Genomic DNA, 72,089 nt, shown 5'->3' on the forward strand with positions numbered 1-72,089 from the left:
GGGAGAGAAAATCAATTAGGGTTTGTGGGAAATTTTTGGGAGGATTCTTTGCAGAGCTTATGTCTGGTTATTATGCTCTATTTTAAGTCTAATATATGAAGAAAATAGGCCCTTAAAAGGCCTCTTTGGACGACCCGAAATGGCCCATTTTTGGGCTTTCATTTAAGCAAGTAGGTGACACACCTACTTGTCACCTAGCAGCTTGTGCAGTATCGCACAAATGCCCATATCTTTCTACTCCGATGTCGTATTGACAAACGGTTTAATGTGTTGGAAAATAGACTCATAGATCTTTAATTTGATGGGTGGAACACCCCATAACTCTAAGTATATGGGAGAAAATCGCAGTTACATTTGACCCAAAATTTCAGTAAAACTTATGAGTGTAACTTGTGATGACTTTCATCGACTTTTGTTCCACAACTCGCTTGACATTAAAACATAACACACGGATGTCATACGACTAATATAAATCATAACATAATCTCCTTATCATGTTAATCACCCTAGTCTCACCCCAAAGGTACATGTTATAACATTCCCAACTTGTCGACTTTCGACGAAACATTGTTTTATTTAATTGCTTTAGCTTCTGAACTGTCCAACCCTCTTTGTACTTGTTGTTCATGATCTTCAATATTTGTAACCTCAGAGGTAACATGATTAACTTACTTTATATACTTTTAAATATTATCTCATTTTTGGTCCTACATTAGTTTGCTTACGACGCATTTTTACGTACGAAAATATAGGGTGTTACAGGTCAACTCTAACAATTTTAAAGTTCAAAAATCAAGTTTTCTTTGAATAATCACATTTAAACTTTTCGGAAATCAAAATTGGTCAGGCGCGCAAGTCACAAATTATCAAATAAAGTTATATAAGGTCTCAAATCATGAAATGGGAAGCTAAAACTCCAAACAAACTATCGGATCGCTACAGAACCACACCAAATACATACTCTTAGAGGGGCAAAGTGCGCAAATAGTCGCTTTTAGGATCTTTATCTAAAAATAAAAATAAAAAGTGATGGACGTGTGTGATTACTAGATATAATGTTGATTTATTATTCGATATTTTAGAAATTTCATTTTGTTCCAAGCATACTTTCTGTAAAACTTCGTCTGGACATCATCCTTTTTTTCCTTTGTAACTGGAAAAGGACAAGTAAATGTTGAAAGTATCTCCATATGGAGGCTTGTCCCATTCATATTACTTTTCTTATTTAGCAGACTTCATAACCTTTGACCAGCTCAATTCTGGACTTTTCCAATTAACTTTAACAACCCAAAACTTAGCTCCCTTAAAAAAAAAGGTAATGATAAATTAAATTCTTTTTAATTCGTTCTTCTTTTACTTAACAAAAACGAATTAAAGATACTTGAATTAAAAATTATAAATACAAACTATTGAATATTGTGATCTAATCGCATACTTAGACAATAAGGTTAGCGTTTTATTTCAAAAACTGAACAACATTTTTTACGTAAACTTTGGAGGGATTTTCGATAATTTATCTCAAGATTTGCCTTTATAAAAAAAGGAAAAGATATGACATTTGTAAACAGTAGGGATCAATCTATTAATTGGTTATAAACATAGTTTATTACATCGTTGTTCACTCTTGTGACACAATGCTTGCCAACTAAAACGCGCCCTTATATTGCAATGTGCACGGATATTGTTTCAACATTATGACATATAATGATAAATAAACGTTTAAAATAAATAATCCGTAAATAACAAGCAATGTATGTGATCAACACGATACAATTCCTATACTATACTCTCAAACAGATTATATAGCATCTGTTTCATGAAGTTGTAAATTGTTTACGTTACGTTACTTTCAACTTTCTCTATAAAATTTACTGAAAAGATAATTTTTTCACTGTCAGGGTTGGGATTGCTGGAAAATTTTATGGAGAATAAAAATTCGTAAAGCTTGGGGCGTGTCAAGAACATTATTTTTAAGGATATTTAGTCCACATAATAATAAATAAAATTAGGCGTATTCCCCAGGATTCAACAAGCTCTTTCAGATATAAATTGGAACAGAATTAGTAAAAAATTTAATAAAGAAACCCAACATAGTAGAAGGAAAAGAAATAGAAAGGAGAGTCGGAAAATCTGTCATTATTCACAAGAATGTCATGTATATGAGGAAGAAGAAGTTTGAGAAATGTGTATCTTTAGCTCTCCAAAAATTACGCTTATATAAATGTTGCTCCCACGATTAATTAACGGCTAGTTTGTAATTGCTAATTTGACTATTTTAAAATGAGATAAAGTAGATAAAAATAAGGGACACTAACATTTTCTTTTGACATACCCACAAGTTCCTCCAGGTGAATACGTAAACTAAATTACAAGTATTGAAATTATCCGTGCGAATCAAATGTAATGAGTAGAGCGGCGTAAAGCGAAAATAACAAGGAGCAATGCGATCATTAAATTGAAATATTGTAGTACTGTAAAAAGAAAGGTCTGCATAAAAATAGTACTAATCTTTTAGTTGACAAACTTACCCTTGACATTATGCGCCGCTTTTGCGGCTAATCCGAGGACAACAGCTATTACAATGATTTGCGATGAACCAAATGTCCATCCTCAATGCGCGCAGAATATGACACTAGCCACTTAAATTCTCACAGTTGTCATAGTTCTACTAATTTATCTTCATCTCGTATGCAAAACAAAATCTGTTTGTTACATAGGAAATAGAGGGAGGGACATAAGTATTATGAAATTTAGAAATTTATCAGTTTATGTGAACATATTTTCTTTTTGATCCGTAAGAATGATTCCTTTTTAAATTTAGAAACAGTTTAGCTTAAACTTATAATTCTATCCTTAATAAAAAAAATTTATAACCTCACAAATACTCTGAACCCCTTTTTGACTTGTTTAGAACCACAAATTCCAAAAGTCTTTATTTTTTTAAACTCCGTACCCAGTCAAACAGGTTCACATAAATTGAAACGGTGGGAGTAATACTAATGGTTAAATATGAATAATATATTGAAAATGGGAAAAATATTTTACATAAAATAGTTAAAATAAAATTATGCAGGTAAAAGAAAGAAGATTTAATGTCTACTCAAAACCTAAAATTATGAGAAAAGGATCTTGTAAAGCGAAATCGTGTTTAGAAATTGATGGTAGGCTAGGAAAATATGTTTTGGCTATATTTTACATTTTAATTGTGTTTAAGCTTAATTACTAGTATTTTACGTATTACAAGTGATGTACTTTAAAAGAAGTAATTTCGAGCTGAGCAGTATTTTTGGAGCTAAAACGGATAAAATGGAGCTTCGAAGTTTGAGTAGAACTCTAAAGAATTGAATCTGATTCGCGTTTGGGGTTTGAGGGGCAAGTCTGGATATGAAAAATTGAAGAAAAATCAGAAGAAAAGAAAATTGCATTACTGCGTCGCGGGGTGAATCGCCCTAGGCGATGCGACAATGGGATTGGGCAGCAGACTGAGAAAAACAAGCTCTCTAAAAATGGCAATTAGCGCGTCGCACAGCTGGCGATGCCGCCTGTGTAATTTTGTGCCTAGTTTTTCCATCCGACTAAAAAAGGGTAATTTTATCCAAGTGTATTTGTATATGATATAAATATTCCTAAAATACAATTTTTGAAGGACTTTTGGCCTATGAAAGAATTTGAGAGCATCGGAGGCTTCAATACATAAGAATTCATCTTCCTTCCACCAATTCAATACGCGAATTAGGATTGTAATATTGGATTAATATTTTCTTATTCTTAAACTTTATCTGTGATGATTTCTCCCAGTGTTATGGAGTAGTTTTCACTTAGGGTTTTAACAAACATAGTGTATTGATTAACTATTTAGGGATTCAATTCTTATTATACTCGAATTAATTGATGGAGTTTTGAATTATTTTGTGAAGTAATTCTTTATTTTGCTTAATCGAAATAGGAGTAGGTAATTGAATATCTTTGCATCGTATACTCTAGTTTTAATTTGTGATTCTTATAAGTAATCACAAGAGCTTTTTGAATTATTAATTGAACTAAAATAAAAAATAAAAAAAAAATATTCATGAGAAGTTAACCTTAAGATTGAACCATCAATATTTCGCAGTAGTTGTTCACAAAACTTTCTATTAGTTTATATCTTGGAATTGAAGTTTATTCAAAGAAAGAACCTTAACTCCGAAAAAATATAATTAGTTGGTGAATTATCAAGAATCAGTAGTACTTTAGAAGTAAATCAAAATAAGAATTGGATCCCGAGTCTTGAACATGTCAAGTCAATTGCCCTTATTTCACCCATTGATAATTACTGTGTTACTCAACTCTTGTCTTTCAGTGATCAACTTCTACGTGATTTTAATTTAATTTGTTAAGTATAGCTATTAATCATCTTAGATCAAAGGCTTATTTATCCTGAATAGTGTCAAGTCAGAAATTACTAGAGCAGTATTTAAATTTAATCATTGTGGATACCATACATGACTATACTCTATTTGGCTAGTGAGCTTTAGTTTTTATACACGGATTTTGCACTCACTAAAAATTAGCGTTATTGCCGGAGATAGTGTTCAAAATAGATTTGGGTGCTATTTTAGAAATTAATTTTCATTTATTTTCTACTCGTGTGTTCTTTTATGTTCGCATGTGACAGGTTTGAATTTTATGGTGTATGACTCGATCACCATCTAGGGAAATGATTCCATATAATCAAGAGTTAGAGAAACACATGGGACAATTGAGAGAAAAGAAGGAAAAAACATAAAATTCTTGGAACAATCTTCAACCCAAGAGAATATGGTAAACCATAGCGAAGACTAAGTGGACTTGGCTGTTGTAACGACCCGGCCGGTCGTTTTGAGAGTTGTAGCCCTATTTCTTCATTTACTGCTCATTTTTATACTATACAGTTGTTATGTGACTTGCCGGGGTAGTTGGTTCGGGACCGGAGAGGTTTCGGAATGAATTGAGACATTTAGTCTCAAGGATGAAAACTTAAGTAGAAAAGGTTGACCGGATGTGGACTTATGCGTAGACGACTCCGGAATAGAGTTTTGATGGTTCCGTTAGCTCCGTTGGGTGATTTTAGAATTAGGAGCGTGTCCGGATTGTGATTTGGAGGTCCGTAGTGGAATTAGGCTTGAAATGGCAAAAGTTAAAAATTTGGAAGTTTAACCGAGAGTGGACTTTATGGATACCGAGCTCGGATTGGGGTTCCGAGAGTTAGAGTAGGCATGTGGTGTCATTTGTGAATTGTGTGCAAAATTTGAGATTAACTGGACGTGATTTGATAGGTTTTGGCATCGTTTGTAGAAGTTGGAATTCCTTACTTTTAATTAGGCTTGAATTGGGGTACGATTCGTGTTTTGATGTTGTTTGATGTGATTTGAGGGCTCGACTAAGTTCGTATCGTATTTTAGGACTTGTTGGTGTGTTTGGTTGAGGTCCTGGGGGCCTCGGGTTGATTTCGGGTGGTTATCAGATTGAAAGTGAGGCGTAGTGCATTGCTGAATTGGGAGCCTTCTGCTGTGATCGCACATGCGAGGGTCTTGGCCGCAGGTGCGATGCTGTAGGTGCGGCTAATGTTGCGCAGGTGCGGAGGTGGGCTGGCCTGGGGTAGGACGCAGGTGCGAGAAGTAATACGCATTTGCGAGCCCGCAGGTGCGAGCAAGGCTCCACAGATGCGGAGAAGAGGGGCGTAGGCTGCCTTTGCAGAAGCGGATCATGGGCCGCAGAAGCGCTTCCGCATGTGCGAAACCTGGAGCACCGGTGCAGACCCCTTGGACTTAAGTGACTTCTGCAGAACCGGAGGATTTCCGCAAAAGCGAATCTGCAGGTGTGGATATTTGGCCGCAGATGCGAAAGCACTGGGCAGTGTTTAAATTCGAGGGTTTCTGAGATTTTCTTCATTTTGGACATTTCAAGCTCGGGCTTACGCAATTTTTGAGAGGGATTTTGAAGGGATTCTTGAGGTAAGTCACTTATGGTTTAATTCATTAAATAATTATATTTCCCCATTGATTTTTCCACCTAGATTGTGTGGTTTAGAGGTGTAATTTGGGAATTTGAGACTAGAGATTTGGAGAGTTTAATTTGGGAATTTGAGTGACGATTTGGTGTCAAATTTTGATAAAATTGGTATGGTTGGACTCGTGGTTGAATGGGCTTTCAGATTTTATGACTTTTATCGGATTTCGAAACATGAGCCCGGGGACCGGCTTTTGAGTCGGCTTTTGACTTTTGATTAATAACATAGTATTTTCTTGTGGAATTGATTCCTTTAGCTTGTGTTGATTGTATCGAACTGTTTGTGGCTAGATTCGGGGCATTTGGAAGCCGATTCGTGAGGCAAGGGTATGTTGGAGTAGGAATTTGCATGGATTGAGGTAAGTATCAGTTCTAAATTTGATTCTGATGGTATAAAACCTCGTATTATGTGTCATGTGATTGGTTTTGAGGTGACAGACATGTGAGCGTGCACCATAGGAATTGTGACTTGGTCAATTCCATGGAACTGTATAGTTTAATAATCTATTGTTCTCCGTATATTCTCCATGTGTTATAAAAATTGAACTGCAAATCATGTTAGAAATCATGTTTAGGCTATGTGTTGGCACTGTAGGGACCCATAGAGGTCATGTTACATGTTGAATTATCTGCTAAATTGTTGCTTTATACTCGGCCACAGTTTTACTGCATATTATATCTCAGCCTCTATTGTTCTTTATTGATACATTATATCATCGTTATTTGGACTGATTATTATGATTATTGAGAGCCCGAAAGACTGGAGAGATTGATGACTGAGTGAGGCCGAGGGCCTGATTGTGAGGATATTTATGAGAGCGGACTGTACGCCGCAGCATGTTTTATTGATTTATGCCATGATTGGCTTGTTATAGCACTTGGGCTGAAGGAGCCCCTCCAGAGTCTGTACATTCCCAGTGAACGCAGGTACCTACTGAGTGCGAGTGTCGAGCACGGGTGCCGAGTGTTTGAGTGAAATGGGAGATTGTGAGGAATGAGTGACTGTGGGGTTGGGGTGAATGGGAGCACTAAGTGACTGTCACTCCGAGAATATGCACTTGATTTCATTACTGTTGTCCTTTAGCTAGCATATATCACTGTCACGAAATTTCTGAGGGATACTATATCATGTTTCAATTAAACTTGGCATGAATTATCTGTTTTAGCTTTAACTGTCGAACTTGAAAGCATGCATATTTTTCTGTATTGTATTTTCTGATATTAAACTATATACGTGAAGCTCGTCACTATTTTCAGTCCAATAGTTAGTCTTGTTACTTATTGAGTTGTTGTACTCACGCTACACCCTACACATCGTGTGCAGATCCAAGTGTTTTCGTACACTGTGGGTTTTGATTATCTGAGCAGCTTGACCATTTTGGAGATTTTAAGGTAGCTGCCCGGCGTTCACAGAACTTGACTCTCCCCCCTATCTTTCAACTTTATGTATTTAGTTTCAGTTTTCATAGACAAAATTTTCAGATTTATGTTGTATAGACGCTCATGTACTCAGTGACACCCTAGTTTGGGAACTTTCGTATTGAGTTTTGACTTCCTATCTAGTTTATGAGAACTTTAATTATTCAAACATGTGTTATTTCATTGTTTACTTAAAGGGGTTGGAAATGTTTTGAGGTATTGGCTTGCCTAGTACCACGTTAGGCGCCATCACGACAGGCTAAGTTTTAGGTCGTGACAGCTGCAAGAGAAATAGCCCAAAGGGAAGCAACAGCACAAGCAGTTGCTGAAAGCAGATCTTAGAGCTGATGAAACCGTTGAGGATGGTGGAGGTCAAAGAATCAATTTGAATTGTCCTTTTCTTGAAGATCAAACTAAAAATACTACACCCGGGCTTAGATAATCATTGGGAGACTATGCCATGCTTGTCTACAACCAAGGACTGTCTAGTGTGAGACCTGCACCAATTAGAGAAAATAACTTTGAAATCAAGCAAGGACAGCTTCAGACCATCTAGAATAATTATGTATTACGAGGAAAACCCAACAAAGACCCAAATATTCACTTGATGAACTTCGAAGATATAATGAATATTTTCCGGTGAACGGGCATTGAATGATTCTATCGATTTAAGGAATTTTTCTTCTTCACTAAAAGATGATGCCATGAACTGGTTGCAGCTGATTAGGTCAAATCGGACATAGAAATATATGTAACGACCCGATCAGTCATTTTATTTATCTGAGCCCCATTTTCTCTTTTGAAACTTCCCCTATGTATATTTATAGTTTTATGACTTGCCGGAATAATTGGTTTCGTTTCAAGAAAGTTTTGAAATGATTTGGATCCATTGTTTCTTAGTTTGGAAGCTTAAGTTGAAAAAGTCAACCGAGGTTTGACTTTTATAAAAACGACCATGGAACAATGTTTTGGTAATTTCAATAGGTTCGTATGGTGATTTATGACTTAGGCATATGCCCTAAATTAGATTCAGAGGTTCCTAGGTTGAATTGGCCCTTTTTACCGAACGTTGGCAATTTGAAGATTTAGAAATTTCCTAAGTTTGACCATAGGTTGACTTTATGGATATTGGGTTCGAATGTTGGTTTCAAGACTTGGAATAGGTATTTTTTGTCATTTGGAACTTGTCTGCAAAGTTTGGCGTCATTCCGAGTTGGTTTGATTGGAATCAGACGCTTGAATATAATTTTTGCGATTCTTGAGTTTCATTGTGAATTCCATGTGTTTTGGTTTTCGCTTCGTGGTTTCAGATGTTATTTTGGTATTTAAAGTTTTGTGAGCAATTCGTATAATATTTTTATAGTTTTGTGAATGTTTGGTGTGGATCCCCGAGGGCTCGGGTGAGTTTCAGACTTGTTTCAGATTTGTTTGTTCATGTTTCATAACTACTAGTGTGATGGTGCTGCGGTTATCGCAATTACGAGTACCAGTTCGCAATTACGAAGGGGGAATGGGGTGTCAGGTGTCACAAGTGCGATGCCTTGGTCTCATTTTCAAAGTTAGCACTGGGCTTGGGCAGGTCTTATTTGCGACCACATGGTCGCTTTTGCGAATAGGCTGCAATCGCAAATGCAAAGCCCGTGTCGCAATTGCGACATCTCTTTGGGCTAACATGATTCACTTTTGCAATCCCTGAGTCGCATTTGCAAAGGCTAGCATTTATGAACCCCGGGTTGTATTTACGACATTCGTAGCTGAACAAAAGGTTGGGATTTCGGGACTTATTCTTATTTTATCATATTTTGGAGCCCTAAACTCTGTGGGAGGCAATTTTAGGAGACGATTTTCATACAAAGTTATTGGGAAAGTAATTGTGATTCAATTTCATTATATAACATGATTATTTATGAGTTTTAACATCTAAATCATGAGACTTGAAGAGAAATTTTGGGGATTTTTTATTATATTTTGAAAATAAAAAATTAAGCTTTGAGAGCCGAATTGAACTCGGATTTGAAAACCAAACATATATATGGACTCGTGGAGTTATGGATAGTAAATATCTATCCTTCGACTCGGGTTTTGACCGGGCAGGCCCGGGGTTGACTTTCTTTGACTTTTGGAGAATTGTGTAAAGATCTTAACTTTATTAATCTGAATTGGTTTCTCTTGCATTGTTTGATATTGTTTAGTCATTTTTTGCTAGATTTGAGCCGAGCGGAGGTAAATTTTAAGGAAAAAGCATTTTTGAGTATTGAATTGGCCTAATTGAGGTAAGTATCTTGTCTAACTTTGTGTAGGGGAATTACCCCTTAGGATTTGGTCTAATTTTATTATTTGTACTATGTGAAATGACATATACATAAGGTGACAAGTGTCTACACGGGAGTATATGTGGTAATTGACCGGATTAGACCTTATGCTATTAATATGCTTTGAATCTGGGGTTGTCTGCTATATGAAGCATGCTTTATCGTTGATTCACTCCCCGTACCCTTGTGTTATTGTTGTGATTCTAGTACATGTTGTTATTAAGTCGTGGGCTATATATTGTTGTGCCATTGGTATTGTTGTTTGGTGATGTATTGGTACATGTGCACGTGTGGTGCGGGTTGATTGTTGTGTTGTGAATGAGATGCGCATGCGGCGGCATAAGGGTGGTGTTATTGATGCGCATACGGCGAGATAAAGGGCTTATGCGCGTAAAGATATATATGGAAAATGTGAAGCTCACGCGGTGTCATAAGGGTGATTTGTAATTATGTTACGTGGTGCTTCAGGGTGATTCTTATTGTTATTCTTATGTTGGAACGAATTAATGATTTGAACATGCTACTATTTTCCTTAAATGATTTCACTTTGTATTTTTACGTGTTATGGTTAATTTGTCATGTTATCACATGCCTATTTTTTATTGCTATTTAATTGGTTATACTTTCCGTTGTTAGTTTTATATTGATATTTGCCATAGGTTATTTATCTAGTAAGTGTCTCGACTTGGATCTCGTCACTACTCCACCGAGGTTAGTCTTGATACTTACTGGGTAGCGATTAGGGTGTGCTCATACTACGATTTTGCACATTTTTGTGCAAATCCAGGTGCCTCTGAGCGTCCTGGTCGTTAGTGAGGTGATTCCGAGTTACTATGGAGACTTCAAGGTATACTTGATGTTCCATTTGCAGGTCTCGGAATCACCTTCTATTGTCTTTCCTTAATACTATTATTTGTATTCCAGACAGTGTTGTATTTCGAGATTCCTAGTATATTCTCAGTAGAGTTTATGACTCCGTACACTACCGATTTTTTGATGTATGACTGTTGATCATTTTTCCACTATGTTATATCATTTATCAATTTTTTTATTTAAAAGCTAAGTTGTTTTATTCTGTTAATCTCATCATGTGTTATGCTTACATAGTCTTAGAGGTTAGGTGATATTACGATACTTAAGGTGGTATTTTGGGTCGTGATAATACAAGACAAGAAAGGTTTTTGACAAATACTTCTCTACTTCATCCAAAAGGAAACATAAATGTTTTCAAGGCATGGAAAAGGTTTAAGGAGATAGTGAGAAAATGGCCGCATAATGGAATGGAACAGTGGATGCAACTTCAAGATTTCTGGGATGGATTGACACCTGGTTCCAGGAGGATTCTAAGAAATGCAGACGGAGGTCCCCTTATGAAGAAAAATCCTAATGAGATTATTTCTGTTTTGGATAAATTATCTGAAGATACAAATCAATGGCCCGCGGAGGAAAACAAGAGAGGAAAAGCAGTTGAGGTACACCTTGTGGATTCCAATACTTCTATGCAAGCTCAAATTGACTCTATAGCAAAAGAGATCAGAAAGTTAACTTTAGCTAAGGTCCAGAGTAGCCACAGAGAGCTTATAATTTTTGTGGAATGGGACACCCAACACATGAGTGTTAGGATTCTGTTGTAGATGAAGAAGTCAATGATATAGGAAATTTCAACAGAGAGAATTATCAAGGAGGCAATAACTTCGACGCTATAGGTCAGAGGGATTCAGATTTTTTATGGAGTTCACCAAATGGTAGTCTAAATTCGTGGAACCAAATTAATACTAGACCCCGGAGACAAGGACCTCCAAGATTTCAAAATTAGTAGAGGCAGCAATACCAACCTCAACAGTCCAATTAGTCAAGTTTAAAGGACTCATGAAGTCTTTCCTCATTAAGTCATGAAAAATTTGAAACTCAAGGTAAAGATCCGAAATTTAGAGAGACAAATGGGACAGATTGTCAACCTGTTGTCTAAGAGGGATCTCGAAACGCTACCTTCTCACACTGAAAAAACATCAAAAGAGACAATCAAAGCAATGTCTTTGATGAGTGGCAAAATATTGACAGACCATGTGATGAAGAAGAAGGCTGAAGTGGTGAACAAGAAGAGTGAGACAACGGAGGAGAAAAATAGTAGTGAACTAAAGGGTGAAAATAATGCTACTAAAAAGGATGAGGGTGAGCAAAAAGAGAGACAAGACGTTGAAGCAAATAAACACATACATGCATTACCTTTTCCTCAAAGGATGGAATGGGAAAAATTAGACAAGTATTTTGGGCCATTCTTGGAGATACTATAGCAGTTGTATGTGAATATCCCGTTCATAGAGATGCATACTCAAATGACAACTTATATAAAACTTTTGAAGGAGATCTTGTCCAGCAAAAGGAAGATGGAAGAGACAATAATAGTCAAATTGAATGCCTATTTTAGTGCATTCTTGCAGAAAAAGATACCTTAAAAATGTGGATATCCAGGGAGTTTCACCATACCTTGCTCTCTTGGGAGTGAGAACTTAGATAAAGAATTATGTGATTCATGAGCTTCAATAAATCTAATGTCTTTACTTGTTTTTAGGAAACTAGAAAGCGTGCTTGGAGCGATCAAGTATATATCAGTGCTCCTGCAACTGGCAGATCAAACCATCATTATACCTGAGGAGATAATTGAGGATATCATTGTGCGTGCAGACAATATTGTTTTCCCCATGGACTTTATTGTGGTAGACATGGAAGTGAATAGGGAGGTCACTCTGATTCTAGGGAGACCATGTTTATGCATGTGCATGGCAATCCTTGATATATATGATGGGCATATTTTGCATAGATTAGGGGAGGAAGAGTGATTTTCCAAAAAAAAAAAAGGATGATAAAATATCCTAGGGATGAGACTACCATATACGTTTATTTTAAGGTAGATGTGGTTGGTGAGTTAACCGAGAAGTATAAGTTTGATTAACTTGTGGATCATTCTTTGAAAAGGTGTATCACTCAATCAAGTATAATAGAGGATGAGGATCCTGAAATCAAGAAAAAGTCTAAAGCTCTTAAGACTGAAAATCAAGTAGTAGACGAAGAGGAAATCAAGAAAGAGGCGGCTAAGCCTAATGTGGAGTTGAAAGTACTCCCGACTAAATTGAAATATGATTTTCTTCAAACTAACAATTTTCTAATAATTATCTCTGCTTACTTGACAGGTAACCAGGAATAGAGGCTAGTCGAGATGCAGAAGAACTACAGAAAGGAAATTAGCTGGACCATAGCTGATATTCAAGAAATTAGCCCAACCATTCGCATGCACAAAGTTTGCTGGAAGATAATAGCGAGCATGTGGCGCAACCACAATGCAAGCTTAATAAAAAACTAGAGAAAGTGGTGCAAAAAAAGATACTCAATATGTTAGATGCAAGAGTGATTTTCCCTCTCTGATAGCCCGTGGATAAGCCATGTTCAAGTTGTGCGTAAGAAAAGAAAGGGGGCATGAGAGTGGTGAAGAACTAGGACAACAAATTGATTCCTACAAGAACAATTACTAGGTGGAGAATATGTATTGACTATAAAAGATCGAATGATACAACAATAAAAGATCACTTTCCACTTTCATTCATTGACCAAATGCTAGAAAAGGTGATGGAGTTTGCTTACAACAACAGATATTAGTCTAGCATTAAAATGGCGTTGTATGACGCTTTATATGGTAGGTAGTGTCGTTCTCCTATTGATTGGTTTGAGCCTGGTGAGGCTAGGATGTTGGGTACGAATTTGGTTTGTGATATCTTAGATAAGGTAAAACTAATTCAGGATTGTCTTCGAACAATAAAGAGTAGGCAGAAGAGTTATGCAAATAAGAAGGTCTGTTATGTGGCTTTTATGGAGGGCGAGAAGATACTTTTGAAAATTTTGCCTATTAAGAGTGTGATGATATTTGGGAAGAAGGTAAAGTTAAGACCGAGATTTATTGGCCCATTTGAGATCTTAAAGAGAGTTGAGGAGGTTGCTTATAGGCTTGCTTTACCTCCTAGTTTTTCGCGAGTTCATATGGTATTTTTGTTTCTGTGCTTCAGAAATATCATAAAGATAAGTCACATGTATTAGACTTCAGAATAGTGAAACTTAATGATAATTTGACTTATGAAGAAGAGTCGGTAGATATTACAGATCGGTATGTTCGAAAGTTAAGATCTAAGTAAATTCCTTCCGTAAAAGTGCTTTGGAAAGGACAGCCGACTGAGGAGACTGAGTCCAAGTCTAATATGAGGAGTAGAGATTCTCATATTTTTGCTAGTTTAGTTACATTTCTATGTACATTCGAGGACGAATATTTATTTTAGAAGGGGAGAATATAACGACTCGATAGATCGTTTTGAGTTCTAGCTTTCTGTTTCATGATTTGAGGTTTTGAATAGCTTCATTTGATGATTTATGACTTTTGTGCATGGTTCGTTTCAATTTCTTGAAAGTTTAGATGTGTTTTGATAAAGAAATCTTGATTCTAGAGCTTTGATATTATTGGAGTTGACCACGGTCAATATTCTTGGTAAGCGATCTCAAATCGGTGTTTTAACGATTTCGATAGTTTTGTATGATAATTTTGGACTTATACGTATGTTTTATTTGGGTCTGGAGTGATCCAAGGCTATTTTGGCACTTATAGTTGAAAGTTAGAAATTTGAGTTAAATATATTTCGAAATCCTTGAGTTTGATGGTTGATTCTTGTTTTTGAAGTTATTTTGATATTTTGATCTTGTGAACGTGTTCGTCTTAGTTTTATATACTTGTTAGGATGATTAGACAAGGTCCCACGGGGCTCGCTTCAGTTTCGGAGTGATTTTCGACCAATTTTGCATAAATTACAGCACCTGATTTGTTGTTGATTTGCTATTCATCGCGAATGTGGAGCTTGTCTTGCATTTGCGTAGGTGATTTGGGGCTGGGGAGATTTTCCTTTCGTGAACACGGAAGGGCGACCGCGAACGCGATGGTCTAGGGGGATCTGACCTTCGTGAATGTGATGGCTCTTTTGTGAACGCGTGGGTTTTCAAGCATTTTGGGGGCCAGTGGTATTTCCCTTCGTGAACACTATCATGATTTAAATTCCACCTAGTCATGATGGCACCTAACTCAACCCGCTAGGTAAGACAAATAAAAGTTGTACAATTCTACTAAAGATCATAAGTAATCAATAAATGAAATAGCTGAGTTTCCATACAATATCCCAAGGATTTGGTAGTACAAGTCATGAGCCACTAAGATTTAAATTTACAAAGCTGGTACGAAAATAAATACAACATCTATTAGAATATACATAAATAGAATACGAATTCAAAACTACCAAGGACAAGTGGTAGCTATATCCGAATAAGCAGGTACATCTTCAATGCCAGCTCCCGTCATCCACAACAACTCAGCTCCAATATTTGCACGCAAGGTACAGAAGTGTAGTATGAATAAAACCGATCTCATGTGCTCAATAAGTAACAAACCTAACCTCAGACTGACAGCAGTGACGAGCTCAGAAGAAGGTCAATGTCCAAAACCAATAATCAATGACAAACATGATATAATGATGACAGCAAAAGAAAACAACTCAAGAGATATCATGTTCAACTCGTTCGCAAATATGGAAATTAGACATGTTTTTCAAGTATAAGAGTCAAAGCCCCAATCTTACCACTGAAATCACTAAAACATGAATTTATCAAGAAAACTGTAATTTCAAAACTTTCAACAACAGATAAGACATTTGATTTACCATCTAACATGAGGAAAAATACATCTCTATGCCTACATGTCAAATATACATGTCAAGTCAATAACATCATAGTGAATCCATCAAGACTCACACTCGGCACACGCACGGTGCCTGGCACAAGTGCCCCTCACCATCACACACACAATTACACTCAGCACTGTATGGGTGCTTGGTGCAAATGCCCTTCACCAAATCACATATATGACCCTGTGCATGCGCTCACTACGAATACCAAACTCCGGAGAAGCGGTTTCTTGCCCAATCACTGATCAGATATAAATCAACGATCAATATAACCGTTGCGGCGTGCAACCCAATCCAAATATCAATCTATTACGGCGTGCACACCGATCCAAATGTCAATCTGTTGTGGTGTGCAACCCGATCAAAATATATATCACATTACTGCTCTATAGCCCACATCAGTCATCAACCGCTCAAGTCACAATATCTCACATCTCATAGAACTCAGCCCAAATAGTATCACAAATAAAAGTCACCACCAATATGTGATATGACATATAAATAATGTACAGAGACTGAGATATAACATGCGGATGAAAAATTATGACTGAGAGTATGACTACAATCAGACAAACAGCTCAAAATAGCAACGATGGCCCTATCATGTCTCAACAGGTAAGCACATAGCCTAGAAATGATCCCTAGCATGATTAACAACTTAAGTTGTCATACAAGTAGAGAAAAACACGTAAATAACGAGGCATGATAGAAAACAAAACTCATAATAGCCTAAAGTCTTCCCGGATCATGAATACCCTGGTGTACGCACACACGCCCATCACCTAGCATGTGCGTCAACCCCAACACATCTCAAGTGACATAGTCCACAGGGATAATTACCCTCAAACCAAGTTTAGATATGTTACTTACCTCAAAGCGCGTGAATCAAAACTCCAAAAAGCCCTTCCCACGCGACTCGACCTTCGAATGGATCAAATTTAGCCAAAAATAATTCAACAGCATCAAATAATACCATATGAATCAAACTCAAACGATAATGGTCGAATCTTTAATCAAATACTAAAAGTCAACCTGGACCCGCACCTTAGAACCCGGCAAAACTCACAAATTCTGATAATCCATTCGAATACGAGTCCAACCATACAAGTTTCATCCAAATCCGACTCTGAATCGATGTTCAAAACCCAATTATTCACTTTAGAAAAGTTTTGCCAAAAACTCCCAATATGCACTTTCTTATCTTCCAAGCCAAAATCCTCTTTTCTTCTTTAAGATTCCTTGATTTAGAACCAAAAATCAATGATAAATTCATGTTATAATCATAAATTCGAGTTAGTTTTACTTACCCCAATGAAGTAGATGAAAACTCCCTAAAACATTGTCTCTTCTCGAGCTCCAAGACCTTGTGAGAAAAAGTGACTATATTTCGGAACAACTAAAAAAATGCAACAGTTGTCCCAACTCGAATCAGATCCTAGATGATTACGAAACTCCTATTTGATAAGCCCAACATAATCCTTGCGAGATTACACCCAAGATTTTGAATCACTCAATTTGGCCTTAAAATGTAGGAGATATGATATTTTGAAATTTTAAGGGAAGTCTGAAAATCAGGGACATAACTGGTATTTTCATAATTATCGCACAAGAAAATCAGCGATCACAAAATCTTTGTTTTAGCACCCAAAACTCATTCAGAATCACTAGACACAAACCATATATGCATTTCAATAATAAAATACGCTACGAACTTGATCGCACACACAAAATACCGAAAAGAGGTTGTCTTGACCCGATATAGATTGTGGTCAAACTCTAAATCCTTAACTTAACTAGTCTCTCAACCAATGATTCAAAACACATTCGAGCCCCTCGGGACCCCATCCAATCATACTAACAAGCACAAATACATTATCCAAATATTCAAAACACCCAAAGAAATTTCATAACAAAGAATCAAGGCTCAAATCGAATAGAATTTCTCTTTAGTTGTTCAATCTCCATTCTTTCAAAAGAGTGTCTGAATCACACTTACACACTTCGAATTACTTCCAAACTTTGCACACAAGTTCAACTCAACTATATAGAACTATCCAAAGTCTCGGAACACCAATTGGATTCCAATAACATCAAAGTCAACCCTTGATCAAACTTATGAACTCTTAAGTTTTTCAAATTGCCAACTTTCGACAAATAGTATCGAATTCTTCTAGGAGCCTCCAAAACCAAATCCAAATATACATACAAGTCCAAAATGATCATATGAACCTATCAGGACCATCAAAACCCGATTCCGAGTTCGTTTACCCAAAAGTCAAATCTTGGTCAACTCTTTCAACCTAAGGCTTACAAATCGAGAGTCATTCTTCCAAATCAATCCCAAATCACTCGAAAACCAAAACCAACCATAAACGCAAGTCATAATATATTATATGAAGTTACTCAAAGTCTCCAACCATCGAATGGAATGTTAAAGTTCAAAACGGCTGGTCAGACCGTTAAAAACACTTAGGCAGGGATGTGAACGCGATGGCTTGGCGGGAGATTTCCTTATGCGAATGTGATGTAAGCTTCACGAATGCGGTGGTCATTAGCCACTAGTATCCGCGAACATGGGGTCCCTTCGCGAACGCAAAGAAGCAAGTTCGCCCCGGTATAAATAAAGCTGAAAATCGGGATTTATTTATTTATTACCATTTTTGAAACCTAGACCACGGACTGAGGAGATGTTTTAAAAGATTTTTACCCTAATTTCAATGGTTAGTAATTTTAACTTAGTTTTAATTTATTTCTATGATTTCACATAGATTTAACCTTTAAATCTAGGAATTTTAGGTGTAAAAATTAGGGGTACTAATTTTGGGAATTTGGACCTCGAGGTTCAATTTTGATATAAATTACATATTTGGACTTGGTAAAGAATAGTAATTGGGATTTGATCTTTATATCGGATTTTGACAAAGTGGGCCCGCGTTGACTTTTTGTTGGCCTTTCTAACTATGATAAAGTTCGAACCTTTTTGATACTAGGATTATTTCTAAAGCTTGTTTTGACTTATTTGAGTATTAAATAAGTAGATTCGAGTTGTTTGGAGGCATTACTAAAGGGAAAGCAGTATTCGAGTTGATTTATTGTGGAAAGAGGTAAGTGTCTTGGTTAACCTTAATTTGAAAAAATTAGGTTGTAATTAGATCTATTTGTATATGCAAGGTTACGAGCGTATATACACTTATCAGGGATAAAGTATGTGGGTAGATCTAACCTTATTCATGCCTTGTTTACTTAATGTATTATTTATCCTATGCTTTAGATAGTTCGGTAAGTTACATGTTTTATCCTATACATGCTAGTAACTATATGTAAGATTTATTGAGATATTTGGACACTACGGTTCTTGAAATGTTGATTCATCTATTGGTGCAAAGGTCATGATTATCTCATACACAGTGTTTTATGCTTAATCACTCTTCTTGATGTTATTTATACTTCTCACCTCGCTTGATACTAATTTATATATGTTTGGTGGGGATGAGTAATGATGCACGATGAGTGTTTTTGTGTTGTGAGGATGAGTGATTATGAACGACATGTATTTCATGCTGTGAGGTTAAGAGATATTGCACGACGGATATTTTTGTACTGTGAGGATGAGTGATATATGCACGATGGGTGTTTCGGTGCGATTGATATGATATTTTTTAATCATTCCTTGGTTATGTGGATTTGTGTATTTGGCTATTTTGTTTCATGGATTTTTAATCATTCCTTGGTTATTCTCTTGGATTTGGGTTGTTAAGAAAGGTTGGATCGTGATATTTCAGAAACATGATTGTTATTTATTTTAATTAATTGCTTGACTAGTTCTCGCATTTTTTTTTTGTTAATCTATCTTGTTATTTCTCTTGCTTATTATCTGCATAAGTTTATAAAGCAGGTGTCTTGTATTAGCCTCATCACTGCCTCGTCGAGGTTAGACTCGACACTTACTGAGTACATAGGTCATTTGTACTCATATTATATTTCTGTACTTTTTGTACAGATTTAAGCGATGGTCCCAGCGGAGTCCCGAGAGGTGCTTAACTTGGACATGCATTTGGGTGATTCGAGATAGTGATGCATTCACATTTTGCAGACTCTGGAGTTACATTCCTTTATCTTTGTTACTCTTTTATTGTATCAGACAGTATTGTACTTTATTCAGACATTGTATTTAATACTCCTTAGAAGCTCATGTACTCAATGGCACCAGTCATGGGAGGTGTTTATGTCAATTGTATTATTTTAGACTTATTATGTTGTAAGAGCTTTTACGCGTTATCTAGTTTTGTTCCTTTTATTAATCTTATGTGTTGGCTTGCCTAGCGTTAGGCGCCATCACGACTCCTTGGTTGGAATTTTGTGTCACAATAGATAATTCTTTTAGGATCTTCTGCCTGTCACTGAAATTATATTTGACTTGTTTTATTCTTCAGCTTAGTTCCGTATTTTTGGATAATATTTTTTCTAGAGGACTATTTTTATAAAATCTGATTTATTCATATTTGATGTTTCCTCTTTCTTCATGTTTTAATTGTGGGAACTACCAAAAAAAGTAGAATAACCAGAAAAACTCACCAAAATAAAAGGAAAAAGTTAGTTTGTATCTTTTAAGAAAGTCGCCATGGATTCTATCGGTTTCTTTTAATGGTTCAAAAATTATTTGACGACATGAAAATACCATTCATAAATAATGTATGCTTAAAGAGGTATTTGATCTCAGGTAATAAAGCTTCACTTGTTGCATAGTTACTTTTGTAAACATACTATGAAAATGGAGCTCAAAAAGAAAAATGGCAATAGTAAACTTCAAATAAGGTGGCTGAGGCATATCATCAAACAACTTGGACGCACAATCCACTTCAAAATTTAAGTCATTTTTCAAATCTTAGATTTTCATAAAAGGTTGAACTTTGCACTAATAAGTTTGCAACAAAGACAAAGTTCATTACATAAACACAATATGCTCAAATCAGGCAGTTACTAACATGCATGTACAAATCTTAGCTAGAAACAATTTTCAAAAGAATAGGAAGCTAACAGACACATACCTAAGAGATATTGAGGAGAAAAGAAGGAATCAGAAACCAAATATAGAGTCCAACCAAAAATGATACATGCATGAATTATTATTGTTATATAATATACAAATTGAAAACAAAGAAAGCACCATTACATACCATCAATAAAGAAAGTATAGAGATACAACATTGAAAGAGAGAAGAAGAGAGAGAAAGTTCAAACTAATATCACTGAGAATGGACAGAGAAACACCGGAGAGATATAACATTGCAAGTGTGAAACAAAAAGAGAAGAAAAACTCACTAGACAGAAGAGAGAGAGACTCAAGGCTGAAATAAAAAAGAAATTGCAGAGAAATTATCTATGATTTCACTTTTGAAGATTATAAAGACCCAAATAATATTTTTCACGTAGATATCAAGTGGCTTACACGTGGTAAAATGGGAAAAGAAGCACATACACGTGTTGAAAATCCAATAAAATAGGTCTAAAGGGGGCCCAAATATCACGATCCAATTTTCAGCCTAGGCTGTGACGGCGTCCAATGCTGCTGCTAGGCAAGCTAATAATAAATTATCACTACAATCGATCGCTCATATCACTTTTAAAATCAAATAATAAATATAATTAAGTGGAAGTAAATTTAGGAACCATGATAAATACTATCATCTTTACCAAGTTAAATATGAACAAAACATAAAGCTGAATAATTTAATAGCAAATACAACCATGAACATCGGCTAAAATCCTCGAAACCCGGTGTCACATGTGCACGAGCATCTAATAGAATATACAAAATTACTACAACTAACTATCTTTAATAAAAGTAGACAGAATATAATGAATATAGGGAAAGGAGACTCTGGGTGCTACGGGTCGAAGCACAAAAGGCAGCTCACCACTAAGTCTCCCAGCTGGTACGACTATGGCCCTGAGTTACCACCAGATGTACCTGTCTCGCTACCTGCATAATTAGTGCAGAAGTGTAGTATGAGTACGTAAATCAATGCGTACCCAGTAAGTATCTAGTCTAACCTCGAAAAAGTAGTGACGAGGGGGTCGACATAGACACTTACTTGTGGTCCAGATAAAAATATACATAGAAGTAGACAGGTTAGAAACATAGCAAATAGAAACGAAACAAATAAATGCAAATAACATGATTCACAATAGAAGAATAAATACGAAATCATCAAGTACTAATTACTACCTCAAATGGAATATATGTGACCAATATCAGGTGCGAATGTCAAATCTCAAGTTAGGAAATTCATATATGCATTGATTCCCTAACGATATTACACACTATTCTACCGAGACGAATGGTCTGATCCCATTAGAATGGTGTTACATGATAATGCCGAGGTCGTACGGCCCGTTACATAAGTGCATCTCATAATACTGTCGAGGTGAATGGCCCATTCCCATATGTATATATCATAATACTATCAAGGCGAATGCCCCGATCCATAAGATTAGTAAAACTTTCATCGGGTCAATAGCCCCACTCGCGAAGATCCATAAGGGACACGGTGCAGCATGGTGATGCTAGGGAGGTGACTATTGGAGATGATGGGGTAGGCTTCAGGGCTGAATCTGTGTTCCAAATATGGATGGGTTGCGAGAGTTGATTCTTAAGGAGGCCCATAGTTCATGGTATTCATTTCATCCGGGTACTACAAAGATATATTGTGATTTGAGGCAGCACTATTGGTGGTGGAGGATGAAGAAGTATATTGTTGAGTTTGTTTCTTGGTGTTTGAACTGTCAACAGATGAAGTATGAGCATCAAAGACCGGGTGATTTGTTTCAGATGCTTGATATTCCGGAATGGAAGGGGGAGCGTATCACTATGGATTTTGTAGTTGGACTTCCATGGACCTTGAGGAGATTTTATGTAGTGTGGGTCATTATGGATAGAATGGCCAAGTCTGTACAATTCATTCCAGTCATGACTACCTACTCTTCAGAACAGTTGGCTCGAATTTATCTTTGAGAGATTGTCCGTCTTCATAGTGTGCCCATGTCTATTATCTCATATCGAGGCATGTAGCTTACATAGTATTTTTGGAGAGCAGTGTAGTGAGATTTGGGCACACAGGTCGAGCTGAGTATATCATTTCATCCCATATGGATGAACAATCCGAGCGTACTATTCAGATATTGGATGACATGTTACGAGCATGTGCCATTGATTTGGGGGGCTCATGGGATCAGTTTCTTCCGTTAGTAGAGTTCGCCTACAACAACTACTATCAGTCGAGCATTCAGATGGCTCCGTATGAGGCTGTATATGGGAGATAGTGTCGTTCTCTGGTTGGTTAGTTTGAGCCAGGAGTGGCTAGGTTGTTAGGCACTGATTTGGTCAGTGATGCTTTGGAGAAGGTGAGGTTGATTCAAGAATGGCTCCATACAGCACAGTCCAAGCAGAATAGTTATGCTGACAGGAAGGCTTATGATGTTGCATATATGATTGGTGAGAAGGTTCTACTCAGAGTTGTACCTATGAAGGGTGTGATGAGGTTTGGAAAGAAGAGTAAGTTGAGCCCACGGTATATTGGCCCTTTTAAGGTGCTTGAGAGAGTGGGAGAGGTGGCCTATAGACTGGTCGTGCCACCTAGTTTATTGGGAGTTCACCTAGTGTTTCACATTTATATGCTCCGAAAGTATTATAGGGATCTGTCACATGTATTGGACTTTAGCACATTGCAGTTGGATGAGGATTTGAATTATGATGTGGAGCCGATGGACACTTTGGACTGGCAGGTCCGAAAGTTGAGGTCGAAGAATATAGCATCGGTAAAGGTTCATTGGAGAGGTCATTCGGCCGAGGAGGCTACTTGGGAGACCAAGCGGGAGATGCGGAGCACATACCCTTACCTTTTTGAGACTTCAGGTATGACTCTAGACACGTTCGAGAACGAATGTTTGTTTAAGAGAGGAGGATATAACGACTCGGCCGGTCATTTTTAGTATTTTAGCCATGTTTCCCCTATTTGATGCTTTGCATATATGTATTTTTGGTTACGTGACTTGTCGGGGTGGTTGGTTTTCAGAAAAGTTATGGATTGAATTGAGATACTTAGTCCCAAGGTGGGGTGCTTAAGTTGTAAGAGTTGATTGGAGTTTGATTTTTGTGTAGACAACTCTATAATGGTGTTCTGATATTTTCAATAGTTTCGTATGGTGATTTTGGACTTAGGCGTATGTCTGAATTTAGATTTGGAGGTTTCTAGGTCGATTTGGTTCTATTTGACGAAAGTTGGCAAGTTGAAGGTTTGAAAGTTTGATAAGTTTTACCGAGAGTTGACTTTGATGGTATCGGGTTTGGATTGTGGTTCTCAGAGTTGGAATTGGTCTGTTTTGTCATTTAGGACTTGCATGCAAAATTTTAGGTCATTCGGAGTTGTCTAGGCATGTTCTGCGTAAGTTTTGAATTTGGAAATTTGGATTAGTTCCTTAAGCATGAATTGAGGTGCGATTCGTGGTTTTGATATTTTTTGTGTGGTTTGAGGCCTCGAGTAGGTATGTGTTATGTTTTGGGATTGGTTGATGTGTTTGAACAGGGTCTCTAGGGTCTCAGGTGTGTTTCAGATTGATTTCAGATTATTTTGGATTTGTTGGCACTGCTGAAGATTCTGAGTTCTGGTGATTTTACATATGCGGGAGTTTGGCCGCAGATACAGCCTTGATTGTGCAGGTGCGAGACTTGCTTGGAAAGGGGGAAATCCGCAGATGCGGTGATTTTTCGCAGAAGCGAATGCGTTTCTGTGATGGGAGTCCGCAGAAATGGAAGCGCAAAAGCACTTTGAGGGCCGCCGAAGCGGGAGGTCGGGTCTTGAGTGTAAGGCGCAGATGCGGCACTCTGGCCGCAGATGCGGTTAAGCGTCCGCTAATACGAAAATGCTGGACAGGTTTATATTTTGAAGGGTTTTGGTTACTTCTCATTTTTTAAGTTGTGGAACTCGGTTGGAGACGATTTTTGGAGGGTTTTTCATCATAATTGGAGGGGTTAATAATCCTTACTTGATTTTGGTATTAGATATTAATTACTCATAGATTATTATACCTAGTTTATGTGAATTTAAGGTGGGATTTGGGAATTTTTGGACTATAATTTTGGAGAGTGAAAATTGATAATTTGAGGGTCGATTTGAGGTTGGAGTTAGATAAAGCACATATATTTGGACTCGTATCGGAATGGGTGTTTGAAAGTTATCAGTTTGGTCGGGTTCCGGAGTGCGAGCTTGGGGTTGACTTTTTGGGTTGACTTTGCATAATTGAACCAAGATCTTAGCTTTATTGTTTGGGCTTGCTTCCTATGGCTTCTATTGATATTATTAAGTTATTTTAGCTAGATTCGAGTCATTCGGAGGTTGATTCACGCAGGAAGGGCTTCTTAGAGTATTGATTTGGCTCGTTTGAGGTAAGTATCTTGCCTAACCTTGTGTAGGAGAAAACCTCTGAGGATTTGGCCGTAATTTCTTATTTGTGTTATGTGAAATATGACATATACACGATGTGACGAGTGTGTACATGGGTACTATGTGTGGTTTGTGATTGGAATAGGTCTTAGGCTATTAATATTCCTTAATTTGAGGATGTATTGCACATGAACTATACTTAATCACTTTTTGGCTATATGAATATGATCACTACACTTGTTTTGAGCCGTAGTATTGCTTTATTTGTTAAATACCCATTTGTACCTTACTATTTTACATGTCCTCATGCACTTACTGATAAAAATATGAAGTCAAAGCTTTGGCATTATTGTTTGGAATTTTGTGGCACATGTGGACATGTTAAATGAAATGTTTGGGTATCGATACGAGGTTTTTACCGTGCGAGTATGAGGTTTCTTTCATGCGAGTGTGGTTGATATGGGAACAAGGTCTTTACCGTGCGGGCACGAGGTTTCTTCTGTGCGAGTGTGTTTGATATTAGCACGAGGTCTTTGTCGTACCGGTGTGATTGGTATTGTGGCACGAGGTCCTTATCGTGCGAGTGAAGCTGACAATGTGGGTGTGAGGTATCATTGGTATGTATTTCTATTTTAATAATTTGTTGTTGAAGCCTAATTGTTTTCTTGTTTTTAACTGTTATCACTTGTTCCGATGATATTATTATTGTTGTTTCTGTTATCTTTTCTGTTGCCAGTCTTTTGATTTATTGTACATGTTATTTTTTACTAGTGAGTATCACATGATTTGAGCCTCGTCACTAGCTCAACGAGATTAGTCTAGATACTTACTAGGTATCGATCGTGGTGTACTTATGCTACACTTTTACATATTTTTTTGCAGATTCAGATATTGGAGGTAGCGGATTCAGGATTCGAGGTAGCTGCATTGACCATCGCAGTCCTTTGAAGTCCTTTCCTTTTTTATACTGTCATTTTATTATCCGAACTGTGTTATACATTTGAGATACTCCTATGTATTCAGCTAGATCTCGTGACTCTGTACTACCTAGTTCTGGGGAGGTGATGTTGAGTGCTTTTACTACTTCTATTCCCGCATTTATGCTAAACTCTGTTTTTATTATACCATGCTTTATTATTTTAAATAATGTTAAGCAATCGGCTTACTTAGTTTTAGAAATTAGGTTCCATCACGACCCCGGTGGAGGGATTTGGGTCGTGACAGAGTTTAAGTAATCACGAAACTACTGATCAAATAAGCACAACACAAGGATATAAACGCAAGAGAAAGCACAACTCTACCGATAATCAAGTATTCCGCCAAAACTTAAAGTAACACGGCTCGGTCAACTATGTAAGCTCTAGTATCAAGCTCAGTCATAAATTCAAGTATTTAAACATGCAAGATTAATTCAAGTAGTACATTTAAGGCATGATGTAAATTTAAGTCTTCCCGGACATAAATCAAGAATCTAGCTTACGCACGGACGCTCATCACCTCGTACGTGCGTAGCTCCTATAGCAAGTAGCACATAGCAAATAGAATATCTACGGGGGTAAATTAACTCTTACAAGATTAGGCAAGAAACTTATTTTGCTTCCATATTCAATAATTGATTCCAACATCTTACTAACACCTCAAATCAATGTTGAGCGTCTCGAAACTAGCTAAAAGGAGGTGAAAACTAATCAATCTATACTCAAGAACACATAGTTTAATTATTAGAATCAATTCTCAACTCCCAGACAGAAAGCCAACAAAAGTCTACCCCGGACCTAGGTGCCTGGATTTCAGAAAATTTTAAAGCTAAATATTACCCATAGCATCACGAACTCAAATATATTATTTATTTTTAATTTTATGCCTAATTTCGTAGTCAAATCCTATTTTTACCAATTCTAGATTTTCAACCCAAACCCTATAATTTCTACTAATTGCCATGTTAAAACTCACATATAATTCATGTAGTTAGCTTACAACAAGTAGGAATCACTTAACTAGTGATACTTGATGAAAATGACTCTTCAAGAAGCTCCCAAATCACCCAAGCCAAGAGAAAATAGGATGAAATGAGCTAAGTTCCGAAGTTAAATCTTATATTCTGCTCAGGTATCCTTCATTTAGATCGTGGAAGAACCTCGCCATCGCGAAAGCCAATGCTGCCCTGCCCTGTCCTGCCTTCTCGCATTTGGGGGCTCACAACAGTGTTCGTGAAGGCCACTGCCATCCAACCCTTTGCATCTGCAGGCTCATAGCCGCATTCCCGAAGGCCACTGCCATCCAACCCTTTGCATCTGCAGGCTCATAGCCGCATTCCCGAAGGCCACTGCCATCCAACCCTTTGCATCTGCAGGCTCATAGCCGCATTCCCGAAGGCCACTGCCACCCAACCCTTCGCGTTCACGGTCTCCCCTCCCAAGTTTGCGAAGGCCAAGTCTTGCTATCCCCCTAATTTCTTTCCTTCTTCGCGTTCGCATAGGTTCATTCGCATTCGCGAAGAGTAGCCAGGTCCTTCACTGTATTCGCGGGGCCTACCTTGCGTTCTCGAAGAGCAACAGCTGCCCCTCCAAAATTCCTTTATCGTGATCGCGGACCTCCTACGTGATCGTGAATCACACCATCACACCGGCACCAACAAAAATCTGCCAACTTTAAACATGCTCCGGGTGGTCCGAAACTCACCCGAGCCACCTGGGATCCCGTCCAAATATACTAACAAGTTCAAAAATATAATCTGGACCTGGTCGAGGCCTCAAAACACATAAAATGACATCGCAATCAAGAATCACACCCCAAACCAAACTAATCAATCTTCCAACCTTCTATCTTCTTTCAACTAACTCCGAAAGTAACGAATCATACTTAGACAACTCAGAATTGGACCAAATTTTACATACAAGTCCATTATGACAAGACGAACCTATAGCGAGGCTCGGAATACCCAAGGGATCCGATATTACCAGAGTCAATTCCAAGTCAAACTTAGCAAACTATAGAACCTTCAAAATGCCAACTTCCAACAATAAGTGTCGAATCGCTCCCAGATAATCCGAAACTCGATCCAAATATACGCCCAAGTCCAAAATTACTATACAAACCTATTAGAACCTTCAAATCCTAATTCCGAGGTCTTTTACTCAAAGTGATGACTTAAGTCAAACTTGGCCACCTTAGGCCACTATTATGGAACTAAATGTTCTGAATTCAACCCAGACCCTTCCAAAACCAAACCAACAGTCCCCGCAAGTCATAAAACAGAAAAAATACGAAAAGTTTTAAATAGGAAAACGGGGTTCTAGAAAGAAAAATAATCAGTCTAGTCGTTACACCAAATTTACTGTACATTTTATGTTGCTTTTGATACTATTTTATTATGCAGTGTTTGTATATTTAGCTAGGGTACGCGCTTTGCACGTGTACCCATATTAATTAATGCATAGTTTTATAAAATTACATAAAACATATTAAACAATGTGATTGAGTTATAAAATAAAAACTTTATAAAGTATAAGCTTTGAAAATAATGAATCACATTTAGCTAGCACTATAAAGGATAAAATCATGTCCTACAAAAAGTTCTTAGAAGTTATATTGTGATTCTCAGGACTTCTGTGGGAATATCTTATAAAAGTTATAAGTATTTCTATGAGAAAAGCAAAAAGTCACACAAAAATAATTATCACAATTTTTCAAAGATTTATCAAATAACACAAATTAAAATATTTTTTTTTTGGTCTTTTAGTGATTCGGGAATATAGTAGTGACAATATAAGATTTAAAAATGACTAATATTATTGAGTTAATAGTTTAAGACAAATAACTTAATATGTAAAAAATATAGAGAACTGTCATTGGAATATATGCAACAACAACAATAATAACATACAAAGTGTAATCCCACGTAGTGGGCGATAATGGAATGTATGCAAAAAAGGGAAAAAATAAATGACAATTAATATGTCATCTTCCAATGTTTCATCCTTACTGCTTCAAGTCTCGCTCTTTTGTCTAGTTTCTTTTACCGCCATATTATTCTTAAGAAAATAAATTTATGTAGTCTAAGACTTTTGTCAACTTGAAAATACTTTTACTTATTTGATGAATTTGGAGTATAATTGAATTGAGTTTTTTGCTAATAATTAATAAATAATTAATTTAAGAACATAATTATTTATTCTCAACATTAAAAGACCCAATTTAACTTTTGTTGATTCATTTATAATAGTTAATATTAACTCCTCCCAAGTGTAAAATATTTTTCCGTAACATGGAAAAAATAAAAAATATTACATTACTCAAATAAAAATAATAATTTATATAAGGTAATTACATTTTTAATGGAATGTAAATTACCAAATGTTACGCTGCTCATATATGTGGCTAAAGTAAATTTTTTTATAAATTAGCAGCGATGGTGTTTGGATATTTTCCAAACGTGATAAAGGATGTTCCCAACTGACATAGGACATGGTTGAAGAATTTGTATATAGTAGTAATGACATTAAGCTAACGATTGTTGTTGAACTGACATGCATCACTTCTGCTTTTATGTTATCTAAGGATTTTTCTTGTTCAAAAAAATTAACATAGTTACTAAATTAGACAAAAATAGAAAAAGAATAAAATTATGTACTACATATGCAGTACAACGTGCAATATCAATGACAATTTGTTGAAAGAAAGTGATGAAATACCGCATGGATCGTAATACGAATTAATTTCTAGCAAATTACCTCTTCACTCATTGAAATGTGAAAAAACGATGCGATCAAATACCATCGAAAAAGTTAGTCCCTCATAAACAGGTCTCCTTCATATAATGGGTTTTCTACTTTGCTAGATAACTTAATATGAATTAGGAAACCTTGACTTGCATAAAAAGTAATTAACTTCATTATATAAAACTTAACATAAAGGTATTGATGAATATAAGGAAATAATAAGTTGTCATAAGTTAAAGGTACAATGTAGGTGCAAACTAGGAATCCTACATATTTAAATAAAAAAGATTTAATAATCAAAATTTTAGTTAATTTCAAAGTCCTATGTATTAAGAAATTTACAGCTGTAGAAATCAAATAAAGTTTCATTGTTCATAGCCGTCTACTATCAAATTTACACATAAAACAAAAAAAAATGCATTTATAAGAAATTAAATTTTAGTTAAATCAAATTAAATATGTATACAACAGATTTAAAAGAATATATAAAAAAATTAAGAAACATTGCAGTAAGAGATTCACATTTATACCAAATCAAGTGAGAAATTTTATTAGAAAAGAAAATTAAATAAAAAGTTATTTATTGTTCATTTAATATGAATCTGATTTAAATTTCACAATATTTCAATGAAATCTCATCCCTCTCCGGCTTATTACGTATGACTAGTTACGTGTGAAAATTAAGGAAATAACGGTTATCTTGATGTGTGAAATAGACATAATAAATAGAAATAAAAAAATAATGAATTTGAGAATATGAAAAAAGTAGTGAAAAGAAAAACAAGATGTTATATAAACAAAATTCATGAAAAATTGAACATAAATCACACATTAAAATAAATATAAGATGGATTAAAAAGACGAAAGCAAAATTAAAGAGAAAGAAGATAGTACCAATGTGGTGTAACGGAGATGAACATCTCCTTCTTCTCCTTTATGCAAAGCAATTAGATCCCCATAGGAATTGGAGTTAATTGGAAGTCCATAAAATTCATTCTATTGCACGGCGTTTTTGTGGGATTAATAAGCTTAAATATTAGGGTTTTCTAGTTCAAAAAAGGAAAAGTTTAATAACTAAAATTTTAGCTAATTTCAAATCTATAAATATTAGGAAAATATTATATTATAATTTTATTTTAAAAAGATAAAAAAGACGAACGATATTTCACTAAGAGTTTTCGTGCTTTTAATATAATATATAGATGATAAATGGAAGAATCAAATAAGTTGACGGACTGTGGTCTCGTGGGACATCTTTATATGAAAGACTTTCTCTGTGATCCATAATGATTATTTATTGACATTAATCTAATAATTATCTGACAACTATATATGCTTTTAAACTTAATTAATTTTTAATGATTAAAAGAATAAACAATTAATTAATAAACAACTTAAACATAGAAAAACTAAGTATGAAATAAAATGCTGAACTCATTTATTTTTAAATAATTGTTGATAAAACACTATATCAAAATAAGAAAATGTATATGAGCTTAATATATATATGGCTTGTGAACTTGAAAAAATAAAGAGAATTGAAGTAATTTAATAACATCTTGATAAGAACGTGACCATACACGTTAGAAGCAAGTATCAAAATAAACGAAAAAGGAAAAACATCCAAATTTGCCCATGCACTTTGTAAAATGGTCCAAATCCATAACTCCGTTAATATTTGGTCAGATCTATTCTTCTTGTTACAAAAATGAGGGATACTTATCATTATTGACAAATAAGAAAAAAAAAAATTCAATACGTGAACCTTATTTACAAGGGAAAAGTGTCCAATGTGGCAAAAATAGTTAGTAGTAGATTTTGTCAACAATAAGTCATTTTGTAAAATATACTTCATTAATTATAAATGTATCATTGTCTGAATGGGTGGACAAAAAGCCGTCTTAGAAGGGGCATTGAACCATGTTTTTCGGAGTCTATGCACGCGTAGCGTAGGTATAAGGAACCTTAGTTTCTTATTTAATTGTCTATCCCTCATCCCCAATTCTCCATTTTTTCACACTACTAAACAGCCGTATAAAAAGGAAGAGTAGAATTGACTGTTTACAATTAAAAGGAAAAATTGGGACTCACTAAATAGGGTACCAGTTAAGCTTTTAGAAAAAGTAGATACAAGTTAAATAGGGGCTACCATAAAATTTCTACCAAATTACCCTTGAACACTGGCTTCTAGATACTTTCACCTCTTTTGATTTAATTTTGTACCTCTGATCTTGAACACAAGAAAGTTCAATTCTAAAATAATTTTTAAACTCGATATTCAACATAGTTAATCCAAGGTGATTATTTATATAAGACCACTTGGCAAGTCGTTCTCTTTCATTATAAATTATAAAAAACGGAACAGAGGTTTCCTCCCCCCATTATTACCAAGTGATTGGGTATTCAGTTCACTATTAAAATAAGACGTCCAAGTCTAATCTATGCTCAAATTCTTCTTTTTCCTTTGGAGCATTTTCAATTTATTCCACAACCTCTAGATTGTGTTTGGTTGACTTTATAGTAGATTAAAATTGTTGAAACGCCTAAATAATAAGTTTTAACATAGTTCCGATGCTTCAGCATGGGAATCAAACTATTTCATACACCTATTACACCAATCAATAAATCCTCCATGACTTGGCAAAAGGGTGGAGATTTAGCAGACGATAATTTTATCCATAACAGTATGTTTGAAATTTTAATATGAGTAAAAAAAATTTAGATGTTGTAACTGTTGGAATTTTAAGCTTGTGTAACTTAAAGAAGGTGAATGAGAAATGAAGGGAAAATGAAATATTTGAGTTTCCCTTGGGAAAGGGACATTGTCCCATATCGGAGGAAGAAAAAGCTTTTGATGGGTATATATATAATTGCTCTTCTTCTACCTCTTAAAGAGTTAAGAAAAAGGCAAGCCTCGCGCCGTCGGCTTCGGCTTCGAATTTGGATTTGGTCAAAGATTGATTGATTAATCTTTTTGGACAAAATTTCTTTTAATTATTTAATTAATTAATTAAATAATTAACGAAAAATTCAATTCGGAATAACCCATGACCCACGACCCGGTTTGGTCAGGCCTGTTTTCTTTCCCGGATTATTTTAAATATATTTTTTTCGCAATATTTCAAACACCCTTTTTCAACAGCCATGGCTGTTTCTGAAAGGTTGCAAACCTTTTCAGAAACATTGTCATCAACTCTATAAATAGAGTTCGAATCCCAGAATCTTTACTTACGAATTTTTCTGAGCTTCTTCTTCTTCTGCACAATATTTTCCAGTGTGTTTTACGACCATTGAGTGGTTCGCAGTTCATCAGAGTTTTGGTACCCGTACACCGGTGAGTTAAATCGTTCTATCCTGGGAGGATATATTCCAGCACCTCGGGTACTTGAGGGGAATAATTTCCTTAAGGACATACTGTGTATTCAGTGGGATCTATTTATTCCTATACTGTTTTCTTGTTTTCCAGAATCTATTTCGTTAAACAAGTATTACTAACTTTCTGTTTTATTTTTTCAGAAAGTTTAATTGTTTATTATAGCAATACAGAATAATAACAGTAACCAAAAACAAAAATATGTAAACTTGGTTAGATAAAAATAATTATGAGATACAATGGCAATAAAGTGGTTTTGAACCCTTCCGCAAAAATATAAAGGACAAACTATTATTCATCGAATTTGGTTCGCCGAGCACTACTTGTGCTTAAAAATTTCTTGGTTATAAAAAGAGAAGGAAAAAATATATTGCAAAAATAAAGAGTTTAGTGGCAAAAGACCAAAAGAATTAATGGGATACAATGACAATAAAGGCAAAAGAAGCCAATATTTTTAATAAAATGTGGTAGAAGCCAATCAAATCCATTCGTATATCCATATGTAACCAGTCACAAACAAGTGTGAAAAAGAAGAGTCTAGATTCAAAGTGTGATTCTTTTGGACACAAGTGATCGAAATAGGTGAAAAACAAAATTGGTAACCTTTCTATATATATAACGCCCTTTTAAAGGGCGCTATATTTTAACGTCAGTTTTGTCCGTTAAGGACATTTTAAGGCATAACGCTTTAAATAAATGCGCTATGCATCTGCCTCTTTTGTTCATTTTCTCTCACCTTTTATCCTTCTCTTTCTTTTCAATTTCCTTCTCTATTTTCATTAGTTCTTTTCTCTCTACTTTGAAAATTATATTTTCTAAAAATATTATTTTTGATGATAAATAATTTGTGTTAATTAATTTAAAATAACTTCTGAGCAATAATTAGTGTTTGACCTAGTTTTTAAATGTTATTTCTAAGTGTATTTTTTTTAAAATGGTTTTCAAAAATATATTTTTGGGAAGAACCTACTTTTTCCTGCTTATCAAAAATTCCTTCTGCTTCTACTCAAAAGTATTTTTTTTATTCCTTCTAACAGCTTGTTTGGATGGTTGTTACATATGATGAAATGTGCCGCTTTACGTAATGATCGATTTGATGTAGTCACGTTGTTACCTTGTCTTTTCTCTTAGTTCACCTTTCATTATTATTAAATAATTCTATGGCCAAACGGGTCCTAAGATAATGCTTACATAAAATAATTTCTTGACTTTTTATTAAAAAAATTCGAATACATTTTCTTATGCTATTATTTTTCCTTTTTCTTGCAAATAGTAATGTATTCCTGCTATATTTGGCTTTTCAAGTTAAACTGTGACCAATAAATAATTCAAAAAGAAAAAAGAAATTGTTAGTGATATATTAAGATAAAAAACTTTCATATTTGATTATCAGGATAAAGATACTAATCTTATGATAAAATATATTATTGTATTGAATTTTATTATTGATATAAATATTACTCCCTCCATTTCAATTTATGTGAACCTATTTAACAACCATCCAAACAAGTTGTTAGAAGGAACCAAAAAAAATATTTTTGAGTAGAAGCAGAAGGAATTTTTGATTAGCAGGAAAAAGTAGCTTCTTTCCAAAAATATATTTTTGAAAATTATTTTAAAAAAAAATACACTTAGAAATAACTTTTAAAAACTAGGCCAAACATTAATTACTGCTCAGAAGTTATTTTAAACTAATTAGCACAAATTATTTATCATCAAAAGTATTTTTTTTGAAAAATATTTTTAGAAAATGTAATTTTCAAAGTAGAGAGAAAAAAACTAATGAAAATAGAGAAGGAAATTGAAAAGAAAGAGAAGGATAAAAGGTGAGAGAAAATGAACAAAAGAGGCAGATGCATAGCGCATTTGTTTAAAGCGTTATGCCTTAAAATGCAAACGCCGGGTATAATGTGATTATTTACCGCGCTATACTTTAACGGACAAAACTGACGTTAAACTATAGCGCCCTTTAAAAGGGCGTTATATATAGAAATGTTACCAATTTCTTTTTCACCTATTTCGGTCTCTTGTGTCCAAAAGAATCACACTTTGGTTCTGGACTCAAAAAAGAAATATCTTTTTTGTATTTTTTCAAGAACGTTCAAATGAATACAGAGGTGTATGCAATGTATTTTTTTCGTATGTATATTCATCTTTTTGCCTCTTGAATTTTTGAAAATTTGAAAATCTATATAACAACTAGGAGTACAATTATAATTTTAACTTTTCTCATTCAAAAAGTATTTGGTATTTAACCTGGGCCTACATAAATTTGCCATTCAAGGAAGCAAAAGAAATTGAAAAGCAGTAAACAAGAGTGGGTCCTACTTAGGACCAAAAAGATTGTTTTCCAAACTTCTTCATTCTTCTCTTCCTTAAAAGTCATTTAAATCAAATGTTCTCTCTCCCTCTCCTAAACTTTCTTTAATTTTTCCAAGATTTTCCATTTTTTGGATTACCCAATTGGGAAATATTAACTGGGTAGTAAAGATATTTCGCTAAAGGGTTGATTTGGATGGGGCACCATATACATGTCAATTTGGTTCTTTTAACTGTAAGTCACTGTTAAGTTGAAATCTTATTTCTCTTTTTTAGCTTTCTGTTTTGCTGATTGTTAATATTTATTGTTTTTTTTAAAGTCCACGATCTTGTTATTTTCTTTGATTATGATCTATGATACAGATTTTTTTTCATTTTAATCAGACTGGACTTGGGGTTACTACCAATTCTCTTTTCGTCTTTGTGAATTAATCTTATTTTTTGGTTTTGTTTACGGCATTGCAATTTGGTTCACAACTTCTTTTCGCTCTCTGAATGTAAGTTCTTAGAGAATTTACAGTATATAAGTTCGAGGCAAACTTCTTAATGAATATAAGAAGAATTCTCTTTTTCTTTTTCTTCTTTGCTGACAAACTGATTCTGTTAATTTGTGATTCAAGAAGAAGTGTTGATATTTGAAATCTAGGACAGCTTTAAAGTTTTCTAGATTTTCATTGGCGGCTATTATTTAAACGAGTGGGCAGTGCAGCGGTTTTCTTTTTTGCCCTTTTTTCAATCTGTGTTATTTTCTGTCCTTTTTATCTTAATCTCTTGTTTTCATTTCCTACCCGGACTAATTCGGATTTTTGTCGCATAAGGCCTCGCGGAAAAGCGCTGCCTATTCGGTTCTTTTCCATTCCAGGATTTTAACCGGAGATTATTCATCCCACCACAACCTTTGGTGGTCCTTATTATTGTAAAGAAATATTTGTTTTTCTTGTAACGTGCAAATGGTTTTATCTCATTTGTTTTTTAGGGCCGAATCATGAGTTTGGATGGGAAATCCCGATTTACTTCCTGCTCTTTAATTCATGGTAATTGGTATATAGGTTTGTGCCTAAAGTTAGTTATAATTGTAGCAACTGTTATCCTACTTATAAACAGAAAAAAAGAGAATAATAGTAACTGTTATCCTCTTTATGTTTTTCTTAATATAATGATTCAAGATTACATCCCTGTTTGTGGCTAGTCATTGTTATACTGAAACCGCCGAACTGTCATGCTATAATGTTTGTTTTCTGTCGGTTCTATCATATTTATATCATTGTTTTAACAGTTGTACCCCCTCCATCACATATCTTCTGTAACTTATTAGTTTGTCACCCAATTTAGAAATGTTGTTTATGTTCTATACTTAAAAAACTATGACATATAAACGTGGGCTTTTCTTGGAAACTAGCCAATGAAATTTTTTTATAGAGAGAGCTTCTTATAGAACTTTATACATGGTGACGGCCTAATAATGCTAATATGAAGTCAATAAGCGTTCTCATAGACTTGGTCGTCTTCATATGAAAGATTAGGTTGCCGCATCATATAACTCTTTTTTTGTTGAGAGGATGACTCTGTTTTTGTTTGTTTAAGTTGTTCACTTCACATTATTGACTTGGCTGTGGTAAGTTTGCAGGTCTAAGATATTCCTGGCGTCCAATAAAATTTGTGTCAATACTGTGGTGCTCAATAAACAAAGCCGGGTGGAAGCATGGAGAAACTGGAAAGTGGAAATTCCTTAAAATTTTGCAGGGATTCTGAACAATTGTGCCAATTTTGCAGTGGAACACAAGAGAATGCAAGTCTGATGATCAATCCAGCTGCTTCATTACAAAGCATAAACAGCTATGGCTCATGTTGCAGTACGCTCTCCTTTCTTTATCTCATATTTTGACATATTAGTTACATTTATCATACACTTTAAGCTGATTCCTTATTTTGTGACTATTCAGGTGATTTTTCAGTTGATGCAAACACAGATGGGAGGTTAGTTGTAATTAGTTATGTTATTGTTTTTCTTAGGTGGAGGTTAAGTAGAGAGGCTGATTGTTCTGGTTTGAATAATGAATGAGCCTACTTATTTTGACTTGATTTCCCTTTTTGGCTTTTTATCAGGGTTTATGTAGATGCATGTAGTACAGACAGCAGTCAAGAAGATTCCAGTTATGCTACATGCATAGGAAGGAATGTAGAACTAATGAGAACTGGTAATTCCGAGGAACCCAAGGATAGTAGAAGGGAAAGATATGATGATGACGAAGCTGGAACCTCTTGTAATGATGAATTTGATGCGCAGTTCTGGCTGCCCCCACAACCAGAAGATGGTGATGATGATATTGAGGGCAGTGTGGCTAATTATGACGACGACGATGATGAATGTGGTGATGGTCGGAATTGGGGCAGGCCAGCATCTTTAATCAGCTTCGGTGAAGAAGGTTTTGGTAGTTATAAGTTTAAAGAGGAAAGGCAAAAGGCATTGCAAGAAGTAATGAATGGGAAGCTTAAGGCCCTTGTTAGTGACCTTCTTAAATCTGTTGGTGTCGCCACTTCGGGGAAAGAAGGTGATAACTGGGTTGATATAATCACTTCCTTGTCATGGGAGGCTGCTTCATTTGTGAAGCCTGATGCTACAGAAGGAAAGATGAATCCTTTAGAATATGTGAAGATAAAATGCATTTCAACTGGTTCTCCAAGCCAAAGGTATCACTCTAGCCACCATTCCCTTATCTATGTTATACTTACTCCATTCCTCATTGATTCAAATCTAGGAAAATTAGATATTAGGCAGTGTTCATTCATCAATTCTCCTTTTCATTTGGTTTCCTCTGCCATGCTTTCATTAATGTCCATTATCGCACTTCTTCCAAAAAATTGACTGTCTTTTGGAATTTTGAAAACGGAGGTACAACGGCATCTGAACAATTAGACTTCAAAAGGGTTTTTAAAAAGACGACCAAAAATTGAAAAACCTTACAAAAAGGCATGGTTTTTTATGCAAGACACCCAAGCTTCTATACATATAGGAACCTTGTATGGTCCACTCACTGTAACATGCAGTATGATTGTAAAATTTATAATGATAAGTGCTTATTCAAACTAAGACTTCGGGATGGAGGGATCGCCAAATTCTCCAGGCTTAAGGGATTTGTTTTTTGTAGTCGTTTTGTCAGGGGCCTGGTCTTTAAAAAACATGCTGCGCACAAGCACATGCCAACAAAGTACGACAAACCTAGGTTGCTTTTGATCCAGGGTGCACTAGGGCTCTCTTCAAGTGAGTTGTCATCATTTGAGTCCATGCAACAGGTAAACAACAATTCTGCGATGTGTCAAATCACCAAAATGAGCATATTCTTTGGCTAGTGATTGTCCTTTTTTGTTTATTTATGATACCAGGAGATAGATAGTGAGAAATCTATCCTCGATATGATAGAAAGGTACCAACCGAATGTGGTTTTAGTGGAGAATGCTGTTTCTCGTAGCATACAGGAATCTATTTTGAAGAAAGGATTAACTTTAGTCTTTGATATGAAACATCGCTTGGAGAAAGTTGCTCGTTGCACAGGTTCATTATCTGCTGATGTATTGGTTGTCCGAAAGCTCATGCAGTGTGATTCCTTTCATTTCGAAAAGTTTGTAGAAGAACATTCTACTTCTGGTGATGCCGGGAAAAAGCCTAGCAAAACATTGATGTTTATTGAGGGCTGTCCTACTCGTCTGGGATGTACAGTGAGTGTGCTTATTTTCTGTTTTCTTTTGATTGATGATTTCTAATGTGTTACTGATAGTGGGATCATGCATTTATCTGTTAGCTTGTTCTGAATTAAGTTGGAAGGAGATACATCTTTCTCCAGTGCACTACAAAAAGTACAGAATATTGCATTGTGAACCTTACAAATCTTCACTTCGTTGTGCTCATTAGCCATATTGTCAAATTCCTTGTTACATCTTTTTAAGATTGATGACATGGCATAACTTATCAAAAAGAAAAAGATTGATGACATGGCATATACAAGGTGGCAATGAGTTTGTGTAACCGAAATAATTGGTGTATCATAATAAGCTTGTGTAATTGGATAATTAGTTATCGTCAATTGTTTTGAAATAGATTTCTTTTATAAGATCGGATTGCATTTTGAAGGAGGTGGTTATGCATTGATAAATAAGCATTCTGAATTTCACTTTGGTGTTATGACTCCTTGAAAAATTAAAGACAGTTTGGCACATCGTTATCTCTCTTTGTAGTAACATTGTTCGTGCACATACACACTCAACAATTGTGGGAGCTGTTATACTCGGGAGTTCCTATTTGATGCTAGATTTTGACTGATGCTTCCCTTTCCTTTTTGTCTTGCTGAGTAAAACTTCAAACTATTTCTTAATTTACGAGTTTTCAGAAGATTTTGAAATTATAACATAACTTGTTAAGTTTATTGTCTTAGCTAACTGGTTTTGCTATTAACTATGGAGTTACCTTAATCTGGTACTGCCCGGATGACTAACCAAAAAGAACATCAATATTAATGATAATTTGACTCCATGAACAATTGAACAAAATGCTGCTGAATTAGCTTATTCAGGTCACATGGACCGTCTACTCGGTGTTTCCTTATCCCTTGTCTGCTACATCCGGAGCATTTAGTTGTTGTCCACTGAATGTTAACTTTTTGGGCAGATTTTGTTAATGGGATCTAACAGTGTTGAATTGAAGAAGATTAAACGTGTAGTCAAAGATGATGCGATTGTCGTGGCGTACAATTTAATCCTAGAGACTTCTTTTCTCCTGGATCAAAAAGCAATGTTCTCAACTCTTCCTCTTAGCCAGGAGGTGAATCTAACACTTGGTAATGAAACAGCATCGGTTACTGATGGACAAGGAATTATATCTAATGCTGAGGAGCATGTCGGTGAAACCAGTTCTTCCTCTACAGTTGATATTCCAATATCTAGTGGCTTCCATGAAGACATAAATCTTAAGTTAGACACAGAAAGCGAATCTCTACCATATGAGCCATACAACCCAGTCGTTCTATCTGGATTATCATCTATCTCGTCCTCCGTCAGAAGGATTGTGGGGGATAAATTTCCTCTCTTCTCCACCTCTCGTCAATCCATGTCCTCATATCTTAGTTTTAATGGAGCCACGAAAGATGATCAGGGCCAAGCTGATGTTCAAGTTTCTAATGTGCCTGATTTGATTAATCATAATGATGCAGAACAAGAACCGAGTTCTAATGAGGTGAATGCACCTGAAAAGGAGCAATATCATACTCCACTTGTGCCACAGGAAGAATCTTTGGAATCACAAGTATCTGGTGAAAAGCTTGAAGACCAAGAGAAGGATGACATGGCATCGTCATTGGATTCTGAGAGTATTTTGGTTCTGATGTCCTGCCGGAATGCTTCAAGAGGGACTATGTGTGAGCATAGTCGTTTTTCTCGGATTAAGTTCTATCGAGATTTTGATATTCCCCTCGAAAAGTTTTTGCAGGATAATTTGCTAAATCAGGTGCATATCACTCAACTTTTCTCCGCTTCAAACTCTTTCTTTGCATTAAGGTTCTTTCAGTTAAATTCACATCATTTGAGGTGGCTTTAATAATCCAAACCTGTCTAATGGAATATCGCTGAAAGGGACTGCATTAATTATGTATTTTCTCGAGCTGGCAACATTTGCTTATGTTGTTCACAAAGAAGCTCTTTTTTTCTGCAGAAGCAGTGCAAGACCTGTGGTGAATCCCCTGAAGCTCACATTTTTCATTATGCGCATCACAACAAGCTCCTAACCATTCAAATTCGGCATCTTCCCATGGACAAGGGCCTGCGAGGTGAACGTGAAGGGAAACTCTGGATATGGAGTCGTTGCTGTAAATGCAAATCCCAGAGTGGAAGCTCATTATCCACAAAAAGAGTGTTAATATCCACTTGCTCACGTGGTTTTTCTTTTGGAAAGTTTTTGGAGCTCAGTTTCTCAAATTCCTCTTTTTTTAGTAGACTGTCTCCCTGTGGTCACTCCTTTGATAAGGATTTCCTCTACTTCTTTGGGTATGACTACTTAACATAGTTCCATTCTCCTTTCTTTGTGAAGTAGTAGTTTGTTATATTTATACATTTGTATCCAGTGGCTATCTATCCATCAGAAGCTTCTATCCCCCCCCCCCCCCCTTTTTCCCTTTGATCTGACATCATTTTTTTCGCATTGATCGTCAGATCTGTCTTATGAGATAAATAGCCATGTTGATTCATGAGAGGATTTTTCTCGTATTTCATCTGTCCTCTCTGAAGATATTCATGTCATCTGTAAACATGTGCAGGTTAGGGCGAATGGTTGCTATGTTCAAGTACTCTACTGTAACTACTTATTCCGTGTTTCTTCCTCCCAAGGAGCTGGAATTTAGCAGTTCCGTTAAAGGAGAATTTCTTAAGCAGGACTTTGATGATGTATGTGCTCTTATGATTGTGGGATCCTGTTTTTATGTACCCATGCTTTTGTATGCTTTTGTATATTTGGCTGAACGTGGAATCTGCATGTGGTATTGTTTAAATTGACCTAGGATTTCCTTTCTTTCTTAAACTAGGTGCACATGAAAGGGATTATGATGTTTCTTGATGTAGAAAAAGCTCTGAAGGCAGTAAAGTCTCGTCTTGGAACAGTGCTAAATCTTCAAGGATCAATTAAGGATTTTTCTGAAATTGAAAACATGTTGAAGGAAGAGAGATCTCAGTTTGAGGTTAGATCCTTTCTGCTACATTCTAGGATTTTACTTATTTTTATAGTAATTTATTGGATGAACCATGTTGGATTGAGGCATTGCCATAGTGGTTAGTTCCCTTTTGCTGCTGTTCTAGGATTTAATTTGATCAACCATGGTGGATTTATCCATCATAATTGAGTCTCAGTTTCAATTTCAGAAACTTATTTTTCTTTTTCTCATATATGGAATCAATTTCAGGTTGACGTACAAAATGTAGTTAAGAATGGGAGTCAGGATGTTGTGGTTTATAAATTTCTAAGCTTGAACAGAATACGACTGGATCTTCTGCTTGAGGCGTGTGTGTGGGATCGCCGTCTTCATTCATTGCTATCTTCTTATTATACGGATGGTGATCCCAAAGGCATTAACCCGAAGCAATCCACAGTGCCAGATATTGAACCTATTAGCCACAAAGAGCAACAAGTAAAGTGCAGTGTTGAAGGAGATACTAATGAGGCAGTAGCTAATCTGGGAAGAGGTGACATAACTTTGGACGATTCTCATGATCTGAATATTGAGTTCACTGAGGATTCTTCTGCAGAGGAAAACAATGGGACAGAAACCATTGAAGAAAGTTGTGAATTTTTGAACCATAATTGTGATCTGAAATTGAACCTGGTATCTGCCGAAGCAAATGGTTCTCTCATTGCAGAAATTCCTATTGATGCTAATCTTAGTGGATTTAGAGAAGAAAGCGCATCATCAATTTCATCTGCTTTTGCTGAAGTTACTGAGTTATCTGCTGCAGCAAAAATAACTGCAAATGGATTATCTGTCGAGGATCCTGCAGAGAAATCTAATTGTTCACATTCTGGCGACGAAAATAATCTACAATCGAATCTTCCTTCACCCACTAATTGTTCACATTCTGGTGATGAAAAACTAAGTCTTTCTAGTGTTGATGGGAGGACTGGCAGAGATTCTATGGATCCTCAATTGGACAATATTGAGAATGATAAAGGGTGGTGGGCTCCATTCCCTGAAATTCGGCGTGAATACGTGAAGGATCTGCAGAGAGGTTACCCGCTAAAGTTGGGATCCATCACAACCCATGCGGTAGAAACTACAGCTTACAAACTTGTTACTGATGAGGGTGCAAAGTTGCACATTCCCATTGGAAGTGAGAAGTACGTTTTGTCTGATTATGAAGATGAAGTTTCAAGCATCATCGCTTGTGCTTTAGCAAGGCTGAGGGATTTGCCAATTGTGTGTGAAGATCTTGGAGATGATGGAAGGAAAGATGGAGGAATGGATGGTAATGCATATGAGAGTTCGAAAAGCTTAATGCGATTATTCTCACTGACTTCTCCTCATTTCTCCTCAACTAGTTCTTTAGATTTAGAGGGGATTCAGTCTTCCCAAGTTTCAGAACAAACACGCTCATCTAGTTTAGATGGGTTAGATATGTTAAATTCTGCTGCTGTTCATCCGGAAATCTCCTTTGGTTCGGGAAAATTGCCTGGGAAGCGTAAATACTCAGTTATGTGTCTCTATGCTAGCCATTTTTCTCGTTTGCGAGGTCGATGTTGCCCATCTGAAGTTGATTATATTGCTTCTCTAAGTAGGTGTAGGAAGTGGGATGCGAAAGGTGGGAAAAGTAAATCCTTGTTTGCCAAAACTCTCGATGACCGGTTTATCATCAAAGAAATCTTGAGAACAGAATTTGACTCGTTCTTGAAGTTTGGTCGTAGTTATTTTGAGTACATGGAACAATGCTACGAGAAGGGCAATCAAACCTGCCTTGCAAAAGTTCTTGGCATTTATCAGGTTTGTTAATCAGCTACAAACTTCATTTTCTGGCTATTAGAATAGAACTGATTTTTTACTTGCCAGCACAGTGCACATGCTCCTGTTGCATTTTTGTCTCAGTTTTTGTGTTTTGCAGGTCATAGTAAGGCCAACAAAAAGTGGGAAAGAGACAAGACATGATGTCATGGTGATGGAGAACCTTTCATTTGGAAGAAATATTACTAGGCAATATGATCTAAAAGGAGTTCTGCATGCTCGATTTAATTCAGCTGGCAATACTGCAGGAGATGTTCTTTTGGACCAAAATTTTGTGAATGACATGAACATCTCTCCTTTATATGTTGGAATGAGATCAAAGAGGCATTTGCAACGAGCCGTGTGGAATGACTGTGGCTTCCTCAATGTAAGTTTTGCATGACATCCTACTAATAAATTACGTGTAGCCCATATTTACCAAATCATAATTGTGCTAAAAGGCATGTGACTTCTGCTTATGATAAACAATGTGTTGTTGCAATTGTATGGTTTAGCTTCTAAACTGGTATCATTTTCTGAATAACAGTCAGTCAATGTGATGGACTATTCTTTACTTGTTGGAGTGGATACTGAGCGACGCGAACTTGTTTGTGGCATCATTGACTATCTCAGGCAGTACACATGGGACAAACAACTTGAGAATTGGGTCAAATCCTCGCTTGTGGTTCCGAAGAATCAGCTTCCTACTGTCATCTCCCCAAGGGAGTATAAAAAGAGATTTAGAAAGTTTATCGACACACATTTCCTAAGTGTTCCGGAAAATTGGTGCTCCCAAAGACCTTCAAATCTTTCCGTACTTTGTGGCATAGCTGGTAGTAATGAAGATGCTAAGTCTAAAGGTCAAGAGGAGCACAGACATGAGCACCAATCAACTGCTCATGGAAACCAAAACGATACTATTACCTGATTTCTATTTTTTTTCTTTTTGGTGGTTTCATTTTCTTACCATAGTAGCTACTACATATATTATCCAGCCATTAATTTCTGTACATAGCTGCTAGGATGCTCCTTGTCCTAGCACCTAGGTATATATTATACCCCCTCTCATTTCTGCGATTTTTTATAGCAAGTTTATGGGGATGGTTTCATTCTTGATTCTTTTAAGGTCATTTTAGGTTGAATATAGTAAGTCTGCTGAGTAATTGTAAAAAAAAGGCATCCTTTGGAACAGTTACAGCTGCACTAGCTTTTATAGTATTTGCTGTAAGAAGATAATACATTGTTTTCTGATCTTTCCTGAGTTGCTAAATTTCCAGTCGCTTCTCTTTGCTCATTCTCTCTCTGATATGAATATTTTGCAATGCTCTAGGATTATTCCTTTAAATATTTTGTTTATTTATCTGTATTCTGTCTCTTTGTGCATGTGTTATTTTGGCATGGGCATTAGCGACAAAGATCAAATAACAAACGTAGGAAAGCCAAAGCAATGATTATAAAAGCACACAAATGCAAGCATACAAACATGTGTCTGTGTATGGATATGTATATATGTGTGTGTATTTACAAGCATATACATGCACACATACATAGTAAAGCCTCTAAATTTTACAGAAAGAAAATAAAAGGAATACCTCTCTAGTGTATGGCTTGGCGGAGATCATGAAATCAAGCCTTTCCCCGTTTTCATTTTTTATTTGTTGGTATAATCATCTGGTATCACCGGCTTGACTAATTCAGATGTGCGCCACATAGGGCTAATTAAAGGAGAAGGGCGGGAAGCTTTCCCATTTTCTGCTAGATGCATACCTCTCTTTGTAGGAAATTGATGTTTTCTTCATAGAAATCAAAGAAAGAAAGCACCCCCTTTTCTGTCTAATATCAGAAGTTAATACATGGAGAGGAAAAGATGATGCCCATATATCCGATGAAAACAAAGGGACACTTGGCTATGTTTGAGTTGAAATTGGACTAGCCTCTCTTCCCTAAAACAAGGTTGTGGGGTAAACGCAAAAAAATAGTAGTTAAAAAGTATGGGATCACGTTTCAATTTTCACGGATTTCCTATTATTCTACTTTACATATTTGCAAAAACATTGTTTTACTAACCCTCCCCCTCCTTCTTGATGTAACTTTCACCTTGATATAAAAGAAATTTCCCATCACGTTTTGCATTTACTGTTTGAAAAGCCACGAGTTTTTTCCTTTTACTTGTTTGGGACTTAGATGTATTGTTTTGGATAATAGAAAATCAAAATCTAACAAACAGCAAAGCAATTTTTCTTGCTGGAATCACTAATTGGGAAGATTGTTAATTGATCTTAACAATGTCATCAGAAGCTGTAATGGGGAATGGAAGTTATGCTGAGTTGAAAGCTGCAATTGACAACAGCCTCATTCAGTGAACATACATTCAAGACAAATTCATAGCTTCATTAATCACATATACTCAGCACATTTCATCTCATGGACAGCTTGAATAGCCCCGCCCTTACTACATATTTTTAGGAACTGGCGGATTTGCTTAGCTAAACAAAAACGTTTTGCAAAACAATGATTATTAGTGTGTACTATGAACCCCTTTTTTTGGGCTAAAGACTTGTAGGAAAAAGACCTTAAAGGAAATCTAGACTATTTCCTTCTTGTGATATGAAGCATGTATGATGTATAATTACCTTTTGAAGAAAAGAATAAAAGAATAAAAAATCTTATCAAGCACAATGGCAACGAAGTGGAACTGAGACACCGGGAGGTTTCCTCTTCTCGCGGATAATAACCTCTTTAATCATGGGCAGTTTCTGGTGAACCTTTCTCCATATGTAATTTATAGCACCATTTGGATGTATAGGACCAATTCCACCCAGTTGACCATTTTCATACTCGAAAATGGGCTGCACCTGAGCCATTTTACGTCGAAACTTATCCTTTTGCTCGTCAGAGTAGCTCCTAAGATGGTTCACGAGGCAACTTGGCCGAAGTGCATCACTAACTGCTACAAACAGCGAAAATTCTGAATAATCCACCATCCCTTCAAATGGGAGCTCAATGATGTCACTAACAATGACGGGAATACAAAGACTTTGAATGGCATCAAACAGTCGGCACGAGGTTGGTGTGTCCCCTGCCGGGTGCAAGCAGAACTCTGAAGTCCTCATACCCTTTATAGACTGCTCCTTCCCAGTGGCATTTGGAAAGCCTTCCTCCATCACTACCCCGGGTTCATTTATTAGCAAGTCCCAAAGCTTTTCTCGAACGATGCCTCCCTGCACACAGAAAAATACTTAATGACCTAAAACTAGCGAGCAAGAAGAGCGATGTTATCGTCTAATGTAGGCACTTTGACAGGCAAAAAAGCCAAGACAACGTTGCACGTGTGGTCAAGCACAGCATACAACAGAATTGTGTAAGTCCTTTTTATGCTTCACCCTAACAATGATTTATCCAATCAATTAGTACTTAATTGTATTCAGAAAAGTTTCTGGAAACAGAGCAAGTTCATTTACAGTAGGCCAAAATCTGATGACAGAATAGTCCATACCATCTGCATTGTGATCAAAAGGAGTTCCAGTCATATCTTGTGAAGAAGCTCACAAGTAAAATAGATCATTCACCCAGTATGATTGCAAGCAGGAAGCAGACTATATTCATATGGACGTCCCGGAGAGCTCAATAATACTACCAATGCATATATTTATTTCCCCTGAAGCAAAGAAAGTTTTTTTTTTCTGTTTGTCTGTAATATAAGGGCAAAAGAGGCAGTAAATAGCTACACGGCACGACGACATCTTTAAGTGACCAAAAATTTTGCATTGTTATTTATTAAGAGACTAAGAAACAGCACCATGGTATAATTCAAACACCTTGTTTTTCTTTTTTTCTCCCTTTCTTTTTGATAACGGTAGCATCAAGATCAGTTTGCGCACACTTCAATTATTCTACCTGATGCCTGCTAGCTCCCACCACGGCTTAAGCAAATGCGAAGAAATCATCTAGTGTTTTTTGTCTCAAATGGAATTTGAACCTTCGTCTCCCATGATTTTCACCTACTTTGTTGACTATTAGGCCATACCCTTGGGTTCAAACAACCTGTCTTCTACCGGGCATTGGTATAATTCAAGCTCCTAGTTTTCTCCCAAGCTTTAAAAATGTTCCCTTGGTGAAGTCATTCCCCAAAGTTTGAAATCCAAACTTTTCAAGGTATTTAAATTGGATATAAAGTTATTCATAAAATAGTTGACTTGACAGATCGTACACAGGCAATATTGTTAGAAGCAGGTAGCAGATTATATTTAGCTAGAGTTCTGGAAAAAGTTAATAATACTGACCCGATGCCTATGTTTAGCTCCTTTGAAATAGAGAAGGGTTTCCCGTTTCTTGTTTTCAGATAAGGGCAAACGAGGAAGTAGGTGCGTATAAGGCACGATTACATCCTTCAGCAACGAAACTTGGGTGTGATGTATCATGTCAGATGAACTCTCATTAGACGCTCTCGAGTCAAGCTTGTACCACCCACCAAAATCTACCACCAGAAGAACTGCTGGAGCAACCTCAGCCTTCACATGCCACATTGCAACAGGGTCTGCCAAAGAATGCTTCAAGTTGTAAAATAACCTGACATTGCAGAGACTAAATTATAAGATTCTAAGATGTTCCACTTCCCTCTTTTTTTTTCAGGCAGAACATAATTGGGAAAGAACAATTACACAGTCAATAGAAAAGCAGGCTGGCGAGACGATTTTACAAATTGGAACTCGGGATTATTTGCTACAATAGTTCATGGTCAGACATGAGTTTTAGAATCAGTTACATAACTACACATGATAAACAGACAAAGCAACTGAATAAAACAGCATATCGTGTCAAATTCAAGGTGGAGCAGAGGATCAGCGATGAAAAATGTGTGCAGTATAATTTATTTGATCACAACTGCATTGGACTAAATAATATGGGTGGAAAAGGAAAGGAGACTATTTTAAGTGAAATAGCAAGATGCAGCTCACTCAAACAAAATACCATCAAAATATTAGTGCACTTCACCAGATATGTCATGAAGAATTAACTCAGATGCAACTGAAGAATCTCCCTTAGGAGCATTGCTCAATTATGCAAAAAATAAGCAGGGCAAGATTTTCTCTACCAAAGTCAATACATCACTTTTCACAGCCCAACCAAATCCCTGTGCCCCTAAGAAGGTCTCCAAGCAGTCCAACTCAGCCCTGCTTATTATGTTTGCTTCAAAAGATTCAAGCATAAGCACTTTCAATAAGTACATATTTGACAAATCGAAGAATTGTTACTGAATCTAATTAAACTCTTTTAGGCTCGTAGTTACTACTTGGCATATATTTTGTAAGTCAGCAGCTCCCCAATAAAAAATAAGAAACCAAAACCTAAAATCAGACAGCTCGCTTAAACCACAAGCTTTCTGTGATGTAGACTGATAAAAAATGCAGGCTCTATTATAATCAGAAGTGCCCCTATCAGGATGATTTTATACAACATTCTAAGTTGTTTTGCAAGATACCAGAGTCCAAGTTGGATCCGGCAAGCATAAGAACTCAGTAACTTTTAGCATTCTTTTTCAGTGACTGTTTGATAAGATAGTAGCACGAGTAAATATAGAACACAATTACATGCAAACAGTGCACAACAGCCAACATTTGTTTCTTTTTGAGAGCCATGGGGTCTCAGGCTCAATTCCTAGCGGAGGCAAAAACACTACGCGAATTCTTCTCTTCTGTCAAAGCCTTGGTGGATAGAGTCGGTAACTGTGTTGGTGGGAGGTAGCAGGTAACCCGTGGAATAGTCGAGGTGTGCGCAAGCTGGTCCGGACACCACGATTATTGAAATAAAGCCAAAGTAAGTATCATGTGAGAATCTATGGATTAAATCTCACGGCTGCAGCCTGACATGTCTATCAATTGAAGCTAAGCAAAAGCCTAAAAGTTCAAGCACAACTTAAATCAGATTGATGATTGCTGCAGTTCAGTTGAAGCTGAGCTGCATCCTGAAAGACTAAGCACAATATTCACCTATTTCTTGCTATTTTGAAGAGCATTTACAAAAGAATATCAAGAAAACCTAACTGGCTCAGTTCCTTCTTTTATTTCAGGAAAAAAAAATACCTGACTTCATATGCAGATTACTTCCACACTTCGGAAGTTACTAAAACCAAAAGTTAGCACATATAGAAGAATGGAACCTCTCTAAACAAATGGTTACCCTAACTGCAAAAAGATCAAATTCTATCTCAATACCATCTATTGCAAAAGGCACTGGTGGCACCCAATAGTCTCTAATACACATCATAAAGAAAGAACTATACAAGCTTCATCCAAAACACCAATTATCCAATCTCTCAAGCACCAATGCGCAATAAACAATAACTAGAAAGATCAACAGACTCCAGGGCATAGTTATCATGACTCACAAATCCCCTACCAAATTGTTAATTGCAATCCGCAATACTAGAAATAGTACAATAGCAAACTCAAAATTTCCTTATCAAAATTGCAGTCATTCTTGTTTTACATTTTAGTAGCATTTTGTCTCCTCCAATCCAACTCAGCTTTCTATTTTTTGAGACTCTCAAATCATCTCCAAATTTAGAAAAGAATTATAACTTCATATTTCCTCAAGAACATTTATGCATCATCTCTACAGAAGCAGCATACTAAACAATCGGATAGCAGGTTAGGTAGCTAATTACTAACTTGTCCCATGGAAAAGACCTACATACAGTGTAAATTGCTAAAATGTCATGAACCAAAAATTGACTTACATCAACAGCAGCTGAAAAATTGGAGACAATTACATACAACTATGCATAAAAAGCTGTGAATTCCAGCACTTACCAGTAATAACAAACACATGATCACGTCCACCAGATCGTTTCCAAGCTTCAGTTTGCTTCACAAAATCCAAAACCATTCTTTGTCTCTCATAATCCTCATTCCTTTCCTTCTTTCTAAACACACCCTTATTTACAATCAGCTGCATCTCAGCACTCAATGTTGCAAAAAAAGGAACAAAAATCACATCAGCTTCCTCAGCACTAAACACCCTTTTAGCGAAAGATCCAATCTTTAACTTTTCTGGCGTCATCAAATCACCCAAGATCCAATACTCAGCACTGTACTGTTTGATTATTGGGTTTTCTGGATAAGGAAGTAAATTTTGAGAACTTTTGCCCGTATGGGTCTTTCTTATTTCATTGTCTACTTCACTCCCAATTCTTGAATCTGAATCTAAAGACCAGTACTTTTCAAGTAATCCATAGTTGAGGGATCTTGGAAGATCTGCTATGTAAACTTTGATGGAATTATGAGATTCTTGAAAGTTGAAATTTGGGTTTATTGGGGTTGGGGAAGAGTGGAAAAAGAAGAGGGAAAGTGGTAAAATGCAGAGTATAGAGAGAGAGATGAAGAGAGAAGGGATACTGCAGGATGAATTGGTGTTCTTCAGTGGCATCATGTTGTTGTTCTTTGAGGTTCCTGTTTCATCTAGATAGGGTTTCTGTGTTGATTCAATTGATTCAAGTTGTGTGTAAATAAATGAAGTTTATAGAATCTGTTTCAGTTCTATTCTTTCTGCATTTGGGATAAAAGTAGTAATGGAATGATTGATCTTGCTTGCGTTTTTTTATCTAAAGGGTAACAAAATATTTAGACGGAGAAGACGAGAATATTTCAGTCAGTCAGAGACTCAGAGGTGTAATATGAAATACTCATAAATTTGTGGAGAAAAATACAAAAATAATCCCTAATATTGTTTAGGATAAGTTTAAACAATAATACTACCTTATGATTAACAGCGCTGTTTAATTAAAAAAAATATTAATTAATTTCTACGTCATCGTCTCATTGATCTAACTTAACACCCATCTCAAATTAAAATAAATCCCCTCTCATCCAAACCCGTAAACAAAAATATTTTTTTCCTTAGTCTATCCTTCTTCCTCTCCATCTTCCATTTCTTTCTCCTCTTTCTTTTCAAAAATACTCCAACTCTTCTCGCACACCCATTTTTTAAGCAAACAAAACTCTCTCTTACAGTTCATCACCTTCTTCTTCCTATTTCTTCCTCCACTAAATATATACATCGACACTCTTATTTTTTTCCATCACAGAAATATCATTCATCATCAATTTTTTCTTACTACACTTCACTATTTTTTACAGTAAAGTCAACGAAGTGTTTGTTATAGTCACCTTCTCCAATAAGCCGTATTCTCTCATATTCTTAGACATAGGCTCTCAAATATTCCTCTTGATTTTGCCGTCTCTTTCTTGAAATTGGCGGTGCTGATATAGCCTGATGAGCATCCTCGTACTACAGCTTAATTTATGAATCTGACCGGATGTTCAGGAAATATACGCTAAAAAATATTGCAAATGCTCAATGACCATCACCGTCGACTCTATGTTAGTGTTTATACGTTCGGGTGAAAGTTGTATGACGTAAAGTGTTGGTGACTAAAAAATTTGATAGTCTGAAAATAAAATTTAATGTTGGTGGTGGTGATTATTCAAATGAAGTGCAAGGTCACAAAAAAAATGAGAGGAAAAAGAATATGAACGCATAGACGCTGGAGGGGGGGGGGGGGGGGGAAGAGGAGAGAGATTGATAAGGTGGTGCATTGTTTTGAGAAGAAGATGACGCTTGTAGAAGGAGAATTGCATTAAAAATTTAGTTTTTTGGATATGGGTTTTCGATGCGGGTGGATTTATTTTAATTTAGGTGGATTTTATCTTAGGCCAATGAGACTGATGACATGAAAATTAATTAAAGTTTTTTTTAACCAAACAGGGTTGTTTTGAGCCGAAAACAAAACGGTGAGGGTCAAATTTTAAAATAGGTGGACGAAGGGTATTATTGTATCAACTCTAATAGTTCAAGGGCAGTTTTGATTTTTTTTCGAGTTTAAAGTAATTGCTCTAATATCCTTATAAGTAGTTTTGGTTTGCCAAGAATATGCACTTCTAATTTTCATAAAATATTTTTCCATTCTAGTTGTTAGATCGACTGAGAATGGTAAAAAAAATAGGATCTAATGAAATTTCATATTTAGAGATGCAGCTTTTTTTACAGTTTTTACTATTTTTTATTTATTTCTTTTATCTAGAGAAGTGTAGCTTTTGCTTTTTTTTTTTTGGATATATTTTGTCTAGTGAAGTTTTTGATTTTTTTTTTTACAATTTTCATTAAATTTAACAAATGGAGTCTTTTAAATAGTTGAATGAGGCCAAATATACTTACTCTTGACAAAATTTGGTAATAAAATGTGAATATATTACTAGACAACCAAACTCCAAGATTTACACAAATATACTTACTCTTAACAAAATTAAAAGATCAAAATTGTACCTTTTTTTCTTCCTAATCTTAAGGATCAGATGTGCAGAAGTTTATGTAGTATTGTTGAAAATAGATCTAGCTTAAACTTGAGGGAGCATTTGAGTTGATAATTACTCCATCCGTCTCATATTATCAGTCGTTGTTACTAAAAATAGTTGTCTCAAATTATTTGTCATTTTAGAAGTTCAAAACAAAATTAATTATTTTTTTTCTCTTTTATCCTTACTAATAATTATCCGATACCCTTACTAATAATTATCCTTGAAGACTACAAATACCTTTATTATGGATAACTTTGTTCAAATATAAATAAAGAAAGATTAAATATTAAGATATGAATAAAGGTAAAGTAGTCAAAATTTTATCCTAATTAATTTTTTTTAAGAGGCGTGTATAAGATAATTATGATAGATAATTTGAGACGGAGGGAGTAGAACAAACTCCCTGCAAACTTTTCCATCTAAATGATTTATGTATCTGATATTAAATTGATACGCGGCTCAAGTAACATGTTAATCATTTGACTCTAAGAAAGTAAGAAAGTAGAAACCGTGTTCTTTGGCTTGAGCAATCTAGTCCATAATAAGTACCTTTTTGATCTTTTTATTTTGATCCAAAATAAATACTTATCTTTTTGCATAATCAAGAAGGAAGTAATTTTATTTTTCAAAAATTTGCCTTTATTTACATATCTCAATATGTCAAGGTAACAATTAATTAAAAGTAATTTAATGAATATATTTTTTTTCTAAGAGTTTGTATTTTCTTAAGGAGTGTATCAAAAACTAAAAAATAACTTATTATGAACTAGAGAGTATATAATTAACAATTCATTCAATGTGGACAAAAGAAAAAGTAATTGTATCAACTAATTAATTGGATATGCTTGGAGTTTATATTCACCGCCTAAAGTCTTCCTGGTGGTCTATCTGTATTTCCAATGTAAAAGTAGGCTGACACCATGTTCTAGCCTGGATTGGAAAAACCTAACCTCAAACCAAAGTTATGGCACCCAAAAAGAAAAAGTTGGGTTGTTTCTGGTATAAAATAAAAGTAATTTAGTAAAATATGAACAAGACACGTTGTTATGAAATAAAAACAATTTAGTAAAACATAAACAAGAAATAGAGATAGAGAGAAGGAAGAGATTTTCTTCTTCAATTGTGTGTATTTTCTTATCTATTACAAGGCCTTTATATATGCATGAAAAGTGAAGAAAAATATGTCATTGAATATGTCATTAAGTATTTGAGAATATCATGGAGGAAGAATAGACATCCACCATAATTTGATTTTTCTTATAACACTCCCCCTTGGATGTCCATATATAATGTGCCTCGTTAAGACTTTATTAGGAAAAAACCCTATGGGAAAAAAATCCTAGTGAAGGAAAAAGAGTACACATGTTTAGAAATACGCCTTTTGGTTGCCTCGTTAAAAACCTTGCAAGGAAAACCTAGTGGGACAAAATTTTATAAGGGAAAAAGTGTACAACGCGTATTAACTCCCCATGATGAGAGCATCAATTTACATCCTTGAGCCTTCGCATCCCCATCTTGTACACTAGTTTCTTGAAGATTGACGTCGGTAGAGATTTGGTGAACAGATCAGCCATATTATCACTTGAACGGATCTGTTGCACATTGATACCACCATTCTTTTGAAGATTATGTGTGAAAAATAATTTTGGTGAAATTTGCTTTGTCCTATCTCCTTTATGAATCCTCCATTCAATTGGGCTATGCATACTGCATTGTCTTCATACAAAATTGTGGGTAGTTTGTCACACTTCAAACCACATTTGTCTCGAATAAGATGTATTATAGACCTCTGTTGCGACCAAACACACTCACGCAAGTATACGCGGTCGTCAAGTAATAAAGTGACTAAAAGTCGGATGTCGAACCCACGAGAACTTATGATTAACTATTAACTAAATTAGACTATCCTAATTATCTAAACAAGAATTAAACCTAAAAATATTTGATTCTAAACTAATTAAATAAAAAATATAAATAATGAACTTTGAACAGAGAAAGAGCAGATTTTTATGAGATCAATGTAATAAAAATGATCTAGGGTTATGGGCTATCTAGCAATCCTATTGTATTCTTAAATTGAATTGACCGACTAATTTATCTAGCTTATTGGTTGACAAGGTTAATATTGCTCATAAAAATCTGTCGAGTTCTTACTCGCCTATTCAAGCTAACCTAAAGCCTATATGTCTATGGAGTTAGAATCAACAAGAACGCATTTATAATTCCTGTAAATCAACCAAGCAAGGCAATTAGATATATGTCTATCCTAACCACGAATCCGTTTTTCGATGCCCGAGTTCAAGAACTTGCCCTACTCAATCCTGTATGCAATATAGAATTTCCACTTTCGAGTTCAATTCTAGATTCGTAGATTATATTCAATTGGTGATCAAACAATTAAATAATTAAGCGCAAGATTGAATAAATAAACTAATATGATAAATCAAGAAGTCAAAATCAATATCCGAATAACAATAGTCATGAAAGAACCACAACCCTAGAACGTGAAGTTTAGCTCCATATAGACATGGTAGCCAAATAATAAATCATACAAAGAAATATAAAAATTACTAAGTTTGGTGGGAAAAAGATGGAACTTGATGAATTCCGGCCTCCACAGCTTCGTCGTGGCTTTTTTCTACTTCCCAATATGTTAGATGACCTAAAAGAGGCGTTTTTGGCCTATATATTGCATACAAAATTCGTGGGCCAAAGTTCTCTTATTCCTAATTCGACTCAGCTTGAGGGATTGATGCTGGGGTGGATGCGTCGCACCCACCTCGTCCTCCACTTCTCAGCTTCGCATGCTAGGGTGGATGCGTCGCATCCATCCTTTGTTCCTCCTTCTCAGCTTTGCCCAGGTGCGGATGCTATGGCGGATGCTATGGGCCGACTTCACTGCTAAGGGTGCACGAAATCTAATTTTTTTCTCTAGATTGGATGCGACTTTTTCTTCATATTTTTATACTCCAAACACCCTAATTCATCACACACAACTCAATTAGTCATAAAATCAATAATTAATCCATGTTGGGCATTTTAAAGATCAAATAGCATCAAAAAACGGTTAAAATATGGGTAAAGTAACATCAACACATATTGAAATATGCCCAACATCACCACCCCACACTTAAACCTTTGTTCGTCCTCGAACAAACCATCAATATAGTAGACGAAACAAAATTAAGCTCTTGTCATTCAAAGCACACTACACCTATGACCATGGTTATTTGCTATAATTAGGCTCTAGAATATGCATCACATACACTTCCCTTTACTTATGTCATTCTTTAAAAATATTTAAACAAAGACAACATGCTCATAACAATCCTAACCTCAAAAACTGACTCAATGTCACAATGCACTCATGGCTTGAACACCCAACATCATAGAGAAGTCTAATAACGTTACCTATCCCTCGTGAAACCATGTGCCCTCACAACAAGAACAAGAGAGCGAGTTCAATCCACACATTCGAATCTCATGATCAAATATATTTTAATGACTCACATATATCAAAGAAAATCGCTCACTCTCACAAAGAAGTCACATGCATGCAATTGGTACCATAGGCTTGCCCTTAATGTAAATCTCTACTAATGAAAGCTCGCTCGATCTAAAATCAATTAGGACTTTTTCATGGTTGTAATGTGGGCTAAGGGACGGGTAGGATATATTTAAGGAATAGTGACTCACCTTCCTAAGCACTTTAATACATCACAAAATTACTTTAAGCGCTTTTTCTTCAACCTCACTTCAATTTCACAAACAATATCACCCCCAAAACAGTCCCTTTTTCTTTAAGCACTACTTTAGTTCATACCCACTAGCAAGAACAAGACAACAATTTATTCATTTCTATTTTTCCTTCTTTCTTTTTTTCAATTTCTGCTAGTGGTGTAGTATTTTACAAAACAAGTGCACCTTTCTTCCTTTTATTGGTTCAACTCAAAAGTCACCCCACACTTAGTCCCTTCTTACTTCTTTTAGCGCTCATCTAACAATTAAAGTGCTTTAAGAGGTAAAAGGATCAAAACAATATCAATTAAGAATAAAAAGGGTATATGCTTGTAATGTGGGTACCAAATAATAGGTCTACAGGCTCAAAAGGGTTAACTAGGGATAGATTTTATTTGTGATAAGCAATTAAGCTCAAAAAGATCAAAGAAAGCTTAAAATCAATTCTCAAACCGAGCATCACCTAAAATTTCGCTTCAACTCACATACCGGGCAAGTTCTAGACATAAGTACAATGACATGGACTACACAAAAAATCTCACCACACATGGCACATGACTCACTAAGGGACGGTCCCATTCCGACTCTCAAATAATGCAAGTATTCAAGGAGCCACGCGATATTAAGCATTAAGCGCAAAGTGAACACAAGTCAAGAAAACGAGAAATAGTCGTCACAAAACATGCTATCCAATATATAAAGGCATCAAGATTAATATCAAAATATAGGGGAGATACTACATATGCCAAAGCATAAATATGCTACTATGAAACAAGTCAAGGGCGCTTAGGTTCATCATTCTTCCTCCTTTTATTTCCTAAATTCCTAATCTACTCGGAAAGAAAAAAGCTACCCGGTTCAAACTACATCCCATGGAAAAGAACCGAGGCACAAAGAAAAACCACAAGGGATTATTACTACCTAAAGAAAGCTAAAAGACATATTTTTGGATTTTTGTTTAGACTTTAATCCCTCAAGAAAACTGTCTAGGAGATCAATCATCGGGAAAAGTCCAATTTTTCTACTTTTTTCATTTTTTTTTACAAAAGCTACTACACTTAAGAATGAGTACTACAACTAAGCTAAAATAGCATAGAAACTCATCCAAACGACCTCCTCACCCCACACTTAAAATTTTGCAATGTCCTCAATGCACACTATAAATAATAAGAGGGTAAACGAGACTCCCTGGTAGGCCAAAGGCCGAAGCAATAGCGGCTCACGAGGTACTCAGACTTTCCCCAGGCATCGTCCTTTATGTGGGCACCCCACACTTAGTCCTCACCATCTAGCTCGCTTTTGCACTCTTCTAATGGCTTTGCTTCCTATGCTCATAATCCTACAAAACAAAAATAAATACTACAAAATAATAAAAATAAAATAAAATAAAAAGTAAACAAAAATAAAAGAAAGCAGTAACGCTGGGTTGCCTCCCAACAAGCGCCTGATTTAACGTAGCGGCACGACGTGAACCACTTTTTGCCTCCACCTCGAACTTATGAATTGAGCCCCTAACATGGCATCCAGTTTGCGGCTATGCTCTAGTGGTGGGGCTACAAAGATAACCAGGCCAAGTAATAAATTTTTCACTCTACACTTCTCGGCCTTTAGATGAGGAATGTAATTTTTGCTTTTTGGCACAACAAATTCAAGAATACAAGCACTCTCATCCTCACTCTTTGACTCCCCCATAGGCTCAGATGGTTTGATTACTATCTTACTATCTAAATACAATGTGGAAAAATGATTGGAATGAGGACCAATACGCCCTAACTCTAGAATTGTATTACTCTTTACATCCTCATATTTACATACACAAGAATCTTCAAATATAACAGTATCTACTTCCTCACATGGCTCTAGTGTACTTTTCTCAACATGGGCATCATCAACAAAAATATGCTCGAGTGATTGGCTCTCCACTTTTAGCTCCTCAATTTGGCGTATAAGCTCATTTTCAGATTTACACAACTCATTACTGTTTTGTTGGGCGTTAGACGCATCAACCTTTGTATTCAATTGAGTCTCTAAGTCGTGAATAGTAGTGCTAAATTTATCGATCTCTTGTCCCAATTCGGCTCTTCCTTCTATAAAGTATCTCATCTCATTTGTAATTTCCTCACGTTGAGCCTCATATATTTTTAATCTTTCGGATTGTTCCACCAGTGACATATGGTTCAAAATCTTTACTTTTTCAAAATTATCTTTTTGCTGGTACTCGCTCTCTTCATTCAATTCTTCCATATTGGCCTTCATTCTTGTGATTGCTGCCCGCATTCTTTTCATATCTTTTTTGAGTTCATCCTGTTGCTCTGCTACTTGCCTCAAAATATCCCTAATATATGCATCAGGTTCCATATCCTGCACTTAATTACCCCTATCAAACTCAGAAACATCATTAGAAAGATCATAATAAGGGCTCAGAGAAGGATGAACAGGATTAGGACAACCATCCCAATGGCCATCTTGACCACCACACATATTACAAATATTCCACTCAAAGGATTGAGATTGTGCGCACAAATCGGTCCCGGGAATATTCTGACAATTTTTTCACTAGTGGGGTCCTCCACAATATGGACAAGGATCATCAAAATAAGAATAACCATCATTCGAATAATTTTCATTCCAAGATGCCATGTTAAAATAAATAACAAATACTAACTAAACTAAAAAAAATGAATAGATAAAAAAAATGTCTAATCTAGAAAAATAGCTAATTCTAAGTCCCCGGCAACGGCGCCAAAAACTTGTTGCGACCAAACATACTCACGCAAGTATACGCGGTCGTCAAGTAATAAAGTGACTAAAAGTCGGATGTCGAACCCACAAGAACTTATGATTAACTATTAACTAAATTAGACTATCCTAATTATCTAAACAAGAATTAAACCTAAAAATATTTAATTCTAAACTAATTAAATAAAAAATATAAATAATAAACTTTGAACAGAGAAAGAGCAGATTTTTATAAGATCAATGTAATGAAAACGATCTAGGGTTATGGGCTATCTAGCAATCCTATTGTATTCTTAAATTGAATTGACCGACTAATTTATCTAGCTCATTGGTTGACAGGGTTAATATTGCTCATAAAAATCTGTCGAGTTCTTACTCGCCTATTCAAGCTAACCTAATGCCTATATGTCTATGGAGTTAGAATCAACAAGAACGCATTTATAATTCCTGTAAATCAACCAAGCAAGGCAATTAGGTATATGTCTATCCTAACCACGAATCCGTTTCCTGATGCCCGAGTTCAAGAACTTGCCCTACTCAATCCTGTATGCAATATAGAATTCCCACTTTTGAGTTCAATTCTAGATTCGTAGATTATATTCAATTGGTGATCAAGCAATTAAATAATTAAGCGCAAGATTGAATAAATAAACTAATATGATAAATCAAGAAGTCAAATTCTATATCCGAATAACAATAGTCATGAAAGAACCACAACCCTAGAACGTGAAGTTTAGCTTCATATAGACATGATAGCCAAACAACAAATCATACAAAGAAACATAAAAATTACTAAGTTTGGTGGGAGAAAGATGGAACTTGATGAATTCCGGCCTCCACAGCATCGTCGTGGCTTTTTCCCCCTTCCCAATATGTTAGATGACCTAAAAGAGACGTTTTTGGCTTATATATTGCGTACAAAAGTCGTGGGCCAAAGTTCTCCTATTCCTAATTCGACTCAGCTTCAAGGATTGATGCTGGGGTGGATGCGTCGCATCCACCTCGTCCTCCACTTCTCAGCTTCGCATGCTAGGGTGGATGCGTCGCATCCACCCTTTATTCCTCCTTCTCAGCTTTGCCCAGGTGCGGATGCTATGGCGGATGCTATGGGCCGACTTCACTGCTAAGAGTGCACGAAATCTGATTTTTTTTCTCTAGATTGGATGCGACTTTTTCTTCATATTTTTGTACTCCAAACACCCTAATTTATCACACATAACTCAATTAGTCATAAAACCAATAATTAAACCATGTTGGACATTTTAAAGATCAAATAGCATCAAAAAGCGGTTAAAACATGGGTAAAGTAACATCAACACATATCGAAATATGCCCAACATCAACCTCAACCATACACATTCTCGACTTGCTTCATAAATAGCAATTATCTCAGCATGATTAAATGAAGTAGCCACGATTGATTGCTTAGTCGATCGCCAAGTTATGACAGTGTCTCCATATGTAAACACATAGCCTGTTTGAGATTGAGCCTTGTGTGAGTCATATAAATACCCAGCATCGACATAACCAACAAGATCGGGACTGCAATCATTGCCATATAATAATCCCATATCGGTAGTCCCTTTTAGATACCGTAATATGTGTTTGATTCCATTCCAATGTCTCCTTGTAGGAGCATAGCTATATCTTGTTAAGACATTAACTGAAAAAGTTATGTCAGACCTTATAATGTTAGAAAGATACATTAGTGCACCAATTGCACTAAGATATGGTACTTCAGGACCAAGAAGCTCTTCATTATTTTCATGAGGTCGGAATGGATGTGCTTTATCCATAAATAATCGCTTTAAAATTATTTTAGTATATGTTGGTTGATGGACAAAAATTCCATCTTTCATATACTCAATTTGTAGACCAAGACAAAATTTTATTTTTCCAAGATCTTTCATTTCAATATCTTTTTTTAATTAGTCTACTGCTTTAGGAAGCTCCCTAGGAGTTCCAATGATATTTAAATCATCAACATACACGGTGATTATAATAAATTTAGATCCAGATCTTTTTATAAAGACACAAAGACAAATTGAGTCATTCTTGTACCCTTCTTTCAACAGGTACTCACTCAGGCGATTATACCACATGCGCCCTGATTGTTTCAATCCGTATAAGAATTTTTGAAGCTTTATTTAATAAATTTTTTGGAAACCTTAATATGCTTCAGAACAATTTAAATCCTTCAATGATTTCTATTATACGCATATCACGTTTTTCTTGTATTGCTAGATTAAAACCTGAAATGGCGACATCCACCACAGGAGATGGCCGCGTTCGCGAAGAAGGATTATCTGGGCAGTACTTAAACATTTCAAAATCGAGGGTTAGCCATTTTTATCAAAACTTGAGTTTAGGAGCTCGGATTTGGACGAGATTTTGAGGGATTTTTAGATATATCAATTGGGTAATGATTCTTAACTTGATTTTGGTTATAACCCACTAATATATCATTAATTTTATCATTTAATTTTGGATTTGGGGTGAAAATTGGAAAAAATTAAGAAGAGTTCTTAGACCAATTTTGGGGTATTGATTGAGAGTTTGGTATCAGATTTGAGTGAATTTGGTATGGTTAGACTCGTGAGTGAATGGGTGTTCGTATATTGTGACTTTTACCTGATTCCTAGACGTTGCCCCGGGGAGGCTTTTTGGGCGATTTTTCCAATTTCTTGTCTTAGCTTTGATTTCAATAGCTAGATTAGTTTCTTGTGGTTATATTTATGTTATGTAATTGGTTTTGGCTAAATTTGGGCCATTCAGAGTCGTATATTCGTGGAAAGAGCATTGTGACGGATTGAATTGAGCTTGATTCGAGGTAAGTGGCTTGCCTAACCTTGTGTGGGGGAACTTCCCTTAGGATTTGGTACTGCTTTTGATATATGAGCGCCGTGTACGTGAGGTGACGAGTGCGTATACGTGCTATTGTTGCAAAACTCCATTTTTATTAAGTAAAATACCTGTCTTCCTTTAACTGAGCTACACTAGCATATGAATTTATCCTGTTTAGTCTAGAACAGCATGTCTACGTGTCTTAATTGCTTATGTGAATTCTGTACAACATGCTTAGTGAATTTTCTGCTTCTTCCTTGACTTGTACTTAATCTAAATCATAAGATTTCGTGATGTAGTTGTATTTCTATTATTTGCGCTGCATATTTACTTTGGGACTACGAAACGGTATTCTGGTAGATCCCCCTACTCTGTATATTTACTTTGGGACTACAGAACGGTATTCCGGTAGACCCCCCTGCTTTGCATATTTATTTTGGGACTACAGAATGGTATTCCGGTAGACCCCCCCTATTTTTTCACATTTATGTTTGGGACTACGGGACGGTATCCTGGCAGATCCCCTGTTGTTATTTCTGTGTACTGAGTTGTTGACTTGCTATGATTTCATTCTTGTTAAATTTCAGTACTTATTTTTACTGCAATATTTCATTATGTCTTAGTTTATTATATATATACCAGTAGGGCCCTGACCTGATCTCGTCACTACTCGATCGAGATTAGGCTTGGCACTTACTGGGTACCGTTGTGGTGTACTCATGCCCTTCCCTGCATATGTTTTTCGTGTGCAAATCTAGGCACCGCTTATCAGCCGTATTATTAGTGAGGCGAGGCAGCTGTAGAGACTTCATGGTATATCTGACGCGTCCGCAAACCTCGGAGTCCCTATTTACTCTTCCCCATGTCAAATACTTCTTGTATTTCTTTTTGTTAGATTCTAGAATATAGAAACACTATTCTCTTTCTGTAGCTTGTGACTTACGATATTTCGGGTTTTGGGAGAGTTATGTACATTTCGAGAGTGACCGTAGTATATGCCGAGCGACATCTAAATTTCTTATTTAGAATCTACCTGTAAATTGCTAGTTTTAATGTTTTTGTTTCATTTCCGCGAAGGTGTTAGGCTTACCTACCCGTAGAGACTACGTGCCGTCACGATGGTTCAAGGAGGGAGAACTTGGGTCATGACATATTTTGATCGTTGATTTGTAGTTTTGGTGTTATCTGTGGTATTTTGAGCCTTTGAATGAGTTTGGATAAAGTATGGGGACTTGTTGGTATGATTGGACAAGGTCCCGAGGGCCTCAGGTATATTTCGGGATGGTTTTAGACCAATTGCCTTTGATTTGCAATTGCTTATTGTCTATTTCAGGGATATGCATCGCTATCGTGTAGGAGGTATCGTGATCGTGAAGGGTTGTTAGAGTTGGGGAAGAATTTATTCTTCACGATCGCGGGAAGGCATCACAATCACATTTTGGTGGTCTGGTTGATCTTCATGTTCCCATGGTTAGGGTCATGAACGCGATGTGTTAGCGGGGTATCCTGGTTTGGAGGGTTTCTCATCACGATCGCGTAGGGGAGTTCGCGATCGCGGAAGGTATTTTTCTGAGGCTGGAAGGTTTGGCCTTCGCATTCGCGGAGCTGAGCACGCGTTCGTGTATGCTGGTCATGTTGAGGGTAGCGATCTCAAGTGGGACCTCGCGTTCGCGAAGAAGGAGTTCTGGGCAAGGCTGGTTTGGATTTTGCGATCGCGTGGCAGCTTCTGCAATCGCAATTGAGGACGACAGAGTAGTGCATAAGATTACAAATTGGGACTTAGCTCATTTTTATCTTATTTCTTTCATCGGAGCTGATTTTGGGGCGATTTTGGATAGGCATTTTCATCATCAATCACAAGATAAGTGATTCCTACTTGTTGTGAGTAAAATACATAATTTATATATGGATTTGAACATGAAAATTTGTAGAAATTATGAAATTTTGGAAGAAACCCTAGAAAGGATATTTTTGAGTTTTGACCACGAAATTGGATATGGAATTGGGAATAAATTATATATTTGAGTTCGTGGTGCTATGGGTAGTATTTATCTTCTAGAATTTTTGGAATTCGGGCGCGTGGTCCCGGGGGTTGACTTTGTTGACTTTTCGTGTGGAGTTAAAAATTATTTTTAATTATTAAATTATGAGTCTTTGGGTATGTTTTGATTAATTTGCACGTTCTTTGGCTAGTTTCGGATCGTTGATATTGATTTGAGGTGCTAGAGAGGTGTTGGAGCCAGTTATCGGATTTCAGAGCGAGGTACGTCTCCCGTTTAACCTTGTAAGAGAGACTTTACCCTGTAAGTGATATAATTGTTACGTCCTACGTGTTATTGGAGCCACGCATGTATGAGGTGATGAGTGTCCGTGCGTATGCTAGATTATTGATTATGTCCAAATAGACTTAGACTCACACCATATTTTAATTATACTATTTGAGTTATTCTTGCCTATTTAAATGCTTTAGTTATTATTTTAGCCTGAGACTAGACTTGCATAGAGTATCGAACCTTGCTACTTTATATCCTTGATGCGCCACCTGATTAGTCACGAAAATTATATTTCCTTTTATGAATTTCTCCCGCGATGTATGTATTTGTTCGAAAGTTTTTCTTGAAATTCATAATTCACACATATATTCGTGAGTTGGGCCAGTGACTCGACAAAATTTCACCACTCTTATGGGATCGGCTGAACGCCTCAACAGTACTCTTATGGCATAGGGCTGAACGCCTCAGCAGTACTCTTATGGGATCAGGTTGAATGCCTCAGCAGTAGTCTTATGGGATTGGGCCGTTCGTCTCGACAGTATTATGTAACACACTCTTATGGGATGGGGTCATTCTCCTCGGCAGTAATATGTAACACACTCTTATGGGATAGGACCATTCGCCTCGACAGTTTTATAAAACACTCTTATCGGATCGGGTCGTTCGCCTCAACAGACTCATGCATTGTATTCGATCGGGAGTCAGCGTACCTATGAGTCTTCTTGACTTGAGATTTGACATCTAGTTAGATATTGATCATTATGTATTCCACTCGAGGTAGTATCCAGTATTTGAGGACCTCATAATTATTCTTCTGTTGAAGATCGTGTTATGCATATATATTTGTTTTATTGCTTTTACTTGCTATGCTTCATACCAGTCTACTTTTATGTACATTATTATTGGACTACTAGTAAGTGTTGATGTCGACCCCCTGTCACTACTTCTTCGAGGTTAAGCTAGAAACTTACTGGGTATGCGTTGATTTGCGTACTCATACTATACTTTTGCGCTAATTGTGCAGGTACTGAGACATGTACATTTTGTGGTCACACAGGTATGCTGGCATAGCTGTTGAGGAGACTTTGTGGTGAGCTACATTCCATATTACGATCCGCAGCACACGGAGTCCCCATCCTATTCATTTACTATATTCTGTCTACTGTCTATTTCAGACAGATGTTGTAGTAGTGTTGTATATATTCTAAGATGCTCATGCACTCATGACACCGGATTTTGGGAATTTAAATTCTTGTTCTTGGTTGTATTTTCTGTTATGATATTAGAATTTAAATTTTGATCACGTTCAAATATTTAATATAATATCAATATTTTGCTATAATAATAAAGGAATACCACTTATTCATTTCACCACTTGTTATAAAATGTGTTATGACCCACTGATTATCGTATTGATCAATTTTTGGTTTGCCTAACGACAACGTTGGGTGCCGTCATGGCCTATTATAGGATTTGGGTTGTGACAGCTTCGTATCAGAGCACTAGATTCACGTAAGTCTCACGAGTCATGAGCAAGTCTAGTAGAGTCTTGCGGATCGGTACAGAGACGTATATACTTATCTTCGTAAGGCTACAAGGCTATTAGGAGAACTTCCCTTTCTTGATTCCTTGTCGTGCAATTTGATTTCGATTGAAGCTTATGTCTTCAGTTCTTCCTACTCATTCGTATGTGATGTAGATCATTCGATATCAGTTGGGCACCGGCGAGTTGTGGAGATGCTACATATGTGGTGCATGATGTTTTTCCATGCGTATGCGGGCGAACTACTATCTTCGCCTTGTGGAGGGGTGCTTTGTTGTTTTTTTTCGGTGTTGGTATTGCCCGCGGATTTAGGGCTACACACGGTGTATTGTGATATTCCTCGCGTTGTTATCGTAGTGTTGGTGTGAATGGTAGGGTGTTTACTTACGTGTTGCAGCGGTGAATACTTCAAGAGAAGGAGGATCAGTCGGTTTATGATTGGAAGTTCGGCATTTTATTCGAGCGTAGGAGGGGCATTGGGCTACGGATGTTCAGGCTTTGACCGACGAAGTTGTGAGATTGGATATTTTCAAAATTGTTAGGATTCTTGCATATGTTGTTGTGTTGTCGTCCTTTTTTGATTGCATTAAGGCTCGTCAGCATGATGGTCTTCATTTGTTTGCCTTTGGGGGCACGGTATGCGAAGCGGTAACTAAGAAGCGGTTATCGAAGATGATGGTGTGTTGCGACTTCAGGGTCGAATCGGTGTTTCCAATATTGATGGTTCAAGGGAGGGTGGTTGAATTGTTAGAAGATCAAGTACGAGCAGCAGAGGTCGAGTGGTTTGCTTTGGAATATGGCTAAATCAGAGTGGGAGTGGGAGCGCATCATATGGATTTATAGTAAGGTAGCCACATGTTTTGAGAAAGCTTAGCGTGATTTGGGTCATGGTGGACAAAAGACTAAGTCTGTGTATTTCATTTGGGATGGTGGCTTCTATACTCAGGAAGTTCGAATGTGACAAAAAGCGTTGTTTAGAATGCAGAGGGAATGTGAATGCTTGATTATTGTTTGTGATGCAATGCAGTCTCGTGTTTTGAACGTGTTGTTAGACTCTCAGTTGATGTCGATGGGATAAATGCATTCTTACAACTAGTGAGCGAGCATTGACTCTGGAGGATTAACTGATTTCGTAGTGGTTATAACGATGGCAACGTTGTTGAAGGATGTTGATATAGGGTTACACAAGTGGGTTATCTCTTGTGAGAATGTTAGGAGTTTTGTGAATTCCGATGAAGTTCCTATGAAGAGTTCTACCTTCTATTCAATTAGATGTATGTACTACGATGTGAGCTTGGATCACTTGAAGAAGATGGCGCGACTGTCATGAGGTTAAGTGTGCCTTTGGGGTATATGATAATGGCTTAAAGCCAAGTGAGGGAGCCTACTGTCGACGATTGGGTCAAGTGGTCATGTGTCTTTGCAGTTTCTGGAGTTTGTTACGTTGTTAGATTAGTTATGGCTGAGGAAAAGGATATCAGGGGTACTTCGAGTAGGGAATTTGATGGATGTGTGCTATGTTTCGCCTTATCGACCTATGAGAAGATTGTGGAATGACTTAGATTTGATGCTTCTTTGTGAATGTGATGTGCAAGGAAAATGATTCATTCAGTTGATTCTTTTAGAGTATTCATGTGCTAGCGGGGCCTTAGTTATTTGGTTATATACTTGTGGCTAGCTTAAAGCGGGCAGCTCTCAACAATGGTTCTACTGGGTTTAAAATTTAAGGTGCGATGCCTAAGGATCTTCGGGTTCGTTGTGTGGCTGAGTATTGAGTTTGGCAGCAGAGTGTGAAAGAGACTTAGGGTATTTCTATGTCATCGCCGGGTTTGAGGTGCGGTGTTAGAGGGATGGAAGAAACAATTTTGGATTCGCTGAAGGTCTACTCAGAACGAGTGTATCCATTGGAGGTACTATTGAGTGTATGGGAGAGTATGAAATGGCTTTGGGGTCACTTGAGATGATTGTTGGTTGAAATCCATTATGTGCTGGGAAGAGAAGTATTATTTTGAAAGCAAGTCAACAGGAAATTTGAAGAAGTTGGGCCATTTAATAGTGGCTTGGATTATCATAGTAAGGGAAATGATCGGTTCCTTCGGTGTGATAAGACTATACAGGTGTTTCGTGGCTATACTAGTGGTTTTAGAAGTCTAAATGACTCAGTATTTAGAGGGATTCAGTCATGATGGCTTGGTTATGTGCAAATGGGTCCCGAAGAGGTTATGACAGTTTTTGACCGCAACTTGAGGTTTGTGTCTTCTGCGGTTATGGGAAGCCGGTTGCATGTTGAAATTTTTTCTCCTGGAATAAGTTAAGTGAAAGGTTTCTAGCCATTGAAGTGCTTATTCTACTGGTGGTTCAGGTGTTATGATGAAATTCTTGTACTCTCATGTAATAACATGATAGGTGCAGTGAGCGGTATAGAATTGGGATTTGAGGGGCAAGGTAGCGGTTCAGTTTTATCATGGATGTCACAAGCTCGAAGGAGCGAGGAGAGATTTCAGATGATTAGAGTGTACTAGCGCCATTTCAGTATCGCCTGAGAATGGTGTTCTGTGGAAAAGTCATTGTGTATTGATTCTAGCCATGGATGTACAGATTTTGTTACATGGTGCGGAAGGTTGTGGGAATATCTCCCATGGGATGATTTTGTAGGTGTGACGTCTCAGTCATTTAAGTAGTAGAGATTGAGATCAAGTATGGAGGTTCTGGTACTGTCGCAGATTGAAGAGTTTATGGTTGTGTAACCACCCGTTCGGTCGTTTCATGCATTTACACTTCACTCAGTAGTTTGAGGGCATGAGTAGCTCGGTATGATGCATTATGACTTATGTGAATCGTCAGTTTTTGTTTTTCAGGTTATTCAGAATTGATTTGGAAGAATGAATTTCATGATTTAAGCTTTAAGTTGGAAGGGTTGACCAAGTTTGACTTTTGGGAATTTGAGCCTGGAACGAAGCTTTGAGGGCTCCGTTAGGTCCGAGTGGTGATTTTGGACTTGGGCGTACGCCCGGATTTGAATTTGAATATTCCAAGAAGGATTAGGCGCTAATTGGCGAAAGTTGGAAATTTGAAGGTTTGGAAAATTCATAAGTTTGACCGGGAGCTGACTTTGATGATATTGGATTCGGATTGTGGTTCTGGGAATTGGAATAACTTCGTTATGTCATTTGGGACTTGTGTGCAAAATTTGAGTCCATTCTGAGTTGATTTGATATGTTTCGACGCGAGTTTTGGAAGTTGAAAGTTCAAAGTTTATTTAAGTTTGATTTGAGGTGCGATTAGTCATTTCGATGTTGTTATGTGTGATTTGAGGCCTCGAGTAGGTCCGGGTTATGTTATGGGTCTTATTGGTATATTTGGACGGGGTCCCGAGGGGCTCGGGTGAGTTTTGGACAATTTTGTCGCATGTTGCATTTGGCTAAGGCTGTTGGTTCTGGTGTTTCCGCATCTATGGAAGAAGGGACGTAGATGCGAGTTCGCAGATGCAGACATCTGGTCACGGAAGCGAAAGAAGCTTAGATGGGGATCATCACAGATGCGTAGGAAGAAGCGCACATGCGTGCTCGCAGAAGCGGAAGTTGTGATCGTAGAAGCGGTTGAGTGCACAGAAGCGTGTCTTGTCTCGCACCTGCGCTTGCGCAAAAGCGGTGCATGTTGCGCATGTGCAGAAGAGTAGAACTCCAGGGTTTTCCACATAAGCGGGAATTTTGTCGCAAAAGCAACGCCGCAGAAGCGGCCCTTTGTTCGCAAAAGCGAAAATGCTGGGCAGAAGCTATATATCAGATTTTTGGGGTTCTTTTATCATATTTTGAGATGCGGGGCTCGAATTGAGGTGATTTTAGAGGCAAATTTCATCACAAGGATTGGGGTAAGTGTTCTACACTCGGTTTTGATTATATTTCGTGATTTTATCTTCATTTTTGGTAATTGGATTATGAGTTTTAAAGAGAAAATTGGGGATTTTAGCCTAAAGCTTCATAGAGTGAGTTTTTGAGTTTTAAATGTCGATTCGGAGTCGGATTTGAGTGAAACTAGTATGGTTGGACTCGTAATTGAATGGGTTGTCGGATTTTGTAAGTTTCGTCATGTTCTGAGGCTCGGGCCCGGGTTGGACTTTTGAGTTGATTTTGGGCTTTTGATTAAAGATTCGACCTTTATCAATTGGGTTTATTTTCTTTTGCATTAACTGATGTATTTGAGTTGCTTTTGGCTAGTATCGAGCTATTCGGAGGTCGGTACACGCGGGATGGCCTTTTTGGAGCATTGCTTGGCTTTCCCGGTATTGGATTTGGCTTATTCCAGGTAAGTAACACTTCTAAACTTGGTGCTGAGGGTATGAAAACCTGAATTACGTGTTATGTGTTTGGTGTTGAGGTAACGCACATGCTAGGTGAGGGGTGTGTGGGCGTGCACCATGTGAATTGTGACTCCATTATTTCTGTGGTACTGTGTAGCTACCTTATCTTATGTGTAATCATGAAATCTCTACGTACTAGAGCTATTGAGTTGTGATCCATATTAGAAACCATGTCTGGGCTACATGCTTATTCTGTTGGGACCCACTGAGGTCATTTCTGTTGTTGAGTTATTTTCTTACATTGCTATTTCATACTCAGTCATGTTCATTCATTTCATATCATATCTTAGTCTTTGTTGCTATATATTGACACATCATACCATCATTTTTGGGCTAGTTTCATGGCATTGTGAGCCCGATAGACTGGAGAGATTGATGAGTGAGTGAGGCCGAGGGCCTGATTGAGAGTGATATTATGGGATCGGGTTGCACGCCACAGCATGTTATACTGATTTATGCCTGAATCTGGCTTATTATGGCGCTTGGGCTGAAAGAGCCCCTCCGGAGTCTTTACACACCCCAAGTGAGCGCAATTGATTATATTGAGGGATGGATCTTTCCTCAGCATGGATCTTTTTCGAAGCATTTATATTTGGTGATGGATCTTCCCCGGGCCAGATTGGCCTTATACAGTACTGAGTGACTGACTATCAATTGATATATATATATTTGGTATGGATCTTCCTTGGGTTGAACTGGCCATATACAGTACTGAGTGACTAAGCGTGTCGAGTGATTGAGCATGATGAGTGGAATGTGTGAGACAGTGAGATCGAGTATTCTGAGAGTGCGAGTACATGAGTTCATCACTGAGATACATTGCATTTGACATGCATACTTGAGATACATGCAAAGAGATGCATTTCTTTCTGCCACTCCGGTTTTGGTGTCATTCATGATTTTAACTGCATATTGACATGTAGGTATAAAGATTTATTTTCCTCATGCCATTTGATAATAAAACGTTTTATCTGTTGTTGAAAAGTTTTTGGAAAAATCACAGTTTTCAAACTTACTCATAAATTTAGTGATTTCGGTAAAGGATTTGGGGTTTTACTGATGTACTTAAAAAACAGGCCTATTTTCTGGAACTATGAACGAGCTGAGCATTTTATCTCTGAGCTACTTCTTTTATTACTTCCATTATATTGTTATGAACTGTTGTTGGCTATTGGTGTTGGACCTCGACCTGTGTTCCAGCTCATCACTACTTTTAACCTAAGGTTAGGTTTGTTACTGATTGAGTACATAAGGTCGGTTGTACTCATACTACACTTCTACAGCTTGCGTGTAGATATTGGATGCTGATGTTGCTGTGATCGATGAGAGCTGGATTTGAAGATG

The 72,089-nt window shown here is 36.5% G+C and overlaps 2 protein-coding genes and 1 long non-coding RNA gene across 7 annotated transcripts; 1 reads left to right on the top strand and 2 right to left on the bottom strand.

Moving 5' to 3' along the window:
- Positions 1-21,234: 21,234 nt before the first annotated feature.
- Positions 21,235-45,964, bottom strand: LOC138908989 (uncharacterized). Its single transcript, XR_011415477.1, has 2 exons — positions 45,485-45,964; positions 21,235-21,512 (listed from the first exon to the last, which is right to left on the bottom strand). It is a non-coding gene; the product is annotated as an uncharacterized lncRNA (long non-coding RNA).
- Positions 35,435-45,186, top strand: LOC104085721 (putative 1-phosphatidylinositol-3-phosphate 5-kinase FAB1D). Of its 5 annotated transcripts, none has more exons than XM_009589832.4 (13): positions 35,435-35,620; positions 37,006-37,238; positions 37,329-37,362; positions 37,492-38,076; positions 38,535-38,679; positions 38,770-39,102; positions 40,049-40,882; positions 41,087-41,418; positions 41,688-41,814; positions 41,952-42,104; positions 42,327-43,895; positions 44,014-44,280; positions 44,440-45,186. In XM_009589832.4, exons 2-13 carry the CDS (start codon positions 37,088-37,090, stop codon positions 44,818-44,820), a joined length of 4,911 nt encoding a protein of 1,636 aa, XP_009588127.1. In that variant the 5' UTR covers positions 35,435-35,620; positions 37,006-37,087; the 3' UTR covers positions 44,821-45,186. The 5 variants fall into 5 exon arrangements, with proteins under 5 accessions (XP_009588127.1, XP_009588125.1, XP_018622704.1 ...); XM_009589830.4 differs by having other exon boundaries at positions 37,013-37,238; XM_009589833.4 differs by lacking the exon at positions 35,435-35,620 and adding an exon at positions 35,726-35,882 and having other exon boundaries at positions 37,013-37,238.
- Positions 45,965-46,262: 298 nt separating the features above from the next.
- Positions 46,263-51,571, bottom strand: LOC104085722 (probable arabinosyltransferase ARAD2). Its single transcript, XM_070199882.1, has 3 exons — positions 50,705-51,571; positions 48,176-48,429; positions 46,263-47,113 (listed from the first exon to the last, which is right to left on the bottom strand). Exons 1-3 carry the CDS (start codon positions 51,321-51,323, stop codon positions 46,562-46,564), a joined length of 1,425 nt encoding a protein of 474 aa, XP_070055983.1. The 5' UTR covers positions 51,324-51,571; the 3' UTR covers positions 46,263-46,561.
- Positions 51,572-72,089: the final 20,518 nt, after the last annotated feature.

Source organism: Nicotiana tomentosiformis, chromosome 4, assembly GCF_000390325.3.
Source record: "Nicotiana tomentosiformis chromosome 4, ASM39032v3, whole genome shotgun sequence".
NCBI classification, from domain to species: Eukaryota; Viridiplantae; Streptophyta; class Magnoliopsida; order Solanales; family Solanaceae; genus Nicotiana; species Nicotiana tomentosiformis.

What these genes read in the sequence shown, in the direction of transcription:
- LOC104085722 (XM_070199882.1), bottom strand. Translation starts at nt 51,323, where the DNA reads ATGATGCCACTGAAGAACACCAATTCATCCTGCAGTATCCCTTCTCTC. An exon ending in TCATGTGTTTGTTATTACTG is followed by an intron (nt 48,430 to 50,704) that starts GTAAGTGCTGGA and finishes ATTCTTTGGCAG; the next exon opens with ACCCTGTTGCAATGTGGCAT. An exon ending in GAGCTAAACATAGGCATCGG is followed by an intron (nt 47,114 to 48,175) that starts GTCAGTATTATT and finishes TTCTGTGTGCAG; the next exon opens with GGAGGCATCGTTCGAGAAAA.
- LOC104085721 (XM_009589832.4), top strand. Translation starts at nt 37,088, where the DNA reads ATGGAGAAACTGGAAAGTGGAAATTCCTTAAAATTTTGCAGGGATTCT. An exon ending in CATTTGAGTCCATGCAACAG is followed by an intron (nt 38,680 to 38,769) that starts GTAAACAACAAT and finishes TTATGATACCAG; the next exon opens with GAGATAGATAGTGAGAAATC. An exon ending in CTACTCGTCTGGGATGTACA is followed by an intron (nt 39,103 to 40,048) that starts GTGAGTGTGCTT and finishes CTTTTTGGGCAG; the next exon opens with ATTTTGTTAATGGGATCTAA.